This window comes from Nicotiana sylvestris, chromosome 10, assembly GCF_000393655.2.
Source record: "Nicotiana sylvestris chromosome 10, ASM39365v2, whole genome shotgun sequence".
Classification (NCBI taxonomy): domain Eukaryota; kingdom Viridiplantae; phylum Streptophyta; class Magnoliopsida; order Solanales; family Solanaceae; genus Nicotiana; species Nicotiana sylvestris.
In genome coordinates, this window is record NC_091066.1 from 37,238,380 (window position 1) to 37,310,468 (window position 72,089).

The window sequence follows — 72,089 nt, forward strand, 5'->3', positions numbered from 1 at the left end:
GACCCCCGGGCCCACGTCTCGAATTCCGATAAAAATTACATCAATAGACTCCTTATCACTTCCCGAGTTCATTCATATCAAAATCACCGAAATCCAATCACAAATGATCCCTCAAATCCCTAATTTTAGGTCTCCAATTACAAGCCCTAGTTCTTCAATATTAGGCTTAAATTCCATGATTAATTAGGTAGAAAACACATTAGGATTGAGTATTAAGTTCATAAATCTTACCTCCAAGTGTTCCCCCTTGATTTCTTCTTCAATCCCCTTCAAAAAGCTTTAAAATCGCTCAAAAATGGAGGAACTTATGCTCAAAATCGCGGATTAGGCCTTTTAAAACATTCTGTCCAGGCATTCAAATCCTTCTTCGCGAACGCGGTCAACCCCCTCGCATTCGCGAAGCACAAACTTAGGTTGACAAGAATTTCCTCTTACGCGAACGCGAACGCTCTCTCGCGAACGCGAACGCTCTCTTGCGAACGCGAACGCTCTCTCGCGAACGCGAACGCTCTCTCGCGAACGCGATGCCTCAACAACTCCACCCATCGCGAACGTGTTTACTCTCCCGCAAACGCGATGCTTCCTGACTCCAACCATTCGCGAACACGGGGCCTCCCTCACGAACGCGAAGGTCAAATCTCCAGCCTCACTTGCTAACCCTTCGCGAACGCGAGGGACCACTCGCGAACGCGAAGAACAACTGGTCTGCAACACACACATCAGTTTTCTGCAATCTTTTTCAACATGAGATGGTCCGTTTAACCACCCGAGGCCCTCGGGACCTCAACCAAACATGCAAACATATCTCATAACATCATTCAAACTTGTTCCAACCTTCGGAACGCTCAAAAAAACATCAAAACACAAAGTTCGCATCGGATTCAAGCCTAAGAATTCCAAAATCTTCTAAATTCCGCTTTCGATTAAAAAGTCTATCAAACCACGCCCGAATGACTTGAAATTTTGCGCACACATCCCAAATGACATAACGGACCTACTGCAACTCCCGGAATTCCATTCCGACCTCTATATGAAAATCTAACCCATCAACCGGAAAACTCTAAAATTCCAATTTCGCTAATTCAAGCCTAAATCTACTCTGTACCTCCAAAACACATTCCGTTCACGCTCTTAAGTCCCAAATCACCTCCCGAAGCTATCCGAACCATTGGAACTCATATCCGAGCCCTTTAACACATAAGTCAATATATGATTGACTTTTCCAACTTAAGCTTACTCAAAAGAGACTAAGTATCTCAAACCTTACAAAACCTCTCCGAACCCAAGCCAACCGACCCGATAACACAAAATACAGCTGAACAAGGCAATAAGAAGCAGAAATGGGGAAAACGGAGCAGTAACTCATGAAACGACCGACCGGGTCGTTACATTATTGTACTGTATCGTTTTGATGTATACAATATTTGGATAGATTGTATTGATTGATGTCATTTCATTATGTCATGCGCCAACAATATGTAGAATAAATTTGCAATAATATAAAGAAAAAGTAATATACGAGATAAAATTATTATATAAAAAAGTGGGGTAAAAGATAAAATAAGATTATTTCATAATAAGGAAGGGCAAGATGAAAGAAAAAAATAAGGTAACGACGCGACCACACCGAATCGATCGTTCCATAAAATGGCACTTTTCGTCGTTACATAACGATCAATTTAACGATACAATAAAATTTAAGTAACAATTAAAACTAACATAATATTTAAAGTAATAGTACGATATAATACAACATGTAACAACTATCCAAACAAGCTGTTAAGAACACTAAGATTATCAAGTCCTGCCAAATTATTCCAAACATTAGCCGAAATGAATATCACAAAATTGGTTTCTGATTTATCTGCTAAGACAGTGGCATTAACAAACAAAAGCGGAACTGAATGATGGATTAAAATAATGTCAGCCTTAACTTTCAGCTTGTATCTTTATTACTCCCTACATTCCCTTTTACTAGTCTTATACTAAAAAAAAAAAAAAATTACTTGTTCATGTTAGTAAATCATGAGAAATTTATTATTTTCTTCCAATATTATCCTTAATATTAAATATGTACAATTTCCAAATTTATTAGAATTAATTTTAGGGCACGCACTATACACGTATAACCCATCAATACGTATAACAAATTTTAAAAACCATATAAATATTATTAAACTATGGATACATGACATGTAATTATCACTTATCATTTTGAAAGTATTTTGAGAATATGATATTGAGTGAAACAATATAATAATTGTAAATATTGAAATAATTTATACATAATCATAGTGTTTATTAGAATGTGTATTTAAATTTTGGTACTTAAGTTTAATAAAAGGAGTGTTGACTAGGGGTAATGGATACACTATTTTAAATATACCCGGAGAATCAAAATATGTTTTTTCACAAAAAATATTTCTCTATTTTATTGCTTATTTTTTGCTATAATAATTAAATCATATAGAATTAGTTGTTTTAAATTTTATTATTGGTTATAAATCTATAATTAATAATAAGAAAAATTGATGAAGTGCTTGTTATTATTTGTATTCGAAAAATAATTCTGCATAAATAAAACAGAAACAGGAGAATAAAAAATCTGAGCCCAACAGAAATTTGTGTTTCCTTAAGAAATTTAATCCCCTTACTGTTGCCCAAGGTTATTGGATTAATTCCTCCCAAGATAGAACAAAACAACTATTATGTAATATCGGTAATGAAAACTACAGAACTTTGACGAACTCAACAAATAACAGTAAACCACACTTATGCTTATGTTTTTGCTTTGAAAATAATAATGCAGAAATGCAGAAGATGAGGGGAGAGCTTGCAAATTTTCGGTAATGAAAAAAGAGGATAATCCTCTGTATTTATAGCCAACGATTTGGGTTTCAACAGGTGCCAAGATACCTGTTCGTTTGAAATGGTGTATGTTCGCCAGAATTATAATTTTGTTAGTCGCGAAGACCGTTGAGAACCGCAAATTTTAAATTAAAATTCTACAAAAAAATTAGAAAGGAAACTATATATAACGGAAAACGAAAAATAAATTTGGTCCAAAAAACTATCAATCAATCAAGTCGAAGCCGGAGCCGAGTCGAGCCGAGCGAGCGACGATGACGACGGCGCGAGGTGCCACTTCTTCTTTAACTCTTTAAGAGTTAGAAGATGTGCTTCATAATTTTAACAGAGTATATAAATTATTACTGTACAACTTTAATAACCATTAACAAGGATAATTTAGTAAACAACCCCTTAATAAATGATTTCTTAAGAGGTGAGCTAAGTCAAATAGAGGACTAGTAAAAATTAAGGGAGGGTGTAAGAGACTTAGTTGACTTCTTGATGATAGTCAAAATACTAATGAGTTGGAGTTTGGACTGTCCTAACCTCAATTTGTCGAAGAGTGCTTTAGTCCAGATACTCTGAACTTAATGGATATTAGAGAATTTAGCAGCCTAATGATAAGTTCTACCCTATTTTTTAAGTGCGTACAGTAAGTCCTACCATCCAAATTGAAATGGCTACCGCGTAGCATCCAATCTTTTATTAAATTTATGTTATTCCTAATAAAGTAATGTGTCAAATTATTGTACCAAAAGAGAGTCAATCTTGTATTATTGTATAACTACATGTACAAATTTGGAAACACTTTTATTACGTCCTTTTTAATTTAATATTTCAAAAATATATAAGGTAAACCCCAACAATACTTTTCTTCGGTATAATTGAAAGGCCGAAGACTGAACAACGCAAGTATTACTAACTGCAGTAAAACCAGTAGATAAGACTTAAGTTTTCATTCAATTTCGATGAAGGAAATATAAAGAAAAAGAAACATTACAAGTGCTAATAACCCTTATTTTTCTCTTTTTAAGTCCTAGCCTGGACCAAAGGCGAAGACATTGGAGAATGAGGAGAGTTCATAAAATCATCCAATTTTCTGAATGATAAACTAATCTCCAATTTACTCCTCCTACATTGTAATTTCTTGACTCCTCCTTCAATTCCTTTACGTTGAATTACAAAGTTATTAATCCTTCTTAAGGCAATCCTCATAGTTTCATCATCCATATTAGCAAAACATACTCTAAACCAACCAGGCTCTGAACAATGAAAAGAACAACCGGGCGAAATATTAAGTTTAACTTCATTAATAATTATTCGCCAAAGTTGGAGTTCAGATTCAAATGTTGGTTCCTTAAGAAGCCTTCTCAAATCCATCCAAATAAACAACCCAGCGTTACTCTTCAATGTGTTAATTCCCACTTGTTCAAGTCCTTTAATGAACATGTAATGCCTTTTTCGTAACCTTCCACTACTCTTGGTAATGAATTTCGTAATGAATTTTTCGTCCGATAGCATGTTTGAAATCAAGAATTGAGTTTGTGTTGAAACTAGCCCGAAACTAGACATTTTTCGGGCACAGTTTGTTACAACATTGTTGTATGAGTAAATAATCCCGACCCTAAATCCAGGAAAGCCTAAATCCTTTGACAGGCTATAAACAATGTGTATTAAATCGCGGTCGCATTCAACATCTTCCTCCATTATTACTTCGGATATGCTGATGAAATCGGGCTTGTTAAAAATTGTGGCAGCGTATATTTCGTCGCATACGAGGTGGATGTTTTTCTCGTTAATGAATCTTACTGTGTCTTTTAATGTTTCTTTGTCTAGGATTGTGCCCAGTGGATTAGATGGATTGTTTAAAAGCAAGCCCTTTATGGTAATTTTGGATTCTTGAGCTTTCTGATATGCAGTTTCTAAGGCTGTTCGTGTGACCTTGAAATCGTTAGAACTATCACAAACAACTGGAAAAAGTTGCACCCCAGTTCGCCACCTCAAATCTCTGTCAAATCTGCAAATAAAAAAATTTGAAAATACTTATTAGTACTTCAATAATTTGTCTATTTGTCCCAGAAAATAACTTAAGGAGAATTTCTTTCCTGGTCAAACAAGTACATCAATTGGTAATAAATGAAAGAAAAACTATAAAGCAGCTAACTTTGGCTTCTATCTATATAAAGAGGCTGTACAGTTCCTGTCTATCTATCTATCAAAAGCAAAGGCTTCTATGAGAATTAAGTATGCTTAATTAAAATATCAAAAGTATATCGTTATTACTAATGTAGAAGTGGTAATATTTGTTTATGCACCAAAGAGGCATACTATACACATCGTGTCAATTCCTATAAGAGTTGGTATGAAGAAAAAGTAAATTTTTATATATAGAATGGTGTTAATCTTTTCTGGATTAAAAAAAAAAAGGAAGTCGTGGAGGAAATATTATCTTTTACTATACTAGAGTATAATTTCCGATATTCGTAGCTTCATATAATTAAAGCAGTTACGGCTGTTTCATAATGCCAGGGTTTGGGGTGAATGACTAAGGTATGAGAACCAACATGGGTTGTAGTGGAATGAACTAGGATCTCTCGACTCTAAATTAGAGGTTTCGGATTTGAGCTCTAATTAAAAATAATAAAAAATCTTGGTAGGGAGCGCTTCTCCCTGTAGTATAGGCCTTATATGGCATGAATTAGTCGAGACGCCTATAGGATACTGGATACCGGAGGAGAAAGGAAAAAAATACTAAGATATATATGAGATGGTGCTTTACCCAGGATAATAGGGTGTAGGAACCAGAAATGCCTCTCCAGGATCAGCCAAGCAGAAGGCCAGTAATTCATGAGCTCCAGTTGCCCCTCCACTCATCACTATGCGCTCTGCCTCAATTCTGATTCTGTCTCCTCTCACTTTTTCCATAAACCTTGCAACAGCCTGCACATATATACAACACTGGTTTAAAAAAAGGTAAAAGAAAAAGAAATGTTGATATAATAACTTTTCAGGTTTTAGTTCATACAATTCGGAATTCTGGCAAACCATGATAGTCTTGATAAATTGCAATATCCTTGAAATCTTCAGACCCTTCACCTGTGCAAATGGAGGCTTTTGGATTGTTCACCACCCATTCTTGGATTAAATCAAAGCAAAGCTGCAAGAACAACAATAGAAACATAAACCTATGTTTCTGGCAAGACATCGTTTAAACAATATATACTCTTTGACTGAGCATAGCGTTTTTAAAAAAGAATGACTTTTGACACATACTAAAAGTTTCTTTCGTGGTTTTAAAAATAACCTAATATTTCTATGGCCATAAAACCATATCATTAAGGATAAACAAAAAGTTTAAAGTTAAAAAGAATAACTATAAATTTATAAAGATATCATTCTTTATTTTAGAACAGAACTAAAACGAAAAGAGTATCATACAAAATAGAACGTAACCGAGGAAGAAAAAGGACGAGTGTTGATAATTTTTTCTTGTTACCTGATTTTCGGCAAGACCCATCTGAATAACCCCATCAGAATTTTGTGTTGGATGAAAAGGATCAATTTCATAGGCCTTCCAACCATCAAAATAGGCTGAGTTTTCACCATGCCCATCATTGGTTGCTACCTTAGAAAGCAGCTCATTATCGATGTTCGAAATGAAACCCATCTTCTCAATCTTAATTTCTTGAAATGAGAGTAGAATAACACGAAAATAAGGTACGTATTTCTTAGCTAATTAATAATTCTCTAGAGTTCTAATCCTTTAGTAGTTTTCAATTTGTAGAATGAGATATCTAAGCAGTCCTATTTATAGTTGTTGTTTACAAGCTCTATTGTTTAAGTGGTAAAAAAGTTTCCATGAAGTAAAGGACCTAACCATTCAAAAGCTCTCCCTCTGAAAAAACTATTTTGAGATACGGTGGGCGGCTTATTATGTAAGTAGTGTGTTAATAACGCACTACTTATGGACTGGACATGGCCCCATCTTTCGCTAATCTCCTCGCTTTCCTCCCTACTAAACACAAGTACAATTAGGAATTAAATAGTACTCCCCCTCTCAATTTATGTAATATTTTTCCCATTTCTAGATTAAACTTTTTAAATTTTGACCATAATTTTTTGTAGTTTTTCGAATTAAAATTTATATATTTAGAAATTACGTAAAAAATACTATAAAGTCATAATAATTAATCATTTAAAATACATATGAAAAGATTACAATCAAAAAATAATTTGTTTGACTTTTGAAATCCGAACCCCTTCACGTGAATTGGGACTTATGGAGTATGACTTGATGACTTATGTTTTCAATGTCTTAAAGGTTGGATTATGCTATGGATAAAGGCTCTAATTTTATAGTGCCATATAGGTGAATACGGGCATTCCACGTCAAATAATATAACATAAGGAGTTGCTATGCTAGCTGTTCGGTTGGTTTTTTAAAAAAGATTTATCCTATACATACTAATAGCATAATATTTTAAAAATTTTTATACTAGCTATTAGTATAACTTTTACACGTACCATCATAACAACAACAACGACCCAGTAAAATTCCACAAGTGAAATATGAGGAGAATATTGCATACGTAGACCTTACTCCTACCCAATAAAGAGGTTGTTTCCGATAGACCTTCGGTTCAAGAAGAAACTTTTACACGTACCAGTAGGTTATATATATCTTATTTTTCGATTTACTGAAGTGATATGATAGTGTGAGAAAATTTATTATATAAAATAAAACTCTTAGAACTCTGTTATATGATGTGATCACAATAATCATGTGGATCGTGTCTTTATCGTTTTGATTAAATGCAATACGCTATTAACTTTCCAACATTATATATTGTCCATGCATCATAATCTACTAAAATATACATTTTGGGGGAAAAATCAGCAGTTTATCATTAATTGAAAAGGAAAAAATGGAGTAATATAAATCCGGAAAGGCTAGTAATTATTATCTTCTTACACACATCTGATATGTTTTGCTTAATACATAAAGTTGAATTTAATAAGTCATATAATTACCTCCGCGTTGAAGCTAGTCATGCTCATACTCATAAATAGTAAAGGGAAACTCGATTGAACAATTTCCATATTAGAGATCTTTCCTAATTCCAACAACAGATGCGCGGTCGGAGCATCACATGTTTCTTAACTGATATTCACATAGTACTTCACTTACGTATACACTAACATCATAAACAATAGAGAAAATGCATAAAGACCCCATTCAACTTGTCTTGAAAAATTATTTACACACCTAAACTTTATGGGTGTCCTAACACCCCACTTTTGTTAAAACAATTGTATTTATTTACTTCCTCCTAAGCCCTGGCCCAGCTATATTAATTTGAGTGGGAAACACGCGCTTCATTAGTAAGCCACGCAATTAACATGAAATGTACTCAACAAATTGTCTTTCCTCTGTCTAATTTTCATAGCACATTATATATTTTCTTGTCATCTTCCTATCTTTACTCCTCAATTCAAGAATTCCAAATATCAATTCATTCCCCACTGAAAATTCAAAAAAAAGCATTACATAAAAACCAAGAAAAAAACAGTGTTCAATTCAATGGAAAAATCTAGTTATGGGCGTGATGGAATATACAGATCACTTAGACCTCCTCTATTCTTCCAAAGAACCAAAATCTTTCTATGGTCACTTTTCTCTTCATAAATATTTCATGAAAACCCAGCTCTTTTAGATGTTGATTTTGGTCAAACTTTGATTTTTTTCTCAATTCAAAATATCTAGTAAATAAAAATAACAGTCTCTAAACGAGCCTTATTCACCCATCAGTTAAAAATTCTCAAATTGAAGAACCCTAATGCCCAACCATTGAAATTCTTCTTGCCTCGCCAAAATCGATTTACCCAAACAAAATTGAAGTGACCGGTTGCAAAATCATTCGATTTCATTGTTATTTAGAATTCCCGACTAGTTGGAGGAAGATCTGTTCGAAGCCGAAGTTCTTTGATGAATCAAGCGCAAACATAGAAGTTGAATTATCTGTGAAACATTATTATGTTTGAAGGAGAAGGATTAACCTTTTCTTTCAAAGATCACAACTTCAAAGAGCAATTTGATGCAATTTCGGCAGAATTTAGATGAAGAAGAAATTAGGGTTCTTCAATTGGGTTTGGTAAAATATTGGGGAAGAATGGATTTTACTGTTGGTTGGGGGTTATATTAAAGTTAAAAATTTAATTTTTTTCTTTTTTTTGTGTGTTTTTAACAATTAAAATAGAGCAAAGACGCGCTCAATTGCGTTGTCTAAGACGCGCGCCTGACCAAGGCTTATGAGGGAGTAAATAAATAAAATTGTTTTAATAATAGTGGGGTGTTAGGACACTTGCAAAGTTTAAGTGTGTAAATGATTTTTCATGACAAGTTGAATGAGGTCTTTATGCATTTTCTCTAAACAATATTTATACTGCCAACAAAAGTTATCATGGAGCGGTAAACACTCCTTCCTCCATAACTAGTGGTCTCGAGTTTGAATCTGGTGTCATGTCGCCTTTATTAGGGAGCACTCCCAATATGAGATTTTTCAAAGAGAATCCAAATTTAGTCGTGTCCCAATGCAGGTACCGAATAATGGATAAAAATATTATTTATACTTTAGATATTAATCTCCAATTAATGTTTTTTTTTGGTAACTAAATATTTTATTTATCACCAAAAGAAGCTTTACAAAACAATAGCTAACTAACACAGTTAGCTAAAACTTTCTGATCATCCTCTATAGCTACTAGAGTCTAAAAGTATGGACTATTTCTCTAGTTTTTGTTGATGCTCTCATACTACAAATACAAGCAATTTCTCTAGCTATTGATTCACTATTTCTATACATTTTCTCAAATATTCTCATATTTCTCTCTATCCATATGCTATGAACAAATTCTGTATATATCATCTTGAATATCTGTGCAGTTTGATTCTTCCTTTTAGCTCTTTTAATAATCTCCTGTTGATGATGCTGCCAATCTATTGCACTCATCGGTTTGCCTTGTGCCCACTGGTTCACTATGTGCCATACTTCTTTAGCAAGGATACATTCCCAAAATAGATGCTCATGAGTTTCCTCTGCATTTCTGCACATGACACATTGTGTATCCATTACCAAACCCCATTTTACTAACTTATCAGTGGTTAGTAATCTGCTTTGTAGTTGTAAACATAGTGTAAACTTTGCTTTAGGTCGGGCTGCATTGTTAAATATCATGTCTTTCCATGGTACTCTTGTATCCTCCCCTATCAGCTGGACATATATCTGTTTTGTAATGCTCTTTCCTTTCGTGAATCTCCAGTGCAGTCCTTCAAAAGTTGTCTTGGCTTCCATGATCTTTCTTGTCATTCAGCATGTTTGTTGTGGAATTGTCATTGTTTCTATTGCTTGGCCTTTAATGTAGTATGCATGGATCCACTTTATCCATAGCTTGTCTTGCTTCTGAGCAAGATCCCAGAAGCTTTTTGCTATATCAGCTTTATTCTACTTCTGTAAATTAGCCAAGCCCAGGCCTCCAACACTCTTTGGAGAACATATTCTTTCCCATGATACTAAAGATTTCTTATTGATGGTGTTACAACCAGACCATACATAGTTGCGACAGTATGAATCAATGGTTTTCAAAACTTTGGCGGGCAGTACAAAGAGTTAAGCCCAGTATGCTTGGACTCCAAATAGGACAATTTGCACCAGCTGTACTCTTCGTCCATAAGATAACTTCTTTGTTATCCATGCTGATATCCTTGCCACTATCTTTTCAATAAGTGGTTTCCATTGCACCAGAGATAACTTCTTAGTTGATAATGGAACCCCTAGATATTTAAAAGGTAGTTCACCTTCAAGCAATCCCAATTCCTGCATAATTTTATCTATCTCCTCTGTTCACACCTCTAAAATAAATTGAACTCTTACCTAGGTTTGCTTTGAGGCTTGAAGCTGCTGAGAACTGATTGAAACAGTGTTGCATAGTGACCACTGATGATAAGTCACATCTAGCAAATAGTAATAAATCATCAACAAAACATAAGTAAGTGATTGCTAGCTTTGAACATCTAGAATGATAATGAAATTTTGCCTTCTTTGGTAATTCCTTTAGACTCCTACTAAAGTACTCCATTGCTATAGCAAATAGAAATAGAGATATAGGATATCCTTATCTAAGACCTTTAGCAGCATTGAAAGGTATTGAAGGCTCCCCATTTATCAGAATAGTATAACTGACTGTTTTCATATATTCTAGGATCCAACTGATAAACTGATTGGGGAATCCCAACTCCACTAAGACTTGTTCCAGATATATCCACTCCACTGAATCATAAGCTTTTTGTAGGTCTATTTTGATCATGTATCTTGGTGACACATGTTTTCTTGTATAAGCTTTCATTAGTTCATGTGCTAAAATAATGTTGTCTCCAATCTTCCTCCCTGGTATGAATCCTGCATGTGACTCACTAATTATAAGGCAATGACTGTTTGAATCCTTGATGCTATAACCTTTGAGATCAGTTTATACATAACAGTGCAACAAGCTATTGGTCTATATTCCTTCACTATTCTGGGCATGTCATTTTTTGGCAGCAATCTGATAGTTGTACAGTTGATGGCATTGTACATCTTTCCAGTGCTAAAAAACTCTTTTACTTCTTCATACACCTCTTCTTTAATGGTACCCCATGCTTTTCTGAAGAAAGTAGCATTATAACCATCTATCTCAGGAGCTTTATCTTCACCTATGAACTCAAGGCCTGGTTAGATTTCCTCTTCAGTAACTGGAGCTATTTGGTCTAGTTTTTGCTGATGAGTCAGTGTTGGTCCTCCCTACATATTCATCTTGTTACTGGCTGGTAGTTCTTTTGCAGAAGATAAGGTTGTATTGTGGGCCGGGCCTAGCCCGGGACCGCTAGCAAACGGGCCAAACGAGCCGGTTGAAACGGGTCGGTCCCTAACAGTCCTAAAAGTCCACTGTGGACCGGTCCTCCCAAAATAGACTGCAAGCCCGGGACCGTTTAGCCCGGGACCGGCAGGCGGGCCTGGGCCGGTTCAACCGCGCCCAATGGCTATTTTTTAAAAAAAGGCCAATGGTTAAAAGTTTAAAAACTAGCTGTTGGCCTGCTATTTAGCCGTTTGGCATTTTAAAAAATAGCCATTTGGCTCCAAACTTTGTTTTAACCCCAAACTTTTTATAATTATACTTTTTCCCTATTCTCAACTATAAATACCCCCTCATTCTTTCATTTTTACTCACAAATTCATCAATCTCTCTCTAATTTTCTTCTATAATTGCTTACTTTATTATTGCAATTTTGTGAAGTTGGTAAATTGAAGTATTCAAGTCTTCAACGATATTAAATTTTTAAGAAGTTGTTCGTCAATTCGGTAAACTCGTTCCAACTCTTATGTTTTAATATTATAGTTAAGTTTGTTTTAGTTGTATAATTATAATTAATATGGACTTTTCTTTGAAAAAAATATTTGGTGGTACTGGTAAGAGAAAATCTAAAATTGGTGAATCTAGTCGCCAAGCTACTACTCCTCCCCGGGCTCCCCGACCCAGACCTGTTACTTGTCCTCATCCACCTGTTATTCTTGATAGTGATAACCCTTGTTTTTAATTTTTCAATAGTCAATTTTGCCATGATATTGCACCAGGTCAACAATTATATGATGAAGTTATGAATGCTCTTTATCCAAATCAAACTATCTTTGAAAATGATGAAGAAAATGATGATTTAGATGAAACTCAATCGAATTTAGATGATACACCTACTAGTCCTGTTAATAACCCAACTGATAATAATCCAAATGATGCCCCGCCTGACCCTTCTGTAGTAACTCCTACTTTTAATAGACAACCTTCTAAACGGACCGAAACATCTCTTGTTTGGCACTTTTTTACTCAACTAAGAGAACAAAATAAGGCTAAGTGTAAAATTTGTGGACCTTTGATGGCTCATAAATATACTAGAGACCGTAGCGGTACGGTTACTTTGACTAGACACATAAAGAAATACCCTAGAGATAAAGCTAGATATTTACAAATGAAAGCTACGCAAGAGGGGAGAAGTGTAGATACTGAGGTTAACCCTAGTACAAGGTCAAATCTAATTCAACCGGGAATTAACACTATTACCGGTGACATTTTATATTATGATCCAAATAAAGATCGTGAAGAATTGACAAAAATAGTTATTGTTATGTGCTTACCCTATAGTTTTCCTTCTAACCCTCATTTTGTGCATTATATTAGAAGAGTTTTTAATCCTACTTATAAAGGATGGCCTCGCGTAATTGTAAAGAGCAATATTTATAAATATAAATATGAATATGAACAATATTTGCGCTATTTATTTACTTATATGGATTTTCGCATTGTTATTACCACTGATATTGGTAGAAGTGGTAATGACTGTGATTATCTAACTGTTACAAGTTATTGGATTGATGAGGACTGGATAATGCAAAAGCGCATTATTGCTTATAGAATAATTAATTCACACCACACATGTAAGTTTATTGCTAACACATTTGCAGATATTTGTAGATATTTTTGCATTAGAGATAGAATAATGTCAATTTCAATGGATAATGCTTCTACTAACACTAATGCTATAGGCTTGCTTACAACTACACTAAATCCTGCATTTAGTAATATTTTTCATGTTAGATGTATTTGTCATATTTACCATTTAATCGTTGGTGATGGTATGAAAATTTTAAATGTGGAAATTGAAAAGGTTAAAATGGCTCTTAATTAGCTTTTTTATTCAAACCGTAGAAGTAGACTTAGAGAATATTTTAAAAAATGTGATGAATTTGGCCTTAGAGAAAGAAAGGTTCCTAAACCTTGTCCGACTAGATGGAATTACATGTATGAAAGTTTGGTTGTTGCATATGAATATAGAAACCCAATAAACGCAACGTTTAATGCTCATGTTGGTGGTGATGATGATGAGCACCTTACAAATCAGGATTGGACTAATGTTAAAATGCTTGTAGACTTTTTAAAACAATTTCATGTTACTACAAATGAATTATCTGGGCAATATTATCCTACTATTTCTAACTGTTTAGTTTATATTGTAGCACTTACAGATTTGTTTACTCAATTTTCAGAGGGTGGGGTAATTTATCAACTTGCTATTAATTCTATGAAAGATAAGTTTAAAAAATATTTTTTCCTTATCCCCCTATTTTTGGTGTTGCTGCCATGTTAAATCCTACCATGAAATTAGGAGGTCCTCACTTTTGGTACACAAAAATTTATAAGGCTTTATCACTTTCAGATGAGGAATTTGCTACACTTGGAGATGCAAAAACCTCAATTAAATTAAATGCTCAAATAATTTATAATGCTTGTCAACTTACCTTAGATCATGTTAGACCAAATGTTCCAACTCCTACTTCGTCTAGTTCGCAATCATCTAAAAGAACTGCAGGCCTAAAAGCACTTAGTTCTTGGACGGAGTTCAGGAGTTCTCAAGGTGATAATATTGGTGATAGTTTACAACTAAATAAGCTTCAAGTTTATTTATCGCAGGGACTTGAATCAGAGAATCCCAATGGCTCCTTTGATGTTTTGGAATGGTGGAAGGACAAACAAAAATACTATCCGGTTCTTTCAAGGATGACTTGAGATATTTTAAGTGTTCAAGCTTCAATAGTGGCATCAGAGAGCGTTTTCAGTCAAGCGAGACTTCAAATTGGTGATCATAGAGCGTCTACGAGGGAGAGCTTGGAAAAATCAGTACTCTTCAGAGATTGGATCCGTTCGAAAAGAAGAAATTTTGGACTTGCAGAATCACAACCGGAGATAGACGAAACTTATGAAGAAATGCTAGCGGAACTTGCGCAGGATGCTGCTTCGCCCGGAAGCGATGATGAACAAGCTTCTTTTCCGCCACCACCAACGGAAATTCCTCCGGACCTTGAAGGATTTATGAAATTTGTTAGAGATAATACATAGACTAATATGTAACTTGTATTTGGCACATCTTCCTTAATTTTTTTTCCTGGTGGTATTAGTACCTTGTTGTGCTCATTTGTAATACTCCTATAATTTAAATGAGGACATAATGGTCATTTAGTAAAACTAATTAAAAAATAAAATAAAATAATAAAGAGCAATGAATGGGCCGCTGCCCATCAGATGGAGAAAGATATGAACTAGGCTAGTGGAGAACTTTATCTCCAAATATGGGTAATCTGAAAGAAGGAAAACTGAGAAGACGCCACAAAAAAAAAGAAAGAAAAAAGAGAAGCCTCTGCAAAAAAAAAATACTAACCATCATATTCAGAAAGCATTGCAAGGAAATTAAAAGGGAATGGGGTTCTTCTGGCAACAAGTTTTACAAGAGAACATGAAGAATTCAACCTCAATTTAGTGTAGAAATACACGAAACAAAAACTTATGCCGTGAATAAAAGAAAGAGGTAATATTGTATTCTTAATTTTTCTTAACTAGTAATATCATATATATGATCATTGACTTGAGTTAAATTGGGATACTAGGATTAATTATAATGGGTATCATTATAATATAAATTACTTTATTATGATAAAATTATTTTGTTGATGAACGTTCTATGAACTGGGGAAGGAAAGAATTATAGAGAAGTGTTGGATAAGGTCATGGGTAGCCTAACTAAGGTTATTGCGAATTGAACCAAGACGAATTTGATAATAGAATCCGATTATGTTGATACTTCACGAAGTTGATACTTAGACTCGTCTTTGTGATACTATAGATTGATCGAAGAAGTCGTATGGACTACTCGAGTTAGCACGCTTGGTATTTCGACACGAGTACTGTGAGTAGTAATTTTATCGTAATTTGTGTTTTTATAACCTGCATGGTTTATACTATATTTTTGAAAATAAAAGGTGTTACCGAATATTTGAAATTGCATGTGGGACAAGTCCTTTACTGATATGGTACTGAACAATTTACTTGAGATGTTTACAATTATTTAGATGTTCTTATTGTTACTAGACATATCTTACTGTTATTTGAGATATGATTACTATTACCGAATGGGATTATATGATTCAATAAGAATTGAAATGCCCTGTACTATTTTGAAAATGCGTTCGTATGAATATCTACTATTTACAAAGAAAAGTATAAATGGGAGGAGACTTTGAAGGATCCTGTAGCTAACGGCGGGTTGTTAGACCTGGTGCACCTTGTTTTACAGATTACCGATTACCGTTATAGCCCTCGCTAGTGGGAAGGTAGAACTAGCATACAGTTATAGTTTTCCATCGAGTAGGGACCTACAGTTATATTTGACTCCTTTTACGAAAGAGTCCATACAGTGATATAGATTACATGATCCTTCCTTGGAAACCTCCCAAACATAAAGATTTGATATGACATAGTGCTTACCGAGTCTATTACTGAATTGTTAAATTATTTTCTATTACAGGAAACATATGATGAGACTGGTTATTATTACTGTTTTTGAAAGCGCATTTTATTTTTATGATAGTTCCTAATTATTATTATACAAGCATATTTTCTGACTTGTTCCCAATTAAAAACGGTTGTGGTTAAGTGTTATTACTCACTGAGCTAGCGACTCACTCCCCGCTATTTTTTTTAAAGACAGCAATTGAAGGGCGAGGATTTTGTTAGTTAGACGCACAAGTTGATAGTTTCTGGTGAGCCCCGCATTTGTTCGCGTGGGCGAAGAGTTTATGTATTTGTTATGTTCTCTCCTTTTGAACTCTTAGAGTCACTCCGTAGTCATATTTATTAGTTTCATAAGTATTCATTCATTGTAGACCCATGACTAGTATTAGATTCTCTTATAGTATTTTGAAGATGAATTTAAGATTTCTGCGTTGCAAATTATTGATTAATAATGGTAAATAACTGTTTGATTTGTTGATGAAGATTATGAGACATTGTGATTGATATAGGTTGGTTTTGTTGTTGATTTTTGAGACAGGTTAAATTTTTTGATAGTCCTAAACTAGAGGAAACTCTGTCCGATTTTCTAAAAAATATCAATGAGGCTTACTTGGGGGCATTTACTCCTAAGCGCCGGTCATGATCCTAATTTGGGTCGTGAAAAAGTTGGAATCAGAGCTAGGTTATTCTTGTAACTAATGGAGCACACGTCGGTAGTAGAATCTCAATTATGGTTATGTAGCCGGCCATTCCCATAATCGTGATTCTGCGAGGGCGTGATAGGATGTGTCTTGACTTTCTTTCTTATTTCTCTGTACGTGTGTGACGATTAGGGTCAAATAACTGAATCTATCATTACTTATCCTATTCGTGTATGGCTAGGACCAATTACCATATAAAAATGCTACATAGGTACTATACAAGACCAGTGAAAGTTTCATTGAGCCATATGAGGTACTTTCCAGTAAGATGCATAATAGAGTGCATTTCAAAAATTTATACTAGTCCACCACTTCAGCGATAGAGGAGTGCTATCACAAAAAGGTACTTATCTCCATGAAAAAAGAAAAAAAAATTGAGATCTTTATGGATATACTAGATAGACCTGAGAAGAATGAGCAACAGAATAGGGGCCCTAAAGTCCTCATGCACCTAGAAGATTATGGGAACCAACAAAATATTCTTAATGAAGTTCCTAAAATTGAAACTACTAAGTGTACTATTTCTGATAGTTCAAAGGATCTTTAAAGGTTTTAGTAAAATACTTACCACGTTATGAGCTATAGGATATTTCATGAAGAGGTTTATGGAACATGCAACTTTTAAACTAGAGAATAAGGCGAATACATAAAATGCTACCGTACTCTTAGAGATGCCAACAAGAGCAACACAACTAAATTGGGAATGAATTTCACTAAAGTTTTTATGAATCACTTCCTTCTTGATAATTTATGACGTGAACTTTCCTGCTAGATCGTTTAAGAAATTGATTTAGACGTTGGGTATACTTACATATAACACCGAACTTTCTAAACCCGATACACAAGCAACATCATAAGTTTACAGGCTTGTTGAAGGGTTGGTTAATTGTTTAAACAATATAGTAACTGTATATATGAAGACTTAAACCTATTTTGTAGCAGTTGCACTTACCAGAAAGATTGAAAATATGGAAATGATAGGCAGGCAAGAACTCACATAAGAAGATCAAAATTAGAATATCTCTTAGTATGGATTTTAATATGAGTCGAAGATTTAAAAATCAAGAATGTTTTGAGATATTAAGCGATGCTTTTCGGGTTGCCACATCTATGAAAAATTTATAGTAGTTAGACATGTGTTTAAAACTTTTAAGATTTAAGTTAAGAGAAGGAAACTCTAGCTAACCAAGTTGTACTTGATATGGTTGACTCTAACGTACAGATGTATATGGATTAATTATCTTCTTACCATGCTACCTTTGATTACTATGGAAAGACTATTAGGTTTGGTGAACTTTAAAAGCTGGTTTTATCCAAAAAGGGGATTATAGGTTTTAGAGACAAGCAAATTATATATTTTGAAGACTTAACAGTTATAGAAGAAAGGTTGTTTGGATCTCATAGATACGGTAAGGGGCACAAGAGAAGAAACACTTAGTTTGAGAAAAAAAACTTATTATAATGAGAGATTCTCTAATGTATTCCTAAGAATTTACTAGGACTACCCCCAATATGAGAAATAGACTTCGGTATTGAGCTGACACCTGAAATGCAAACTATATCATATGGCACCACAAAGTTGCAAGAGCTAATTGAATAATTGAGAGACCTACTGGATACAGGTTTTATCATACCGAGTGTTGCACCATGGGGTACATCAATATTGTTTGGAAAAAAAGGGATGAGTCTTTAATAATGTGGGCCAACTATAGATCATTAAATAAGATAACAATACACAACAAATATCTCTTGTCTTGTATAGATAACTTGTTTGATTAGTTACAAGGAGCCATTGATCTTTAGTTTGTATGACGATCCGCCCAGTCTTCTCATGACTTACCGCTCTGTTTTTCCCATTTCTGCTTCTTTATACTTCATTATCCGTGTTTTGTGGTATCGGGCTGGTTGGATCGAATCCGGAATGATTTTGGTAAGGTTTAAGACACTTAGTCTCTTTTAAGGAAGTTTGAGTTGAAAAAGTCAACCGGATGTTGACTTGCATGTTAGAGGGCTCGGATGCAAGTTCTGATGGTTTGGTTAGCTTCGGGAGGTGATTTATAACTTAGGAGTGTGATCGGAATGGGTCTTGGAGGTTTGGAGTAGTTTTAGGCTTGAATTGGCGAAGTTGTTATTTTGGCAATTTCTGGTTGATAGGCGAGATTTTGATATAGGGGTCGAAATAGAATTCCGAGAGTTGCAGTAGTTCCGTCGTGTCATTTGGGATGTGTGTGCAAGTTTTTAGGTCATTCAGACGTGGTTTGGTTGGGGTTTTGATCAAAAGCGGAATTCGGAAGATTTTTGAAACTTAGGCTTGAATCTGAGGTGTTTTAGTTGATTTGAAGTTGTTTGAAGTATTTTGATGAATGGAACAAGTTTGTATAAGGTATTGGGTTATATTTGTGCTTTTGGTTGAGGTTCTGGGGGCCTCGAGGTGATTTCGGATGGTTAACGGAGAGGTTGGAATGTTATTGCAGCTGTTGAAGTTTTACTGCTTCTGGTGTTTTTGCACCTGTGGTTTAGGGACCGCAGTACGGCGCCGAATAAGCGGAGATTTGGCCGCAGAAGCGGGAGAGCCTTGAGGAACAGGAAACCACATAAGCGGCTAATGGGATCGCATCTACGGAATCGCAGATGCGGAGGGAGGCTCGCAGATGCGGAATGTTGAGGTAGAGTCAGGAACCGCAGATGCGGTAGATGGACCGCACTCGCAGAGTCGCAGATGCAACAAGTGGACCGTAGATGCGGTATTTGGTCCGGTAAGTGAATTCCGCAGAAGCGAAGGATTAGACCGCATGTGCGGTACCGCAGAAGCGGAAAGGCCTGGGCAGAACATATAAGTTATTTCATTTCGCGAGATTTAGTTATTTCACCATTTTTGACTTTGGCTTGGGAGCTTCTTGGGTGATTTGAGAGGGGGATTTCAAGAGAACTTCATTGAGGTAAGGAATTTGTACCTAAAACTCGTTCTATGCTATTATTTCATGGATTAGAACTAGAAACTATGGAAATCAAAGGTTAAAATTCGGAAAAATAGGGCTTGAGAACTTAGGCCTTTAATTGTGGATTTGAAGGACCATTTGGGGTCGAATTTGAGAACTTTTGATATGTATGAACTCGTGGGGAGATGAGGAATCTATTGATGTAAAATTTTTTGACTTTCGAGATGTTGGCCCGGGGGTCGGGTTTTGATAATTTCGGGATTTGTGCCCTTTATTGATTGTTTTCGCTTGGGCTTTGTTCTCTTAGCATACTTTGACGTCCTCGTTCTGATTTTGGATAGATTCGACGTGCGTGGAGGCCGATTCGAGGGGCAAAGGCATCGCGAGCTAGAGATTTAGCCGGTTTGAGGTGAGTAATGATTGTAAATGATATTCTCAGGGTTTAAAACCCCGGATTGCGCATCGTAGTGCTATATTGAGGTGAGGCACACGCTTGATGACGAGCGTGGGGTCGTGCGCCATTGGGGATTGTGACTTGGTCTATCCCGATTGATGATTTTACCGCGTATTTGATTGAAAACTATTTGCTATCATCATTATTTGGGCTGAATGCCATATTTGGTCCTAGTGCCAACTATTTGAACCCTTCGGGAATTTTTATTGATATTTCTTCACTGTTTTGACTTTATCTTGAAGTCAGTCATGTTATTTTCCACTATTTTACTACTCAGCCATGTTTACTCAGTTTTAATACTTAAATGACATTTTAATTAATGTTTGGACTGAGAAACACTGTTTTACTATTGCCCGAGGGGCTTGTGAGGATTTTTGACTGAGTAAGGCCGAGGGCCTATGTTGTGAGGAAACACTGATACTGATTTGAGGCCGAGGGCCTGAGATATGTATGCCATAAGGTGGCTTGATTGATATGAGGCCGAGGGCCTAGTTTGATGCGATGAGATGGCTTGTTATTGTGCTTGGGCTGTAAGGGGCCCCTCCAGGAGTATGCACACCTCCAGTGAGCGCGGGTACCCATTGTGATGTGATATTGAGCCTGAGGGGCTGGTATTGTTCTATGTGATTGAGCCCGAGGGGATGGTATTGTTCTATGTGATTGCCCAAGGGGCTGGTACTATTCTGAGATGTTGCTCGAGGGGCGAATTTGTCGATATTGTGCCTGTGGGGCGAGCCTTTATGTGTTTACTTTATATAATTGACTGTCAATTACCTGCTTAATCATTGAAAAGGGTTTTTCATGAAGTTAAATTTTGAGTTAAAGGATTTTATCTATCTTTCACTGTTTTAAGGTTTTGAAATGGTTTTACTGCTTCATTATAGAATGCTTTGTGCCCTATATGATTTCCTGCTTTCAGTCTTTATTTACATTTGTTACTCCCTGAGTTGGAGTACTCACTTTACTCCCTGCACCCCTGTATGCAAATTCAGGCGTAGCTGGTCCCGCTCACGTGTGTTGATTCATTCCAGCTTCAGGTAGATCTCAAGGAGTCTTTAGGTAGCTGTTGGCGTTCGCAGCCCGGAGCTCCTCCCTATATCTTTCCTTTATGTCCTTAGTTCAGTATTTAAAACTCTGTAGTTACATTTGAGGATTTTGTATTGTTAGATGCTCGTGACTTGTGACACCCCGGTTAGGGCTATGTCGGGTTGTATTTCCACTACTTATTATCATTAAATCATGTTTTAGACTGCCTTTATTATGTTTAACTACTTTAACAAGTGAAATAGGTTTAGTTCGCTGGCCTTGTCAACACAAAAGGCGCTATCACGACCAGGTTCGGGGTTATTGTCGTGACAAGTTGGTATCAGAGCCTAGTTTACATAGGTCTCACGAGTCATGAGCAGGTTTAGTAGAGTCTCGCAGATTAGTACAGAGACGTCTGTATTTATCCTCGAGAGGCTACATAACCTTTAGGAAAAACTTCATATTCTTGAAATTCTTGTCGTGCGAACTTGTTGACGAGTACTGAACTTCTGTTATTCTATTATCTCACATATGGTGAGGACACGCGCTACCGGACAGGGTGGGCGACCCCCAGTACCACCAGCTGTGGCCACAAGAGGATGAGGATGCGGCCGTGGTCGTGGTAGGGGCAAAGCATCTAGAGCAGCACCCGCAGATACACCAGCTGCCCCAGTTTATGATCAGTTCCCAGTTATGGACGCTCCAGCAGCACCAGTTTAGGCATCAGCTGTGCCCATCGTGATTCCGGGTCTTCAAGAGGCTTTGGCACAGATCTTATCAGTTTGCACTAGCTTGGCTCAGGCAGTTTCAGCCACTACAACCGCAGCTACTTCACAGGTCGGGGGAGACAATCAAACTCCCGCCGCTTGCACACCTGAGCAGGTCGTGCAGGGACTTCAGATGCCGGGGGCGCATCCAGCCCAGCCGGCCGTAGCTGCTCAGGACTATGTGGTTCCTGTCATGCCGGAGAATGAGCAGCGTAGGTTGGAGAGATTTGGTAGATTGCAGCCTCCGACCTTCAGTGGCGTAGAGGGCGAGGATGCCCAGGGTTTTTTGGATAAGTGTCAGAGGATGCTTCTTACTGCAGGTATTCTAGAGACCAGCGAGGTCGCTTTTACCACCTATCACTTTTTATGAGCTTCTTTCACTTGGTGGGAGGATTTTGAGAGCCGTAGGCCTGTTGGTGCAGCACCCTTTTCCTGGCAGCAATTCTCCGTTCTCTTCCTGGAGAAGTATATGTCGTAGTCCCGCAGAGAGGAGCTGCGTATGCAGTTTGAGTGGTTGCGACAGGGGGATATGACTGTGTCATAGTATGAGCTGGGGGTTTTTGAGTTGGCTCATCATGCCATCTGGTTAGTTCCAACCGATCGAGAGAGGATCAGGAGGTTTGTTGATGGTCTTACTTATCAGCTCCGTATTCTCATGGCCAGGGAGAGGGTGACTAGTGACACGTTCGAAGAGGTTGTTGATATCGCCCGTGAGATTGAGTCTGTTCGCCACCAGGAACGAGAAGAGAGGGAGGCCAAGAGGCCTCGAGGATCTGGCAGCTATAGTGGTGCTCCTTTGATGGGTTAGTTTTAGCACAGCAGATGCCGTTCATTCAGGCTTGCTCAGTAAGCTCGCTTAAGTTATCGTGGGGCATCTTCGGGTCATGGTTATCATGGATCTCAGCAGGGCCAGTAATCACTCAGCGCCCTTCCAGCTCAGAGTTCATCTCGTGCTCCATCAGCTCAGGGCTCTTCTATGTCGAGTGCATCTGTTAGTCACTCTGATGCGAGGGGTTCCCTTCAGTCCCCTTCTCCAGCACCTGGGAGTTGCTTTGAGTGTGGTGAGATGGGTCACATATGGAGGCAGTGTCCTCGTCATTTTGCTAGTTCGTCCCAGCAGAGGGGTCAGTCATCGGCTTCAGCGCCAGTTGCTTCATCACCACCCGCTCCACCAGCTAGAGGTGGAGGTCAGTCAGCCAGGGGTCACCCCAGAGGTGGAGGTCGATCAGAGGGCGGTCAGACCCGTTTCTCTGCACTCCCAGGCAGACCTGATGCTATCACTTCAGGTGTTATTATTACAGGTATTGTTTCAGTTTGCCACAGAGATGCCTCTGTATTATTTGATCCCGGTTCCACCTTTTCTTATGTGTCATCATACTTTGCTCGTTATTTGGGGATGCCCTGTGAGTTTCTTGATTTACCTATTCATGTATCTACCCCGGTGGGCGATACTGCTATTGTAGACCGTGTGTAGCGGTCGTGTGTGGTGACTATTGGGGGTCTAGAGACCCAAGTGGATCTGTTATTATTGAGTATGGTGGATTTTGATGTTATTTTGGGCATAGATTGGTTATCTCCGTGTTGTGCTATTCTAGACTGTCACGCTAAGATAGTCACATTGGCTATACCGAGTGTGCCACGGATTGAGTGGTGAGGTGAGACTGATTATGTTCCCAGTAGAGTGATCTCATTCTTGAAAGCCCAATGTATGGTTGGGAAGGATTGTCTTTCGTATCTAGCCTTTGTGAGGGATGTCGGAGCTGAGGCTCCCAGTATTGATTCTATTCCAATTGTGAGAGATTTTCCCAATGTGTTTCCTGCAGACTTGTCGGGCATGCCACCGGATAGGGATATCGATTTTGGTATTGACCTGGTGCCGGGCACTCAGCCCATTTCTATTCCACCGTATCGTATGGAACCAGCGTAGTTGAAGGAATTGAAGGAGCAGCTTCAGGAACTCCTTGATAAAGGGTTCATTCGGCCTAGTGTGTCACCTTGGGGTGCGCCGGTTCTGTTTGTGAAGAAGAAGGATGGCACAATGAGAATGTGCATTGATTATAGGCAATTAAACAAGGTAACAATGAAGAACAAGTATCCTTTTGCCTCATATTGATGATTTATTCGACCAGCTTCATGGAGCGAGAGTGTTCTCCAAGATTGATCTCCATTCAGTTTATCATCAGTTGAAGATCAGGGATTCAGATATTCTTAAAATAACTTTCAGGGCCCGATATGGTCGCTATGAATTCTTGGTGATGTCTTTTGGGTTGACCAATGCTCCAGTAGCGTTCATGCATTTGATGAACAACGTGTTCTGGCCTTATCTTGACTCGTTCGTCATAGTCTTTATTGATGATATTCTGGTATATTCGCATCGTCAGGAGGAGCATACAGAGCATTTGAGAGTTGTGTTGCAAAGATTGAGAGAGAAGAAACTTTATGCAAAGTTCTCCAAGTGTGAGTTTCGGCTCAGTTCAGTGGCTTTGTTGGGGCACGTGGTGTCCAGCGAGGGTATTCAAGTTGAACCGAAGAAGATAGAGGCAGTTCAGAGTTGGCCCAGACCGTCCTCAGCCATAGAGATTCGCAGGTTTCTTAGTTTGGCAGGCTATTATCGCCAGTTTATTTAGGGATTCTCATTTATCGCATCGCCGTTGACCAAGTTGACTCAGAAGGGTGCTTCATTTGTATGGTTGGACGAGTATAAGGAGAGCTTTTAGAAGCTCAAGACAGCTTTGACCACAGCTCCAGTGTTGGTTCTACCATCAGCTTCAGGTTCATATATCGTGTATTGTGATGCTTCGAGAGTTGGGATTGGTTGTGTATTGATGCAGGAGGGTAGAGTTATTGCTTATACTTCTCATCAGTTGAAGCCCCATGAGAAGAACTACCCCATTCATGATTTGGAGTTAGCTGCCATAGTTCAGGCATTGAAGATTCGGAGGCATTACTTGTATGGCGTATCTTGTGAGGTGTTCACTGATCATCGCAGTCTTCAGCATTTGTTCAAGCGAAAGGATCTTAATTTGAGGCAGCGGAGATGGTTGGAGTTGCTTAAGGATTATGATATCACTATATTGTACCATCCGGGAAAGGCCAATGTGGTGGTCGATGCTTTGAGCCGAAAGGCAATGAGTATCGGGAGTTTGGCATATATTCCAGTTGGGGAGAGACCTCTTGCAGTTGACATTCAGGCCTTGGCCAATCGGTTCGTGAGATTAGATGTTTCGGAGCCCAGTCGGGTATTGGCTTGTGTGATTTCTCGATCTTCCTTATATGATCGCATCAGAGAGCGCCAATATGATGATTCGCACTTTCTTGTCCTTAAAGGACAGAGTTCAGCATGATGATGCTAGAGATGTGACCATTGGTGATGATGGGGTGTTGAGGATGCAGGGCCGGATTTGTGTGCCCAATGTGGAAGGGCTTCGAGAGTTGATTCTGGAAGAGGCCCATAGCTCACGGTATTCTATTCATCTGGGTGTTGTGAAGATGTATCAGGATTTGAGGCAGTACCATTGGTGGAGAAGAATGAATAAAGATATTGTGGGATTCGTAGCTTGGTGTCTCAATTGTCAGTAGGTGAAATATGAGCATCAGAGACCGGGTAGTTTGCTTCAGCAGATGGATATTCCTAAGTGGAAGTGGGAGAGGATTACTATGGACTTTGTTGTTGGACTTCCACGGACTTTGAAGAAGTTCGATGCTATTTGGGTGATTGTGGATCGACTGACCAAATCTTCACACTTCATTCCTGTATGTACTACCTATTCCTCAGAGCGGTTGGCAGAGATCTATATCCAGGAGATTGTTCGTTTGCATGGTGTCCTAGTTTCTATCATCTCAGATAGGGGCACTCAGTTTACATCGCAGTTTTGGAGGTCTGTGCAGTGATAGTTGGGTACTCAGGTGGAGTTGAGCACAGGTTTTCATCCTCAGATGGATGGGCAGTCCGAGCATACTATTCAGATATTAGAGGACATGTTGCGTGCTTGTGTCATTGATTTCGGAGGGTCATGAGATCAGTTTCTACCGCTTGTAGAGTTTGCTTATAAAAACAGCTACTAGTCAAGTATTCAGATGGCTCCATATGAGGCTTTGTATGGGAGGTGGTGTAGATCTCCAGTTGGTTGGTTCGAGCCCAGTGAGGCTAGGCTATTGGGGACTGATTTGGTGCAGGATGCTTTAGAGAAGGTAAAGGTGATTAAGGAGAGGCTTCATACAGTGCAGTCGCGGCAAAAGAGTTATACTGACAGGAAGGTTCGAGATGTGTCCTACATGGTTGGCGAGAAGGTTCTGTTGAAGATTTCGCACATGAAGGGTGTTGTGAGATTTGGAAAGAAAGGGAAATTAAGTCCACGGTTCATTGGGCCTTTTGAGGTGCTTCGGAGGATTGGGGAGGTGGCTTGCGAGCTTGCTTTACCACCCATCTTGTCGAGTGTGCATCCGGTATTTCATGTTTCTATGCTCCAGAAGTATATGGGGGACCCGTCTCATGTTCTGGATTTCAGCACGGTTCAATTGGATGATGATTTGACTTCTGATGTGGAGCCAGTAGCTATTTTGGGTCATCAGGTTCGAAAGTTGAGGTCAAAGGATATAGCTTCAGTGAAAGTACAGTGGAGAGGTCGGCCCATGGAGGAGGCTACCTGGGAGACCGAGGGGGAGATGCGAAGAAAATATCCTCACCTATTTGAGGCTTCAGGTATGTTTCTTGACTGGTTCGAGGACGAACGTTTGTTTAAGTTGGGGAGGATGTGATGACCTGTCTAGTCGTCTCATGAGTTACCACTCCGTTGTCCCCATTTCTGCTTCTTTATGCTTCGTTATCCGTGTTTTGTAGTACCAGGTTGGTCGGATCGAATTCAGAATGATTTTGGTAAGGTTTGAGACACTTAGTCTCTTTTAAGGAAGTTTGAGTTGGAAAAGTCAACCGGATGTTGACTTTTGCGTTAGAGGGATCGGATGCGAGTTCCGAAGGTTCGGTTAGCTTCGGGAGGTGATTTATGACTTAGGAGTGTGATCGGAATGGGTTTTGGAGGTTTGGAGTAGTTTTAGGCTTGAATTGGCGAAGTTGTTATTTTGGCAGTTTCCGGTTGATAGGCGAGATTTTGATATAGGGGCCGGAATGGAATTCCGAGAGTTACAGTAGCTCCTTCGTGTCATTTGGGATGTGTGTGCAAATTTTTAGGTCATTCGGACGTGGTTTTGGTTGGGTTTTTGATCAAAAGCGGAATTCGGAAGATTTTTGAAACATAGGCTTGAATTTGAGGTGTTTTAGTTGATTTGATGTTGTTTGAAGTGTTTTGATGATTGGAACAAGTTTGTATAAGGTATTAGGTTATGTTTGTGCTTTTGGTTGTGGTCCCGGGGGCCTCGGGGTGATTTCGGATGGTTAACGGAGAGGTTGGAATGTTATTGCAGTTGCTAAAGTTTTGCGGCTTTTGGTGTTTTCGCACCTGCGGTTTAGGGACCGCAGGTGCAGTGCTGCATAAGCGGAGATTTGGCTGCAGAAGTGGGAGAGGCTTGAGGAACAGGAAACCGCATAAGTGCCTAATGGGATCGCAGATGCGGAGGGAGGCTCGCAGATGTGGAATGGTGAGGTAGAGTCAGGAACCGCAGATGCAGTAGATGGACCACACCTGCGGAGTCGTAGATGCGGCAAGTGGACCGCAGATGCGGTATTTGGTCCGGTAAGTGAATTCCGTAGAAGCGGAGTATTAGACCGCATATGCAGTACCGCAGAAGCGGGTTTTGGACCGTAGATGCGGAAAGGCCTGGGCAGAACATATAAGTTATTTCATTTCGCGAGATTTAGCTATTTCACCATTTTTGACTTCGGCTTGGGAGCTTCTTGGGCGATTTGAGAGGGGGATTTCAAGAGAACTTCATTGAGGTAAGGAATTTGGACCTAAAACTCATTCCTATGCTATTATTTCGTGGATAGAGCTAGAAATTATGGAAATCGAAGGTTAAAATTGGGGAAACTAGGGCTTGAGAACTTAGGCCTTTAATTGTGGATTTGAAGGACCATTTGGGGTAGGATTTGAGAACTTTTGATATGTATGAACTCGTGGAGAGATGAGGAATCTATTGATGTAAAAATTTCTGACTTTCGGGACGTGGCATCGGGGGTCGGGTTTTGGTAATTTCGGGATTTGTGCCCTTTATTGATTGTTTTCACTTGGGCTTTGTTCCCTTAGCATACTTTGACGTCCTCGTTCTAATTTTGGATAGATTCGACGCACGTGGAGGCCGATTCGAGGGGAAAAGGCATCGCGAGCTAGAGATTTAGCCGATTCGAGGTGAGTAATGATTGTAAATGATGTTCTGAGGGTTTAAAACCTGGAATTGCACATCGTAGTGCTATATTGAGGTGAGGCACACGTATGATGACGAGTGTGGGGTCGTGCACCATTGGGGATTGTGACTTGGTCCGTCCCGATTGATGATTTTACCGCGTATTTGATTGAAAACTATTTGCTATCATCATTATTTGGGTTGAATGCCATATTTGGGACTAGTGCCAACTATTTGAACCTTTCGGGAATTTTTATTGATTTTTCTTCACTGTTTTGACTTTATACTTGAACTCAGTCATGTTATTTTCCACTGTTTTACTACTCAACCATGTTTACTCAGTTTTAATACTTAAATGACATTTTAAATGATGTTTGGACTGAGAAACACTATTTTACTATTGCCCGAGGGGCTTCTGAGGATTTTTGACTGAGTAAGGTCGAGGGCCTATGTTGTGAGAAAACACTGATACTGATTTGAGGTCGAAGGCCTGAGATATGTATGCCACAAGGTGGCTTGATTGATATGAGGCCGAGGGCCTAGTTTGATGCAATGAGATGGCTTGTTATTGTGATTGGGCCGTAAGGGGCCCATCCAGGAGTATGCACACCTCCAGTGAGCGCGGGTACCCATTGTGATGTGATATTGAGCCTGAGGGGCTGGTATTGTTCTATGTGATTGAGCCCGAGGGGTTGGTATTGTTCTATGTGCTTGCCCAAGGGGCTGGTACTATTCTGAGATGTTGCCCGAGGGGCAAATTTGTCGATACTGTACCCGTGGGGCGAGCCTTTATGTGTTTACTTTACATAATTGACTATCAATTACCTGCTTAATCATTGAAAAGGGCTTTTCATGAAGTTAAATTTTGAGTTAAAGGATTTTACCTATCTTTCACTGTTTTACTGTTTTGAAATGTTTTTACTGCTTAATTATTGAATGTTTTGTGCCCTATGTGATTTCCTACTTTCAGTCTTTATTTACATTTGTTATTCATTGAGTTGGAGTACTCACTTTACTCCCTACACCCTTGTGTGCAGATTCAGGCGTAGCTGCTCCCGCTCATGAGTGCTGATTCATTCCAGCTTCAGGCAGATCTCGAGGAGTCTTTAGGTAGCTGTTGGCGTTCGCAGCCCGGAGCTCCTCCCTATCTCTTTCCTTTATGTCCTTAGTTCAGTATTTAAAATTCTGTAGTTACATTTGAGGATTTCGTATTGTTAGATGCTCGTGACTTGTGACACCCCGGTTAGCGCCATGTCAGGTTGTATTTCCGCTACTTATTATCATTAAATCATGATTTAGACTGCCTTTATGATGTTTAACTGCTTTAACAAGTGAATTGGGTTTAGCTGGCTGGCTTTTTCATCACGAAAGGTGCCATCATGACCGGGTTCGGGGTTAGGGTCGTGACAGTTTCTTATCATCAGCTTAGAATAAGAAAGGAAGATATTTCAATATTGCCTCTAGTACTCGGTACACACATTATGAGTTACCTGTGATGTCCGTTAGATTGGACAATGCTCCAATTGCATTGATGTATATAATGAATATAGTGTTCAAAGTTGTTTTTGGAGAAAAAAATCCATAGTTTTACTTACTATATTCTGGTATATTCTCGTACCCAGGAAGAGCACGAGAATTACTTGAAAAATATGTCAAGGAAGCTGCAGGAAAATCGACTTTCTTTTTCAAGTTCTTCAATTAGCTAGACTCGATGGTATTCATAGGACACATGGTATCTAAGAATTAAAAAAAAAAGGGTAGATTTTTAAGAAGATATAAACAGTTCATAAATGGCCGAGACTCATTTCCCCTACAGAGATTACTTTTGGCTTGACAAGCTACTATAGGTATTTGTATAGGATTTCTCTAGAATAGCACAACCACTCACCAAGTTAACATAGAAAATCGCAAAATTTCAGTGGATGGAGAAATGTACAACAAGAAAGCATGTTTGACAATCACACTAATGTTAGCCTTATTCCAATAGGCTCTAGAGGATTCACGATGTTATATGATACTTCGAGGGTAGGATTAGAATATTTTCTCATGCAAAATAGTCGCGTGATAGCCTATGCGCTAAGAGAATTGAAGAAGCTCAAGTCTTATTATGCCATTCATGATTTGGAGATGGTCATATTGGTATTTCCTTTTTAGATTTACAGACACTATTTATATGAAGAAACCTATGAGATTTATACCTAACACAAAAGCATGAAGTACATTTAAAACTAACAGAGATATAAATATTTAACAATTCTAATGGAGGGAACTACTGAAGATCTAATTGTACTATTTTGTATTGTTCAGGAAAGATACATATTATAGCTTATGCCAAAAAAAAACTATGGGTGATTTGACGCATTTAGCTCCTGTAGAGATACTTCTGGATGAAGATATGCGTAGACTAGAGGGTACACGTGCTAAATTCAATGTGAAAAAAAATCAAAGACATTATTGGCTATTGGTCAAGCCCGATGTAGCGTATATAAAGGCTAGCCAATACGAAGATGAACGATTGTTTAATTACCAAGATTAGCTTTTAGCTGGTAAAAGCAAGGACATGACTATTAATAGTGAGGGTATTCTACGACTAGATAATTAATTATGTGTAGCAAACATATAAAGGTTGAGACAAGTTATTCGTGATGGAGCTCACAACTCTAGATACACTATATATCTCAGGTCTATAAGATGCACCATGACTATAAAAAATAAAAAAAAAATAAAAAAAATTGATTGGGTTGGAAAAGAAAGAAGAAAAAAAATTCTTTAACTTTATTTCTAACTATTTGGCATGTCAGTATGTTAACACAAGCACGTGCGACTCACAGGCCCACTAAAATAACTCAAGATTCTGAAATGTAAATACAATAGAATAATACATTATATGACTAAATTATTCAAACCATTAAAGGTATCATTATATGTGGGAAAGTTGTAAATTGGCTTACCAAGTAGCCATGTTTCTTGCTAGTTAAAACCTCTTATAATAAGGTATAATATGCATAGATATACATGAACAGAAAATTATTTGACTCAATAGATCTCTATTGTCCATCAGCCCTAATAGAGGATCGCATTCACTTCACGATTTGAAAACCTTTTCAAGAAATGTTGGTACACAAGTAGATCTTAGTACTAGTTTTATCTCACACAAACGCAAATTCCGGATGTGCTATACAGATCTTGGAGGATATGTTGAGAGATTGTATTCTTGAGTTTGGTGGTAGTTGGGACGTTTATCTACCTTTAGCTAAATTTGCTTACAACAATAGCTTCGAGTCCAGTATTCAGATGGTATTGTACGAAGTATTACATGGAAGAAGATGTCGTTCTTCTATCGGAAGTTTTGAAGCTGGTGAGACTAACTTATTGGGACCCGACTTAGTACAAGAAGCTATTGACAAGGTCCAATTGATCAGACCATGATTGCTCACAGTTTAAAATAGACAAAAAAATCTTATGCGGATAAGAGAAGAAGAGATTTAGTATTCACAATTGGGGACAAAGTGCTCCTACGAGTCTTCCCCATGAAAGGCGTGATGCTATTCGGGAAAAGACATAAGTTGAGTTCGAGGTTTATATATCCGTACGAGATACTTGAACAAGTGGAAGCTATGACTTATTGTTGGCACTTTCTCCTTGGTTGTGCTAAGAAAACATATATTAGACTCCTCTCAAGTACTTGAAGCACCGACTATATCATTGATGAGAAGTTGACTTAAGAGGAGGAGCCGATGCTATTGTCGATAGGAAAGTAAAAAAGTTACAGTCAAAAGAAATTGTACTTATGAATATCTTGTGGAGAACTTATACCGTTGAAGAAGTAATTTCGAAAGTGGAAAATGCTATACGAGTCTAGTAGCCTCACTTGTTTCAGTCTACTAATAAACACTTATTTTAAATTCGGGGACCGAATTTCATAAGATAGAGAGAATGTAATACTCCTATAATTTAAATGAGGACATAATGGTCATTTAGTAAAACTAATTAAAAAATAAAATAAAATAAAAATAATAAAGAGCAATGAATGGGCCGCTGCCCATCAGATGGAGAAAGATATGAACTAGGGTAGTGTAGAACTTTATCTCCAAATATGGGTAATCTGAAAGAAGGAAAACTGAGAAGAAGCCACAAAAAAAGAAAAAAGAGCAGCCTCTGCAAAAAAAAAAAAAAAAAAAAAAAAAAAATTACTAACCATCATATTCAGAAAGCATTGCAAGGAAATTAAAAGGGAATGAGGTTCTTCTGGCAACAAGTTTTACAAGGGAACATGAGGAATTCAACCTCAATTCAGTGTAGAAATACACGAAACAAAAATTTATTACCTGAATAAAAGAAAGAGGTAATATTGTATTCTTAATTTTTCGTAACTAGTAATATTATATATATGATCATTGACTTGAGTGAAATTGGGATACTAGGATTAATTATAATGGGTATCATTATAATATAAATTACTTTATTATGATAAAATTATTTTGTTGATGAACGTTCTATGAACTGGGGAAGGAAAGAATTACAGAGAAGTGTTGGATAAGGTCATGGGTAGCCTAACTAAGGTTATTGCGAATGGAACCAAGACGAATTTGATAATAGAATCCGATTATGTTGATACTTCACGAAGTTGATACTTAGACTCGTCTTTGTGATACTGTAGATTGATCGAAGAAGTCGTATAGACTACTCGAGTTAGCACGCTTGGTATTTCGACACGAGTACTGTGAGTAGTAATCTTATCGCAATTTCTGTTTTCATAACCTGCATGGTTTATACTATATTTTTGAAAATAAAAGTTGTTACCGAATATTTAAAATTGCATATGGGATAAGTCCTTTACTGATATGGCACTGAACAGTTTACTTGAGATGTTTACAATTATTTAGATGTTCTTATTGTTACTAGACATGTCTTACTGTTATTTGAGATGTGATTACTATTACCGAATGGGATTATATGATTCAATAAGAATTGAAATGCCCTGTACTATTTTGAAAATGCGTTCGTATGAATATCTACTATTTACAAAGAAAAGTATAAACGAGAGTAGACTTTAAAGGATCTCGTAGCTAACGGCGGGTTCGTTAGACCTGGTGCACCTTGTATTTACAGATTATCGATTACCGTTATAGCACTCGCTAGTGGGAAGGTAGAAATAGCATACATTTACAATTTTCCCTCGAGTAGGGACCTACAGTTATATTTGACTCCTTTTACGAAGGGGTCCATACAGTGATACAGATTACATGATCCTTCCTTGGAAACCTCCCAAACATAAAGATTTGATATGACATAGTGCTTACCGAGTCTATTACTGAATTGTTAAATTGATTTTTATTACAGGAAACACATGATGAGACTGATTATTATTACTGTTTTTGAAAGGGCATTTTATTTTTATGATAGTTCCTAATTATTATTATTACACAAGCATGTTTTCTGACTTGTCCCCAATTAAAAACAGTTGTGGTTAAGTGTTATTACTCACTGAGCTAGCGACTCACTCCCCGCTATTTTTTTTAGAGACAGCAGTTGAAGGGCGAGGATTTCGTTAGTCAGACGCACAAGTTGATAGTTTCTAGTGAGCCCCGCATTTGTTCGCGTGGGCGAAGAGTTTATTTATTTGTTATGTTCTCTCCTTTTGAAATCTTAGAGTCGCTCCATAGTCATTTTTATTAGTGTCATAAGTATTCGTTCATTGTTAGACCCATGACTAGCATTAGATTCTCTTATAGTATATTAGAGATGAATTTAAGATTTCTATATTGCAAATTATTGATTAATAGTGGTGAATAACTGTTTGATTAGTTGATGAAGATTATGAGACATATTTATTGATATAGGTTGGTTTTGTGGTTAAGTTTTGAGACGGGTTAAATTTTTGGATAGTCCTAAAATAGAGGAAACTCTGTCTGATTTTTTGAAAAATATCGATGAGGCTTACTTGGGGGCACTTGCTCCTAAGCACCGGTTATGATCCTAATTTGGGTCGTGACATCATTTCATTGGGGGGAGGAAGACTAAGAAAGATATTGCCATTTTTATTAATGTCGTAATAATAAAAATTATAAGACATTCCCTTGAATATTTATTTGTAATTTATTTAGTGTTTAAATATATATATATATATATATATATATATATATATATATATATATATATATATATATATATATATATATATATATATATATATATATATGTATATATATATATATATATATATATATATATATATATATATATATATATATATATATATATATATATATATATATATATATATATATATTGTGTAACGATCCGACCGGTCGTTTTGAGCTCTAGTGTTCGTTCAACAGTTTGATGCCATGAGCATCTTCACTTCAGGTATTATGACTTGTGCGCACGGTCAGGATTGATTTCCGGGAAGTTCAGAGTTGATTTGGAAAGAGAATTCTCATTTCAGAAGCATTAAGTAGAAGGAATTAGCTAAGACTGGATTTTTGAGTAAATGACCTTGGAATAGGGATTCGAAGGTTCCAGCCGGTTCGTATGATGATTTTGGACTTGGGCGCATGTCTGGATCGGGTTTTGGATGACCCGGGAGCGATTTGGCGCCTATTGTGGAAGTTAACATTTTGGAAGAAATTTCATAAGTTTGGGTTGAAGTGCATTTCGGTGTAATCGATGTCCATTTGGAATTCCGAGTCTGGGAGTAGCTTCGTATGGTGATTCTGGAGTTGGGAGCGCGATCGGAAGTGAATTCGGAGGTCCGTGGGTCATTTTACAGTCATTTCGCTAAAGATAGAAATTTGAAGGTTTTTGAGAAGTTTGATCGGAAGTAGACTTTTTGATATCGGGGTCGGAATCCGATTCCGAAAGTTGGAGTAAGTCCATAATGTCGAATATGACTTGTCTGCAAAATTTGAAGTTAATCGGACGTGATTTGATAGGTTTAAACATCGATATTAGAAGTTTGAAATTCTAAAGTCCATAAAGCTTGGATTGGAGGTCGATTCATGGTTTTAGCGTGGTTTGGTATGATTTGAGGCGTCGAACAAGTATGTAATGTGTTTTGGGACTGGTTGGGGTCCCGGGGGCCTCGGCTGGATTCCGGGTGGTTAACGGAATGAAAATGGAATTTGGAGAAGTGCTGAAGCATCTGCTTCTGTCATAACCGCACCTGCGGTTGGTCGACCGCAGGTGCGAGACCGCAGAAGCGGTCGTAGCCTCGCAGATGTGGCCTAGACCTGGCCAGGCCAAACTGCAGAAGCGGATCCTTAGCCGCAGAAGCGGCTTCGCATATGAGGCTTCAAGACCGCAGAAGCGGTCCCAGCCCCTTTAGCCAATTCCACATATGCGGCCTCACTTCACAGATGCGGTCCCCTGATCGCAGATGCGGAAACTGCTGAAGTAGTCAGCTTCATTTAAGTCGAGCCCCAGCCATTTTTTATCATTTGGCACTTGGGTATTGAGCGATTTTGGAGCTCTTGAGAAGGGATTTCCACGTAGCATCGTGAGGTAAGTTCATCCCCCTTATTTCTAAGTTTAACACTCGAGTTTTGGGTAGATTAACACCTAAAGATTTGGAGAAATCAAGGGGTTATAGCTAGACCTAAGGTTTTAATAAAACTTAGATTTTACCACGAAATTGGTTATGAAATGGATTAGAAATCATATATTATTGATCCTTAGGTTATAGAGAACAACTTCCTTCAGAAAATTTTGGAATGTGGGCCCGGGGATGAATTTTAGGAACCTTGCATTTAGGGTTGGAAAATTGGTTTAATAATTAGAATATGAACTTTTGAGCATGTATTGACTAGTTCTTACCCTATTTGAATAGTTTTGGATCGTTCGGCTCCAAATTGGAGGTTTGAGCGCGTTCTTGAGTTGGAATATAGGCTTCGGAGCGAGGTGAGTCTCCTTTCTAACCTTGTAAGAGGTAATTGTCCCTGTAGGTGATATAATTAGTTATGTGCTTGTATTTGTGGGGGGCTACGTACGCACAAGGTGATGAGAGTCCATGCGTAGCTACTATTATGTTTAAGTCCGGGTAGTCTAGGACCCAAAAGCATGCTATACTTGGACTATTTGTAATCTTAGTGACAGCTGAATTGCTTAAATTACATAGAATTAGTAAATGAATTTCCAAAAAGATTTAAGCTTCATTTTCTTAAATTGTTAAGAGAGAATTGGCTTTTCTTTGGATAATTGTTCTATGTTGACTTCTTGATTGACTGTCTGTGTGTGTTTATTTTTGGAACGGGCTGAACGCCTCGATAGATTAAATAGAGGCATCTATGGTTCATGTCGTTCGACCCTCAGTAGTGCACAGTTTAAATATTGTTGGATCGGGCCGTATGACCTCGGCATGATATGCGCATGCTTGTATTGCTTGCCTAAGAATGTTATGTGATAATATTTGCCTTCCCTGGCCAGACATAGTTGATAAGCATAATGAAAACTAAACCTTGGAAATCTGTATTTATTTGAGATGTTGTTTACCTGCTATCTGGTTTTACGAGTTTATAATTGTTTAATAAAAATCCATGATTTCCTCACATTTTCACTATATTATTATTGGACCACTAGTAAATGTCAAAGTTGACCTCTCGTCTCTACTTCTTCGAGATTAGACGGGATACTCATTGGGTACACATTTTCGTACTCATACTACACTTGCTGTGCATTTTTGTTGCACAGGCACATGCATCTCTAGTGGCCTAGTGGGCGTAGCGGCGCAGTTGATATGGAGACTTAGGTGAGCTGCACTTCCCGAGATGACCCGCAACCAGCAGTATCTCTTTCAAATTACTGTATTTACTTTCTGTCCAACATTGTATTTCGGACGGTTGTTGTACTACATTATTTCCTAGATCATGTACTTGTGACACCGGGTTCTGGGATGATCACAAGATTTTTCAGTAGTTAAATTTTGTAAAGACATCCCCATTTATCCAGCGGAGTTTATTATTTATTTGTTTAAAGGAAATGATTTTAAAATAATTAAAATGAGAAATTGCTAGTAAATTGTGGTTGGCTTGCCTGACAGTGGTGTCCGGTGCCATCACGACCCTTAGTGGATTTTGGGTCATGACAACATGGTATTAGAGTGCTAGGTTCTCTTAGGTCTCATGAGTCATGAGCACGTCTAGTAGAGTCTCGCGGATCAGTACGGAGATGTCTGTACTTATCTTCGGGAGGCTACAGGGCTGTTAGGAGTACTTCCTTTCTTGATTCCTCATCGTGCGATTTGATTCCTTGAGGCTTATGCCCTTGTTTCCTTCCTACTCAATCTTACGCGACGCGAACGCTTGTTATAAATCGAGAATTGAAGAATTTTAATGGTGCCACAGATGTGATGCGGGATGTTTCTCCCTGAATAGTTGATTGGGCTATTGTCGTTGCCTTGCGGAAGGATATCTTGTCATTTCGGCTTAGTAAAAGTATTCCTGAGAGCTTTGAGGCTATGCATAGATTGCTATGATGCTCACGATTGGTTATCGCACAGTATTTACTTGATGGTAGGATACTTGCCTATGTGTTGGGGCGGTGAATGATTTGAAAGGAAGCCTACTCAATGCACGATTCATAGATCGGATATCTCATTTTCGGCGGAGGAAAAACAATTGGCCTATGAATGTCCAGATTTGGGGTGATGGAGTAACGAGACTTCGTAATTTCGAGCATGGTGGAATTTTTATCTACGATGTGGTGTTGTCGTCCTCGATTGTATGTGTTAAGTTCGCCGGTGTTATGTTCTTCTGCAATTCGTCCTTGGGGAAGGATATTATGAAATAATATTGGAGAAACGACTGTTGGATATCGCAGGGTGCATTGGTTCAGGATTGAATCGGTGTTTCTAATGCTGACGACTCGAGAAAGATGATCTCTGGAAAGGTTTAAAGTTAGTAGAGATTTGTGGGTTCAAGTGCTATGAAGATAGATTTTATTGAGGCAACAACTGAGCAGCAAAGGATGAGGAAGGATATGTGGGGAGTGTCAGGCGGTGGTCAAAATTTCTAGAAGGCCAGGTATAAGAGGCAAAGTTCGAGTAGTCGATTAAAGGGGGTGAGTTCCGCCAAAGTGGGAGAGTGGCGGAGTTGCATATGGGCTTTGTGGTAGGATGATTATGCACATTAAGGAGAGTTTGGAATGATCTGGGAATTTTGGTGATTGGTGATTGGGGTCTACGGATTTAATTTGAAGTATGGGCTATTATGCTATAGGAGATTTGATATAATATAAGGGAGCTCTTGAAATGAAGAAGGATACAACATAACTTTGAATTGGAAGGAGGTTGCTGCATATTAATTGATGTCCACGAGGGGTGAATAGACTTGTGCAGCTAGAGAGTGAACTCAGACTCAGGATGGGTTATTGATGTCGTAGTGATTGTACCCCGTGTAGCAGCGTTGGAAGATGTCGGGAAGTGATCTCCACAGGTGGGTTATTCCCTGTGAGCAGGTTAGCGGCCGCGTGGTTGGCGAAGCTTCTGCGAAGGATTTTACTGGCCATTCCGGTAAGAGGTCGAATATGTGAATGTTGATGGAAATTCGGGGTGTTCATGAAGTGCTAATAGAAGGATTTCAAGGAATCTGGCGGTTTAATTGTGTGAGGTCATGTCAATAAGAGATAAAGAATCTTGGTGAATACCAGAGGTGTGTAATAGTGGCTTCAAGCTAAGTGAGAGAGTCTCACTGCCTACAATTGGATTGCATGGTCGTCTATTTGTAAGGTTTAGGATTACCAGCATATTGGTGAGTTATTTTAGCTAAGGGAAAGAACATAAGTAGTAATTTGATTGAAGGAATTGTTAATAGTGTGCTATAGTTCGCCTTATTGGCTCATGTTCGGGCTTTGGGAAGATTCGGGATTTATGCTTCATACAGAGGTGATTTACAAGGGAAGTGATTCAGTCGGGTGCTTCGTGGAGATGGGTGTTCATGTGAATAATAGTCCTAGGGGATTCAAAGGTTAAAGTGTGGTGCTTAAGGATTTTGAGTCCATAAGTATGGTTAAGAATCAAGCTTTTGTAGAAGATTATGATAAGAGGCTCAGAATGTTCTTATGATATTTTCAACTTGCAGTGTGGCATTGGGAGGAAAATGAGAAAAAGACTTCGAATTCGTAGAGGAATTATCAGAATGGGTGTATCAGTTGAAGATGCGAATGTGCGTGCATGGAGGGTGTGAAACGGTTCATGGGTTTGGAGACAATATGGTCTCGTGGAATGGGGTTACTCAAGATGAGTGCGGATTTAGGTTGGTGATGTAAGGAATGGGGCTACTGTTATCTCTAAGGCAAATTAAGGATGAATTAGAAGAAGTTAGATTGATTAGCTATGGTTGAATTGGCATAATGGTGTCGGTGATCAGTTCCTTCAGCGTGATTAAGTTATGCATGTGATTTGTGGCAGTACGTGCGAGGTTTGACGGCCACCGTAATTGATTTTATTTGGAAGTATTCAAGTATTATGGCCTTGTTATGTGTAGGCGGATCCCGAGAGGGTCATGGTGGTTTAGACCACTACTTGAGGATATGAATGTTCTACGGTTATGAGAATTCACTCGCGTGTAGCTATGGTTATCTTGGAATGAGTTAAGTAAAAAGTTTCTATGTGATGAAGTGTTTATCCTAACAGTGGTTCAAGAGTTATTATGAAATTCTTGTACTATCGTATATTGGCTTGTTAGGTGCAGTGAGCAGTGTAGACATGTGATTTTTGACCCTCCCCAAGATTTTTCATATTTTAGCATGTAAATATTTAATTTAGGCCTATGTAGCTATTTCAACTAATTTTGGCTCTTTTACTTTACTTCGTCACAAAAATAAAAATTACAAAAAAGTTACATATTTTTAGAGTATTAGTTTTATTTTTTTTTTAAAAAAAAAAAGAAACAAAAGTTTCCAAAATATATAATTTAGTTTAGTGCAATTTTTAAGTTAGAGACTTTCAAGAAATAAATATTGAGTATGTAGTGATTTTACCTTGTTATTTTAGGAATAGATTTTATTTTGTGGACTTATTTTCGAAAACAAAAAAAAAAAACTAATAAAAAAAAAGCCAATGAATACATGGCACATCAGATTCCTTCCAACAAACCTTATCCCAATTCCAAAAATTTCACATGCACACAGGCACGACAAAGAGAATTTTCGGAGATTTTTTTTTTTTTTTGGGGGGGGGGGGGGGGGCGCACGATTTTCCTTGGAAAAGTCCTTTTCTTTCCAAACAAATGAAGACATATGCACAGACTAATATATAGACGAAGAGAAAAAGGCTAGGGAGATTTGATCTTCTTTCTTCTTGAATACTGGGCGACAACAAGAGGAAGGGCTCTCCATTTTTACACTAAAATCAGAAAACCAATTCCATATGTTTTTACCCATGTAAAGAATATGAAAACCAGCAACTGTTGAGCCATGAAAATCATCCAAATACATCTCAAAATCTTACATCCATAGCCATGTAACCTTGCTCTAAAACTCCATTGAAACTAGCCAAGTAAAGCTCCAAAATTGCAGAAATTTTCAGCCAAAACACAGCTGAAACCACCCCATAAACAACCCCCGAAAGCCCCAAATTCCAGCCAAGAACCAACCCAAAAAACGACCCAAACAAGTGCGGAAATCAGCTTGAAATCACCATCCAAAACCAGTAGAGATTAGTCCATTTGGGGACGTCGATTTCGGTCGCCGGTGAGTTCTCTGGCCGTAACTCAGTCCCAATTTGGTCTTGTTCGTGTGCTCATTTGGTCGTCGAGTTTGTTGCTTTTGTACACCAGTTGATTTCTTAATAAAGGAAGGCTTCTACTCATTAAAGGTTTTTTTTCCTCTTAAACTCATTTTCTGTTCATGAATGGCTCAACATCATTTTTTCTTTTTCATCCACCAATTATTTTTGGTTTTCTCTGTTCGTTAAGTGTCGAGTTAGTTCTCTGTTATTCCATTGTTATGGAATGTTTTGGCATCTTACCAAGAAAGTCTTTTGCAAATATTTATATTACCACTATGTCTATTAAAAAATGCATTGATGTAGTAATGATTTCCCTGTTTCTTTCCAATTTGCCTCGTGATAGCTTTGTTCTCTGTTAATTTGATTTCAATCCTTAGGTATGAATAAATTTAATCGTTTTCTAATACCATCAGATAGATGTTTAACTTTAGTTATCTTCTTATTTTCGTATTTTTGTATCACTGTAATTAGGATATTTTAGTGTCTGGATCCAATGTGTTTCTATTTTAATATATTTTTAGATTAGTAGTATTTTCCATGGTTTACTTGGGTAAGATACCCTTTCTAGCTTTTCCTTTATATATTTCAAAGATTTAGTTATCAGTACCTAACAAGAGGCTTCAATCGCAAAGATTAATGGCAAGATCCAGTACGAACATTTTCCTCTTATTTTTGGGACTATGATATTCGTTTAATTTCTTATATAAGAAAAATGTGAAATTATGATGCCAGTAGTACTTGAAAATGTGTAGTTGCTTTAGGCGCGTAATTTAAATTAATTTCCTTAAACTCGGGTGCGCATTTCATGTGACCCAAATCCAAATCTCAATAACGTTAAATAGAACGTGTCGCGAATCGCGGGTGCATTTCATGTGACGTGGTTCAAGGCATGTTTTAAATAACGTTGAATTTCTCTAAAAGCGGTTAATAAGCTAAGATGCACAATAGGTTAAAACATGTAATAAATCGGATAATAGGTCAATTATAATAGTTTAAGCGAACGTGCTAGAACCACGGAACTCGGGAATGCCTAACACCTTCTCCCGGGTTAACAGAATTCCTTACTTAGAATTTCTGGTTCGCAGACTTCAAAATTAAAAGTCGAATTTCCTCGATTTAGGATTTAAAATAAACCGGTGACTTGGGACACCAAATAAACTATCCCAAGTGGCGACTCTGATTAAATAAATAATCTCATTTTGGATAATGTCACTTAAATTGGAAAAACTCCCTTATATTACCCTTGGGTGGTAAAAAAGGAGGTGTGACAGCTCTGGCGACTCTGCTGGGGACAAGAACCCAGAATTTCTTGTTCAGGGTTCAGAATTCGAGCTTAGAATAACTGTTATACTTGGCTTTTATCTATTATCTGATTTTCTGCGTGTTTGAGCCTAATGTGCTAAATGCCGCTTTTTACCACTTTAATATTGCTTGAACTGTATATAAACTGTTACGAAAACCCTCTTCTATCTGAGTATTCTAAATCATCTGGGAAGTGTGCACTTCGTGTGACTTCTTTTCTGTTAGATTCAAATCCCAATTTTAGAACGAGGTTCGGATAAGTTGCAAAGCCGGTGAAGCTTCTATATTCCCGGTACGTTGCGCCCCCTCGGCTCGAGCTGTCGGCTCGGGTAAGCCAGGTTTAGAACAATACACCCAGGTTTTTAAACCTAGAATAACATAACATCATGCCGGATCTCTAGTAGGTACATTTGTTTGCATCACGTGCATCTAACTTTGGGGACTCAACACAGGGATTGAGTCTAGGACAAGTGTTTAAAAGACCATCCTGATGCATCTTACGTGCTACTTCAGTATATGTCTGTTTCGGCTTGCATGTTGACTGACTTCTAGAATAGGGAAAGAAAATAAAAAAAGAAAAGAAAAGAAGGAAAATAAAAAAAGAGAAGAAAAAGAAAAGAGAGTGAGAGGTAGGCATTTGAAATATTCTGAAACTCTGCCGAAATTTTGAAAAAAAAGAAAAGTCATTTCAAAATAAGTCAATTTCTGTTCCGTCAAAACCTGGAGAACTACGCGGGTCTGATTCTCACCGGATGTGAGATATGTAGGCAAACCTCATCGGTTCTGGCCCATAATTTTCAAAAAATCCAAAAAACTTTCCTTTACTTCCTCTCTAGAAAAACCTTTTTTTTGAGACCCCAATTTTCAAAAAACCCAAAAATATTTTTCATTATTTGCTTCTTTAGAAAGCCTTTCTTTTAGACCCTAATTGTTTTTTTTAAATATATACAAAAATATTTTTTTTTAATTTCTTTCAAAAATCCAAAAAAATATTTTCATTCTTCTTTCAAAATTGAAATGAAAATTCAAAATTCAAAAATATTTTATTTTTTTAGAAGCATTTCTTTCATAAATTCAAAATAAAATTCCTAAAATATTCTCTTTCTTCTTTAAAAGTTTTTATTTCGAAATTCCAGAAAAAAAAATTCAAAAAAAAAAATCTTTCTTCTTTAGAAGTCTTTCTTTGCAAAAATGCTGAAGAAAAATCAAAATCCAAAAATATTTCCTTTCTTCTTTATAAGTCTTTCTTTCGAAAAAATAAAATAAAAAATTCGAAAAAAAGTTCGATTATTTACTTTATTTATGATCTTCTCGAACTACGCAAGATCTGATTCATGTTCCCACATGATACGTAGGCAACCCACATCAGGTTCGATCACCATTAAAAAGAAATGAAAAAAAATGAAGAAATGAAAAAATATTGATAATAATAAGGGTTGACTGAGTTCATTCTAACATGTTTTGTTTTGAATTGTGAAGAAAGTTGAGGTGGTCGATTTGTGGTAAGCTGGAAACACAAGATCCAAGGAAAAATGATAACTGACATCGAAGCTGTTACAAATGCTCAAGAGACTCAGGGTCAGAGGGTTCAACAAGAGTCTGCTATGGTTGAGAAAAATAGAATACTGAAACAGCAAATGACCGAAATGTGTCAAGCATGGGCCAATGGTCAAGGACAACCTCGTCATGAGTCACAATTTGCTACACAGCAAGAGCAGTACCACTCTCCTGAGTACCACTCGTACTCGTTTGATCTTCCTGCAAACATTGAGAAGCCTGCCCGAAAGATGGTACAGGAAGAAATGATCCAAAGAGTGAAAAGCTTAGAACAACGGTTGAAAAACATGCAAGAGTTGGCAGGTCAAAAGAGTGTTGCATTCAAAGATATATGCATGTTCCCCGATGTCCACTTGCTGCCTGATTTCAAGACTCCCAAATTTGAAAAGTATGATGGACATGGAGACGCCATAGCCCACCTGAAAAAGTATTGCAATCAACTGAGAGGTGCGGGAAGAAACGAAGAATTGCTGATTGCTTATTTGGGGAAAGCCTTACGGGAGTAGCATCCGAATGGTTTTTGGATCAAGACACATCTCGCTGGTACGTTTGGAATGACATGGCACAGGCCTTTGTCAATCAGTTCCAATACGACATCAACATTGCCCCAGACCGCATTTCCCTTTCAAACCTGAAGAAGAAACCAAGTGAAAGTTTCAGGGAATATACCATTAATTGGAGAGAGCAAGCAGCTCGAGTTAAGCCAACCATGGATGACCACGAGCTAATCACTGTCTTCCTTCAAGTGCAAGAGCCAGATTACTTTCAAAATTTGATGTCCGCAGTTGGTAAATCCTTGTCGGAAGCAATCAAAATGGGATAATAGTAGAGAATGATCTTAAGACAGGCAAAATTATAAGTCAAGCAGTTTTTAAAGCCGCAACTCAGGTTGTCCGGGTTGAATCTTATAATTTTAGCGACACAAATGAGAAGGTTGAAGAAATCATGATGACATCAGGGTCGAGAAGAGGTCCCAGGAGAACATCTCGAAGGTATGAGCAGCCTCCTCAAGTTTTCCATGACTCCCCTGAGCAGTATTATCCACCTCAGAACCCTCAATACTCTGTCGTTCCACCTCAGTATGTTGGCTAGCCACCAAGACACCCCAGAAGGTGAGCACCAGCACCGCAAAATCTCCACTAACCTCCACAAAATTTTCAAATGCCCTATAACCCACATCCAGTCCAGAGGTATAGAAGGGAACAAAGGCTGAAAGATAATTTTACACCAATAGGAGAGTCCTATGCAAGCTTGTTTGAGAAATTAAAGCAGTATGACATGATTGCACCTATTCCTCCAAATCATGTGGACCCCCGTGCAAGAAGCTTTGACCCTTCTAAAAGGTGTGAATACCATTCCAATTCTAGGGGCACAATGTTGAAAGCTGTCGGGATTTCAAAAGAGAAATAGAAAGGATGATTCAGGAAAACCTGATTGTGATCTAAGACAGTGACACCCAGAATATCGCACAGAATCCTTTACCTGCACATCATGATGCACACTTTGTGGGGATGATGCCTGGTGACATGGAGTATGAGAATCCTCTCGGGAACTTGCTAACTGAAGTTAATGATGTTGAAATTGGAGAAGGCTCTGCTGATTCTGATGAGCAAATTTGCGGCTAAATGTCAAGCCTAGCAATTGAAAAGTCCTTCCCTCCTCACTAGGAAGGAATATTGGTAGTTTGTTTTGATGTTTTTTCTATTATCTGGGTTATTTTAGGGTTGTGATCCAGATTTTATTTGTTTTATTTAGTCAAACCCTTCTATCCCTCCATTATGTTTATGTGAGTCTTGTCTTTCTGTTCTGTTGCTATTTTCATTAGCCGAGTTATTTAGGGTTGTAACTCGGATTTTAGGTTGTTTGTCTTGTTGTAGACTCAATGAAATACAGTTTGTCCTTTTGTGTCATTCCATGCTTAGTTCTTTTCCCTTTAGTTTTAATGACATGACATGCATGCGGAATTTTTGGCCAAATCTTAGAAAATTGATTTAAGTTTGAATTGGACAACTAAGGAAAATGCATTTTTGAGGATGAATAAAGAGTTGAAATACTTTAGAATTAAGGTCAAGTAAAATTCACCTTCAAATCATTGTGAAGATCGGGTTTGACTCTTGAAGATATTTAATCAATTGAAGTTTGTTAGAAATTTTGACATTAAGGGATGGAAAAGTGACTTATGACCATGACACACCAAGAGGACAGACATGTTCGTCAATGCTGTGATCTCGAAAGATACTATGTTTGGCACTCTCGAGGCTGGGAGGCCCTCTTTATGCTATCCAAACACTTTATATCTTTCGCTACCCATTTTGAGTCTGTGTTATTTTCTTTGACTACCCTCTTTTGGAATCAAGTTTAGAGTCAAAAGTCAAAAAAAGAAAAAAGAAAAAAAAATCAATGTCCCAAGAGTACAAACAGGGGCAATTTTCAAGAAAAAAAATGAAGAAGAAAAGAATTGGCAAAGATCCATGCCCCCCAGAAAATAAAAGCAAAAAAAAAAAAAAGACAAAGAAAAAAAAACGAGAGATGAAAATAGTTAGGTTAGATGTTTGAACTGCGTTCGACCTGATTCCTTAAAAAAAGGATACGTAGGCAACCTCACTATTCGGTCCAAGCAAATAAGAATTCAAAAAAAAAATCCAAAATTTTCCAATAGCTGAAACTGGGGCAGAAATTTTATTTCACTTTGGAAAGAGTCAATTCCAAGAGTTGTAAGTCCACAACCCTTCATTTTGAGTCTACTTTGAGCCTTCATGCCGACCCTTCTGTCCAACCTTATCCAAAACCTTCCAAATAAAGACCTCCTTATATGCCTTCAAGAATGCCAAGAGAAGCATGCAATGAGCAACCGTTTTCACGTAACATAGAACACTGTCAAGTTGCTCACAAAAAGAATGAAAAAGAAAAAGAAAAAGAAAAATGAGAGAGTCTTACTAGTGAAAACCCTAACAGGCACTGTAAGGCGACGGTAAGTGAAGGTGAATAAATGTGAGAGACTTGTTGGTGAAAAACCCTCGGGGCACCACTAGTCAAAAGTGAGTCATGAAGGTGATGCAAAGGATTGACATGAACAAGCCCGACTTCAAAAGTCATAAGAATAGTAAAAGGGAGGATTTGATTAGTTTGATAGATCAGGTCGTTGAGTCCAAAATGCATGTCATGATCATTAAGGCTAGTTATTAAAAAGAAAAAGAAAAAAAAACTTTTCCTTCTGTCCTTCCGACATGGGGCATTTATTGTTAATACTTGTTTCTTTGCATCATTGTGTCCTTCACTCTGAGTCGGTCCTTGTCAAAACAAGAAAGAAAAGATTTCAAAATCTGCTACCATCTGTTCAGTTGCATAAAGTAAATTTGGCCATCACACTCAGTTGTTACTATCGACATGACTTGAGGATTCATGCAAAGGCTCCCCCAAAAGACTCTTGTCAGCCTACTTGGCGCAAGCAATGATAACTTGTGATTCTCTTTGACAGATAAATTGCTCAAAAGCAGAAAGTCATTCAAGATATCGGAAAAGGCCGCCTAAGAAAAGATCTCCAGTTGGGATAAGGCTGATTGAGCCACAAATACAAATGGCACTGGGTATGAAACAATTAGAGGTGGTGCAGAACAAAAGTCTCTTGAAACCAACTCAAGCTGATTGATCAGAAGCCAAGCTGCCCAAGACTCAAGGCCACAAACCGACCACCATTTTCAAAATTGACAAATTTTTTTTGTGTGAAACAGGAACAAAGCAGTGCAAGGAAAGTGGTTCAAAAAAAAAGAAAAAAAAAGAAAAAACAAAAAAAGAGAAGAAAAAGAAAAGAAGAGAAGAGCCGATAAAGGGAAGTTTCTCAAATCTTTGCCTTTATTTGTCTTGCTATTGTGCATTAAATCTTGCCATTGATCTTCACATTTTTCCTCCTAGGATAAAAAGCCCTAGTCTGATGGATTTTCTCCCAATAAATATCTTAGTCGGATGAATCTTTCTCCTAAGATAGAAAATCTAGTCTGATGAATTTTCTCCTAGGATAAAAATCTTAGTCTGACGAATTTTCCCCTAAGATACAAAAAAAGACCTAGTCTGATGAATTTTTCTCCTAGGATCGAAATCTTAGTTTGATGAATCTTTCTACTAAGATAGAAAACCTAGTCTGATGAATTTTCTCCTAGGATAGAAATCTTAGTCTGACGAATTTTCTCCTAAAATATAAAAAAAAGACCTAGTCTGATGAACTTTCTCCTAGGATCAAAATCTTAGCCTGATGAACTTTCTCCTAGGATCAAAATCTTAGTCTGATGAATCTTTCTCCTAGGATAGAAAACCTAGTCTGATGAATTTTCTCCTATGATAAAAATCTTAGTCTGATGAATCTTTCTCATAAGATAACAAAAAGGGAACCTAGTCTGACGAATCTTCTCCTAGGATCACAATCTTAGTTTGATGAATTTTTCTCCTAAGATAGAAGACCTAGTCTGATGAATTTTCTCCTAGGATTAACGTCTTAGTCTGATGAATCTTTCTCCTAAGATAGAAAACCTAGTCTGACGAATTTTTTCCTAGGATATTTTAAAAAAAAAGGAAGTCTGGATTTGAAAAAAAGGAGTCATTTTTTTAGTTTTCTTAAGATTATCAATGTTTAGTTTTCCTGAAATCAGGAGGGCCCGCCTGGAGAATAAGGTCAGTTTTTACTTTAGTCAAGCTTAGTTCATAGTTTTCCGCAAGCTCAATCACATTTAGGAGACGCACATCCTAGTCGAGTCATTAATTTTACTCTCATCATTGCATCCTTCATCAGCAGTGCAGGTGATTTATAGTTTTGTTAACACTCACAAATGTTCCCAATATCAAACTGGGGCAGGAGAATTTCTTTTGTTTTGTCTGTTTTGTTGTAATTAGGCGCCCACCTGGAGAACAAGGGAAGACAACTCAAGTTTCAAGGGAAAGCATTTTCGAAGGAAGACAACTCAAGTTTCAAGGGAAAGCAGCTTCGAAGGAAGACAACTCAAGTTTCAAGGAAAAGCCGTTTCGAAGGAAGACAACTCAAGTTTCGAGGAAAAGCAACAATTCAAGTGTTGGTAATCAGGAGCCCACCTAAAGAACAAAGCAACAAGTCAAGTGTTGATAATCAGGAGCTCACCTGAAGAACAAAGCATCAATTCAAGTGTCGGTAATCAGGAGCCCACCTGAAGAATAAAACAGCAATTCAAGTGTTAGTAATGAGGAGCCCACCTGAAGAACAAAACAACAATTCAAATGTTAGCAATCAGGCGCCTACTTAGAGAATAAGGGAGTTCACTTCATAACGCAACTCAAGTCAACAACAAAAGAAGCTCGCGGCAAGAAGGCTAGTCAACAGACGAGATGATCAATGGAAGTAATCTCAGTCCAGAATTAAAAAAAAACAAAAAAGAAAAAAATAAGAAAAGAAAAAAAAAGGGAAAAAGGGAGTGAAGCCAAAATGTAGAAGCTGAAACAAGAGGCGGATTGCTCAAGACATGACTGAGGTCACAAGCACTATGTATGATCTTGATCCAAAAAACTAAAGAAGAACGAGCTAGCACCTGCAGCTAACAAGCGCCGAGGTTCAAATCTAAAGTCTGCATGAAGAACCATTCAAGACTCCAGATCAAGCTTCAGAAGACTTATAAATAGGAATCTTGTAACTCATAGTTGACAGAGTTAGTTAGTCTTTTTCATTTTTTGATTTTTGATGTAATAACAGGACCGCGGACCAGAACCTCGACGGAACGACACCTCGACCGGCTCTCCACCTCGGCATACTCCATCATCTCACTCACTTCTGTTGGCCTGATTCCTTTATATCCAAGGATATGTAGGTAGCTCAGATACCAGGGCTCGGTCACATTCTCTTTTCCTCTTAGTTTTAGTCTCTCCAAATAAGGGTCGGGTCAAAAAACCTGTCTAGTCGTTCTTTGTCTGAAAACTCTTCGCGTTTCCAATCAAAGAGGGGCCGCTGTAGACATGTGATTTTTGACCCTCCCCAAGATTTTTTATATTTTAGCATGTAAATATTTAATTTAGGCCTAATGTAGTTATTTCAACTAATTTTGGCTCTTTTACTTTACTTCGTCACAAAAATAAAAATTACAAAAAAGTTACATATTTTTAGAGTATTAGTTTTATTATTTTTTTTAAAAAAGAAACAAAAGTTTCCAAAATATATAATTTAGTTTAGTTTAATTTTTAAGTTAGAGACTTTCAAGAAATAATATTGAGTATGTAGTGATTTTACCTTGTTATTTTAGGAATAGATTTTATTTTGTGGACTTATTTTCAAAAACAAAAAAAACTAATAAAAAAAAGCCAATGAAAACATGGCACATCATAAGATTCCTTCCAACAAACCTTATCCCAATTCCAAAAATTTCACATGCATAGAGGCACGACAAAGAGAATTTTCGGAGATTTCAGTTTTTTTTTTGGGGGGGGGGGGGGGGCACGATTTTCCTTGGAAAAGTCCTTTTCTTTCCAAACAAATGAAGACATATGCACAGACTAATATATAGACGAAGAGAAAAAGGCCAAGGGGATTTGATCTTCTTTCTTCTTGAATACAGGGCGACAACAAGAGGAAGGGCTCTCCATTTTTACACTAAAATCAGAAAACTAATTCCATTTGTTTTTACCCATGTAAAGAATATGAAAACCAACAACTGTTGAGCCATGAAAATCATCCAAATGCATCTCAAAATCTTACATCCATAGCCATGTAACCTTGCTCCAAAACTCCATTGAAACTAGCCAAGTAAAGCTCCAAAATTTCAGAAATTTTCAGCCAAAACACAGCTGAAACCACCCCATAAACAACCCCCGAAAGCCCCAAATTCCAGCGAAGAACCAACCCAAAAAACGACCCAAAGAAGTGCGGAAATAAGCTTGAAATCACCGTCCAAAACCAGTAGAGATTAGTCCATTTGGGGACGTCGATTTCGGTCGCCGGTGAGTTCTCTAGCCGTAACTCAGTCCCAACTTGGTCTTGTTCGTGTGCTCATTTGGTCGTCGAGTTTGTTGCTTTTGTACACCAGTTGATTTCTTAATAAAGGAAGGCTTCTACTCATTAAAGGTTTTTTTTCCTCTTAAACTCATTTTCTGTTCATGAATGGCTCAACATCATTTTTTCTTTTTCATCCACCAATTATTTTTGGTTTTCTCTGTTCGTTAAGTGTCGAGTTAGTTCTCTGTTATTCCATTGTTATGGAATGTTTTGGCATCTTACCAAGAAAGTCTTTTGCAAATATTTATATTACCACTATGTCTATTAAAAAATGCATTGATGTAGTAATGATTTCCCTGTTTCTTTCCAATTTGCCTCGTGATAGCTTTGTTCTCTGTTAATTTGATTTCAATCCTTAGGTATGAATAAATTTAATCGTTTTCTAATACCATCAGATAGATGTTTAACTTCAGTTATCTTCTTATTTTCGTATTTTTGTATCACTGTAATTAGAATATTTTAGTGTCTGGATCCAATATGTTTCTATTTTAACATATTTTTAGATTAATAGTATTTTCCATGGTTTACTTGGGTAAGATACCCTTTCTAGCTTTTCCTTTATATATTTCAAAGATTTAGTTATCAGTACCTAACAAGAGGTTTCAATCGCAAAGATTAATGGCAAGATCCAGTACGAACATTTTCCTCTTATTTTTGGGACCATGATATTCGTTTAATTTCTTATGTAAGAAAAATGTGAAATTATGATGCCAGTAGTACTTGAAAGTGCGTAGTTGCTTTAGGTGCGTAGTTTAAATTAATTTCCTCAAACTCGGGTGCGCATTTCATGTGACCCAAATCCAAATCTCAATAACGTTAAATAGAACGTGTCACGAATCGCGAGTGTATTTCATGTGGCATGGTTCAAGGCATGTTTTAAATAACGTTGAATCTCCCTATAAGCGGTTAATAAGCTAAGATACACAATAGGTTAAAACATGTAATAAATATGATAATAGGCCAATTATAATAGTTTAAGCGAACGTGCTAGAACCACAGAGCCCGGGAATGCCTAACACCTTCTCCCGGATTAACATAATTCCTTACTTAGAATTTCTGGTTCGCAGACTTCAAAATTGAAAGTCGAATTTCCTCGATTTGGGATTTAAAATAAACCGGTGACTTGGGTGACCAAATAAACTATCCCAAGTGACGACTCTAATTAAATAAATAATCCCATTTAAGATAATGTCACTTAAATTGGAAAAACTCTCTTATATTACCCTCGGGTGGTAAAAAAGGAGGTGTGACTAGCGGTATGAAATTTGAAAGTGAGGATCAAGTTTGTGGTTCGGTATTTGACGAGGATGTCATGAGCTCGGATAAGCAAGAAGGAGATTTGGATATTTGGAGTAAGTTGTTATTGTCTTCAGCGTCACCTAAGATCGACATTTTGTGTCGGAGGCTTTGCATCTTGGTTACGGATTCTTGATATGCTTTGCAATATTAGTGTGACAGGTGGTATAGATGTGCAGACTCGTTATCTAGTGCGGAAGGTCGTAGGAGCGTATCTCACGAGAAGATTGTATAAGTGTGATATGTATTCACTTGGTTGATTAAAGATTTAAACCAAGTATGAAGATCATGGTAATATCACTAATTTGAGAATTTATGCCTGGAGGGCACTCGACTTATTGGGTTGTGGACTGTGGAGGATTTCCCCGATTATGATGGTAGCTCGCGTGTGTTATGAGAAAAAGGGAGTTATTATGAACCTTCGAAAGGTTATTAGCCTAGTTCAGTGTGATCAAAATCAGCTTGAGATCCGTGGATGGATCTAAATGTGAATATAGGCTCTATATCAGGCCAGATGTGTTCATTTTAGCAATGCACTCCTTTGGACAAGTAGTCGGGGTACTATTTCGTCGTCAGCTATTTCATGAAATGATATATGGCGCCGTATGAGTTGTGAGACGGCTTGGTGAATTTCTTATGTATTGGGGTTCCGTGTAGAGATGATGTTATAGGAGAAGGATGTCTCTCGAGATTCAGATCGTATATCGCACCTCAATTGTGCTTGAGTTTTGTAGCCTATGGCACTATATGTCTCCCTAGGGATGGTATTATGCGCTTAGCGTGCTTGTGACTGATATTCAGTATTTTTTAGTAATGAGCAATTTAGCTCGATATATATCTCCTTATGTGAATTCTATGTGTGGATCGGGTGGCGCGCCGCCATGGATATGTTATCTGGATCGGGTTGCACGCCGCAACAGTATGATGTTGAGTACAGTTTTCTATATGCTATTTTTGTATGCCTTGTTTCTCATTTTCTAAGGAAAATCCATATTAGTATGTGAGTTAAGTAGTTCCTTCTCGAGTTCGTTTTCCTTTTGTCATGTTTGAGTTTATAGCCTATTGGCACATTGTGGCATCATTTGAGACTTTTGATCATGTCCGTGGTGGCTTATTGCTTGAGTAGTTCGTACTGGGTGAGACGAGATCATTGGATTTAGGATCAGTGCAATCTGATTATATGAAGCATATTAAGGAGCTAAGACCATTATTTGGTTCAGAATGAGGTGATAGTTCTTGTCAGGAGTATAGACCCAATGATTTGTTGATTCGGCAGTTGGTTATAAATTTCTACACATCTCTTCCATCGTGGTGGTATTGTAAGAGTTAGAGCAAGACCTATGTATGTCATGAGGTGCAATGAGAGCATCAGGTTCGTGGAATTTCGACTATTATGCTCAGAGAATGTTATTGTGGTTTTGTGAATAAAGCGGTGCAAGGTGTGAATCCATCAAAAGGTATGCAGTCATATTCTGGTACATCGTGCGGTGATTGATACGGTGAGCGTATGTTGGAAACAAGCCTGGCAGAGAATTCCGGATGTTGTAATTGGGCTCTAAGGATTATTTTCCTAAGTGAAAAAGGGTATCTTTGGATTGATTGAGCTAGGGTGCCCAGCTGAGTGGTGGTAGCACGAGTAGGTGCTCGAGGTGTTAAACAGTGATTTTGGGCAACCCCAACGTAGTTCTTAGCACGTTCGAGGATGAACATATGTTTAAGCGGGAGAGAATGTAATGACCCGATCGGTCGTTTTGAGCTCTAGTGCGTCGTTCAGTAGTTTGAGGTCATGATCAGCTTCACTTCAGGTATTATGACTTGTGCGCACGGTTGGAATTGATTTCCAGGAAGTTCGGAGTTGATTTGGAAAGAGAATTCTCATTTCGGAAGTTTTAAGTTGAAAGAATTAGCTAAGACTGGATTTTTGAGTAAACGACCTCGAAATTGGGATTCGAAGGTTCCAGCAAGTTCGTATGATGATTTCGGACTTGGGCGTATGTCCGGATTAGGTTTTTGATGACCTGGGAGCGATTTGGTGCCTATTGTGGAAGTTAGCATCTTGGAAGAAATTTCATAAGTTTGGGTTGAAGTGCATTTCGATGTAATCTATGTCCGTTTGAGATTCTGAGTCTGGAAGTAGATTCGTATGGTGATTCTGGAGTTGGGAGCGCGATCAGAAGTGAATTTGGAGGTCCGTGGGTCATTTTGGAGTCATTTGGCTAAAGATAGAAATTTGAAGGTTTTTGAGAAGTTTGACCGGAAGTGGACTTTTTGATATCGGGGTCAAAATCCGATTCTGAAAGTTGGAGTAGGTCCTTAATGTTGAATATGACTTGTGTACAAAATTTGATGTCAATCAGACGTGATTTGATAGGTTTAAACATCGAAAGTAGAAGTTTGAAATTCTAAAGTTCATAAAGCTTGGATTGGAGGTCGATTCATGATTTTAGCATGGTTTGATATGATTTGAGGCCTCGAGCAAGTCCGTAATGTGTTTTGGGACTGGTTGGTATGATTGATTGGGGTCCCGGGGCTTCGGCTGGATTCCGGATGGTTAACGGAACGAAAATGGAATTTGGAGAAGTTCTGAAGCATCTGCTTCTGTCATAACCACACCTGCGGTTGGTCGACCGCAGGTGCGAGACCGCAGAAGCGGTCGTAGCCTCGCAGATGTGGCCTAGATCTAGCCAGGCCAAACTGCAGAAGCGGCTCCTTAGCCGCAAAAGCGGCTTCGCAGATGCGGCTTCAAGACCGCAGAAGCGGTCCCAAACCTTTTAGCCAATTTCGCAGATGCAGGACCGTAGATGCGGAAACTGCTGAAGCAGTCAGCTTCATTTAAGTCGAGCCCCAGCCATTTTTGACCATTTAGCACTCGGGTATTGAGAGATTTTGGAGCTCTTGAGAAGGGATTTCCACATACCATCGTGAGGTAAGTTCATCTCCTTTATTTCTAAGTTTAACACTCGAGTTTTGGGTAGATTAACACCTAAAGATTTAGAGAAATCAAGGGGTTAGAGCTAGACCTAGGGTTTTAATAAAACTTATATTTTACCAAGAAATTAGTTATGAAATGGATTAGAAATCATATATTATTGATCCTTAGGTTATAGAGAACAACTTCCCTCGAAAAATTTCGGAATGCGGGCACGTGGGCCAGGGATGAATTTTAGGAACCTTGCATTTAGAGTTGGGAAATTGGTTTAATAATTAGAATATGATCTTTTGAGCATGTATTGACTAGTTCTTACCCTATTTGAATAGTTTTGGATCGTTCGACTCCAAATTGGAGGTTTGAGCGCGTTCTTGAGTCGGAATATAGGTTTCGGAGCGAGGTGAGTCTCCTTTCTAACATTGTAAGAGGGAATTGTCCCCATAGGTGATATAATTGGTTATCTGCTTCTATTTGTGGGGGCTACGTACGCACGAGGTGACGAGAGTGCGTGCATAGCTACTATTATGTTGAAGTCTGGGTAGTCTAGGACCCAAAAACATGCTATACATGGACTATTTGTTATCTTATTGACAGCTGAATTGCTTAAATCACATCGAATTAGTAAATGAATTTCTAAAAAGATTTAAACTTCATTTTCCTAAATTATTAAGAGAGAATTGGATTTTCTTTGGATAATTGTTCCATGTTGACTTCTTGATTGACTGTCTGTGTGTGTTTATTTTTGGAACGGGCCGAACGCCTCGGTAGATTAAATAGAGGCATCTATGGTTCGTGACGTTCGACCTTCGGCAGTGCACAATTTAAATATTGTTGGATCGGGCCGTATGACCTCGGCATGATATGCACATGCTTGTATTGCTTGCCTAAGAATGTTATGTGATAATATTTGCCTTCCCTGGCCAGACATTGTTGATAAGCATAATGAAAAGTAAACCTTGAAAATCCGTATTTATTTGAGATGTTGTTTACCTGCTATCTGGTTTTACGAGTTTATAATTGTTTTATAAAAATTCATGATTTCCTCACATTTTCACTATATTATTATTGGACCACTAGTAAATGTCAAAGTTGACCTCTCGTCTCTACTTCTTCAAGATTAGACGGGATACTCATTGGGTACACGTTGTTTTCGTACTCATACTACATTTGTTGTGCATTTTTGTTGCACAGGCACATGCATCTCTAGTGGCCTAGTGGGCGTAGCAGCACGGTTGATACGGGGACTTAGGTGAGCTGCACTTCCCGAGACGACCCGCAGCTAGCAGTGTCTCTTTCAAATTGCTGTATTTACTTTCTGTCCAATATTGTATTCCGGACGGTTGTTGTACTACATTATTTACTAGAAATTGCTCATGTACTTGTGACACCAGGTTCTGTGATGATCACGGGATTTTTTAGTAGTTAAATTTTGTAAAGACATCCCCATTTATCCAACAGAGTTTATTATTTATTATTTATTTGTTTAAAGGAAATGATTTAAAAATAATTAAAATGAGAAATTGCTAGTAAATTGTGGTTGGCTTGCCTGATAATGGTGTCAGGCGCCATCACGGTCCTTAGTGGATTTTGGATCGTGACATATTTCCTTATATATATATATATAGTTTATATGTATTAGATATATATATATTATAGATATAATATATATAATATATATAAGCTATATATATATATATATATATATATATATATAGTTTATAAGAAATTGCCTTAGATAAAAAAATTCAAAAAAAATAGCCAAGAACACTTAGGCCCGTTTAGGCCCGACCCATTTAGCTTGGGACCACGTGGGCTTAGGCTCGCAGTGGACCGGTTCCACCCATCAGGACCGTTTGGCCCGGGACCGCCAAAGACCGGCCCGCCAAAGCCTAGGACCATTATGCCCGGCCCGTTTAGCCCATTTAGGCCCGGGCCAGGCCCACATACAGCCTTAGCAGAAGGTCCCATCAAGGATTTATAGAATTTGACAATCTCTTCTTGTATTTCTTTTGGCTCTGTAAGATTCCTTCCTTCTAGTGATATGATCTCCTTAATGGTTTTTCTCTGACTTCTCTCCTTAACCACAGTTGAGAAATACTTTGTATTTGAATTCCCTAATTGGATCCATTTAGCTCTTGACTTCTGTTTCATGATGTTCTCCTCTATCATGGACCACTTTTACAGGTTCTGCATTGTAGCCTTTTCCTGTTCCACTAAATCATCTGACCATTTTGATGTTAGTTGTTTCTGAATCATCACTAACTCATTTCTTGCTTTGTCTATTCTCTGTGTAATGTTTCTAAACTCCTCATTATTCAAATGCTTGAATAATGGTTTTAGTGCCTTCAATTTCATCCATATATCTTTCATCTTCCAATTTGAAAACTTTTGTTGCCATACTTACTTCACTATATCCTGAAACTTGTCATGATCAGCCCAAGAGTTGAAGAACCTGAATGGAACTTTGATGTCCCTCTGATTTTCCTATAAAGCAAGCACCATTGGATTATGATCTGAGATTAGTGGCACATCATATTCCATCACAATATGACCCCATTCCATCATCCATTCATGATTACCAAAAGCCCTATCCGGTCTGCTACAAATTCTCTCATTACTTTGTTGTTTATTAGTCCAGGTGTAGTAATCCCCTATCCATCTTACTTCATTGAGAAGTAATTCATGATTACAGTCATTGAAATCCTTGATCTCCCCATATTGTATTGGATTCCCATATAATCTATCTCGTGGATATAATATTGCATTAAAATCTCCAACAATTAACCATGGCATATTCATTCCTTGAGCCAGTATTTTAAGTGTATCCCACATACTCTACTAAAAAAATCAGGTTTTAGCGACAGACAAATTCTGTAGCTAAACAGAAAAATTCGTCGCTAATCTTATTTAGCGACGAATTAGCAACGGATTATCAAGAAATTTTATTAGCTACGAGTGTTTTAGCGACGACGTTCATAGGTAATTCCAGTTTGTTTTGTAGTGATACTTTTCCTTTCCACACATGTGTTATACCCATAGATTACAGTTATAACACATGTCTTATTTGATGCTATTGTATTAACTTGACAATGCAGTACTTGAGCTTCTTCTTTCCGCTTATCTACTGTATATAATCTACTATCCCATAGTAGCCAGATTCTACCATTGATTGTACTCCTGTAATTATTCAGAAACCCCCAGTTGGATGCCATATTAGCTGCCATAGTTGTTGCTTTGTGCTCTTTAACTTTGGTTTCTATTATTCCTGCTAGGGTAATATGTTTTGTCTTTATATATTTCCTCAGTTCCTTCTGTTTATACTTTTTATTTGCACCCCTTACATTCCAAAAAAAAACCAATTCATTTGTTAATAACTGGTTCCACCTCCTTTGTCAGGAGGAGCTGACTTGGATCCCCTATGGCCTCTATTTAACACTGCAAATACATTTTTTGTTGGCACTGAAGATAATATTGAAAACTCTTGTAGATTGAGTTCTAGTACCCTGTCTATTGTTTTTCCCTTGTCAGGGGTATTGATACCATTCCCCCCTCTTTGTTTCTGATCCTGCACCAAATCAGTTGCTTGTATCTCAACAACTTGCATGTGTTTAGCATCTGCGTCTATGTTTCTAGCCTCTGTTCCTTCATCCTGTTTTTCTCCTTTGTTGGTGTTATCATGGTGCTCTTTTGGTTATTCTTTTGTCACCCATTTCTGTACTATTTTCTTGTATCCTCCTTGCTTAGTTGGTTGCTCTTCATTCTTTGTCTGTATCTTTGGACATTCATGACCAATGACTCAACATTTCTCACAAAACATTAGCTTCCAGTCATATGATATAGCCTGTTGAAACACTCTGCCACTAGGATCCTTCACTTCAACTTGGTCTGACATTGGCTTTGTCACATTAACTTACACAAGCATTCGAGCATATGACATACGCATTTGCTTGGCAGTGCACTCATCTGCATACATTGGTATCCCTATAGCACTTGCTATCCTACTTAGTGAATTAATTCCCCAACAGTTCATTGGTAATTTTGGGAGTTTGATCCATATTGGTATCTCATAGAATTAACGGTTCATGATGGGTCGATTATTAATAGTGTATGGACCAGTACATAGAATTTCCTTCATATCATCAATAGATTGGAATTTGATGATAAATACCCTTCCTCATGCATAAATAGATCTGGATTTGCTATTTTGTTCCACTTGAGATCTACATATTTATGCATTGCATTATACCCTAGACAATCCCCAATTACATAAGCAATTAGGGCCCCTTTCCATTTTTCAGTTTCCCGATCCACATCCTTCTTTTTCCAATTGAATAACAATATTGCCATCTACAAATTGAGGAGCAATATAAGACAGTCATACCATTCTCTGCTGATCTGTTCTTTGCAAAGCGACTCGCCCATTTCTGTGTTGACTGTTGTACTGTAGCATGCAGTACTGTTCCATTGGGTTCCTGAGGTTTCTCTTCCTCGACTAGCTTTGAGTCAACTCTGACTGTTCTTTCAACTTCTTTCAACTTCAATTGAGTTAGATCTGGGCTCAATTGAAGTTTCTTAGCAGATGTTGTTCCTTTAGACGACGATCCTAGCTCTTCCTGATTCAGCTCATCCATTTGCACTGGTGTTACTTGACTTTGTTCACCCTCTCTAGTTTCCGGTTGCATGCGTCCTCCAACTGAGCTTCCAAATGTGATTACTGGTAGTTTCCTAGGTCTAGCGCGTCCTCTTCCACGACCACGACCTCGCCCCCCTGCCATGGCTAATCATGCCAGTGTAGGTTTACTAACATGCGCCGAGAGCATGAGAAGAGAGCGTGTTTACCAATTAATATTTAATTATAACAAATATGTACCTTTAAATATTTTTTGAGTGACCTAACTTTATAAATATTTGTGTTCCGTGAATACATAAAACTTAAACTCACTTTCAAGTTCGCCATAGGTTTAAGCACATAAAAAATGTTTTCTATATAAGGGAAAATTTTGATATCCTAATTAGGCACTATCGCACGCATTAAAGTTTTTTTTTTTTTTTTTTTGGGTACAGAATATTGTGGTTCCCAATTAGGTCTACTAAAATAGTTGTCAACCTTAACTAATATCAACGCGCTTATTTTTTCCACAGCTTATTACATTAAACAAGAGTCGCTCATTTGCGTGGACACTTGGATAAGTTTGGAAGAAAAAAAAATTATTTCGTTTGAGATAATAATCTTCTACTTAGTTCAATTTGCAACATATACACCTAAACTATGTATTTGTATTACTTTTATGAACTTCTATTTTTCAGCGTCTATTAAAAGCATGGCACATTTTCACATTTTTAAAAAGATTAAATGTATTCTTCTTAAACGTACATTTTTGGCACTTTTTCTAGCCAGATATGTAAAAGTGTTGGCTGGAACTCCATTTTTTTTTTTGGCGTAATTACAGCTCTAAATTTTAAACATATGCTATTTTATTTTAAATTAACTTAACTTTCGGTTTAAACGTACATATTTTAACGAGCTTGGCTGGAATTTTACTTTTTCCGGCATGGCTACAGTTTTAAATTTTAAGTACAACGCATTTTATTTAAGATTAAACAACTTTTATTCTGCTTAACTGTTAGGATTTTAAGTATATGATATGCTTAAAATGGGGTGAATGGTAAATGGGGGGAAATAAAAATTTTAAGCGAAAATTTAAGTTTCCCCCCTTGGCAAAGGGACATTGTCCCATATTGGAAGAGGAAGAGGTTTTTTATGTGTATATAAGCAATTGCTCTTCCACTAGCTTTTAAAGAGTTGAGAAGAAGGCAAGCCTCGCGCCGTCTTCGGCTTCGAATTTGGTCAAATGATCGATTGATTGATTAATTTTTTGGATCAAATTTATTTGTTAATAGTAAAATATTAACAGAAATGTTATTAAATATTTATTTTAATAACAAAATATTAATATTAAAATAAATATTAATATTAAATAGCCATTTATGTTATTGCATTTATGCTGTGGCCGTTTTGCATAAACAACCATTTTGAAAAGTTGCACCTCTTCAGAATTCAGCCCAACTTTGGCTATAAATACAAGACTATTCTACTCAAAATTTCTATACAAATTTTCTGAGTTCTTCTCCTTTCTTCTGCATATTTTAACTTCAAAGAAAGCAACAGTAAATGTAATTTGCTATCGAACTTTATGTTCGCTGAAACAATGGGGTTTGAAGTACCACTACACCAGTGTGTAATTCGGTCTATCCTAAGAGAAAATAATCCATAACCTTGGGTACTAGGAGGGGTTAAATTCCTTAAGGAAATACTGTGAATTCAGTGGCTCGAATTAATTTTTGTTATTTCGTTTACATTTCTGTTTATGTTCATTTATATTTTTCAGAATTATTTTACAAATACAGTTTACTAACATTAACACCCTCATTCTTGGAATCATTATTCCTATCAGATTTGTAACAGGGTTTGGCCAAAATTCTATTTAGAGATTTAGCAATTTTACGAAACATATGGCCTAGAATTTTGTTATTCAGAATATTCTTAAATAAATTTATTAAAACTTAAGATAATTAACTTTCGGTAGCACATTAAAGAGGTGTCTTCTCTCTCTCTCTCTCTCTTTTTTTTTTTTTTATTTTTTTAGTGTGTGTGTGTTTAGTTAGACATCCGGATAATATATTATTTAATTTCCACACGCTTCTGTGCTGTTACTGATAGCTCTCCATTACCAAATCTTTTGCCGGTGTTGGCGTCATCTCTAAAATCTAAAATTAAGAATGGAGTGTGAAAAAATTATTCTCCCTCTGCACTCTGCACTATTTTAATAATGATGCTATTTGTATTTTATTAGTTATTAACCTGGAATCTTAGTTTGACTAGAATGTTATATAAATAGTACTTGAAATAAATAATTAAGATATTAGTTGAAAGATAGTTTATAACATAAAGTATCACATCAAAACTCAAGTTTTATTTGTCAAAAAATAGTTTTGAATTCTAAAAACTTGTAATGATTATACGCAAATGATCTAGCTTATAAATATTGAACGTAAAGATTTTTTACATTATTAGTGTAGTTTAACCTATTATAGTTAGTTATGTATCGATTTTATCAGGTTACCAAGTCAATTAATAGTATTTACCGTAGAAATTTACCTATAATTACCTTATAATTGACCTCACTGCATAAAAGTATTTTGTATTTGAACGTGTAGAACTTCTACACTTGTGCCAAAACTTGAAAAGTCTTTTAAATGTGTGCTAAATATGTCTAAAACTAAAGGTCGGAAAGAAGAACATGTAGCGGAAGTCATGAACCTTGTGTTTGCAAAAAGTATTCCGTCCACTTTTGAAAAATTTGTGCTACTACGTAGTAGGACTATAAAGTAGGCCTTCAATTGGTAAAATTTACTTGGATTTTTCTTCGTAAAATGTTTTACTAGAATTACTACTTGATTTTATCATTCAACCGTTAAGTCTGTATTGTCCATTGTTTTGGAATTTGGCAACGTCACTCCATGTTATGTTTGGCCATTTCTAGTGCAAGTTGTTACTTCACAAAGTTATGTCTTTCTATTTGTCGTGATCATTTAAGTGATTCACCGGCTGCTGCTAGTCGATTTCTAAAATGCATTTGTAGAAACTACTGAAGATATTTAGCTAGCGTTTGGTAATAGATTTTCAACTTTGTTTTGAAAAATCTGATTTGGATGAAATTTGATTTGAAGATGAAAATGTGTTTAGACATCAATTTTCAAAACATATTTCACTTTTTTTTATTGAAAAAACATAAAACATGACTTATACCCACAAATTCTAAAAACTATCACAAATACCCAACATTACCTTTATCAATAACATTCATTATATTATCTCAAATCATAGTCCTGAACATAAATAAATTTGGTACAAACTTATCATTTTATAATGAATTACATAATACACTATGATCAGATGACCAAGAAGACGAAGCGGCATTGTTACAAAATAATAAATTGTGGGCTCTTTTATAAAATATAAAAGTTTGGGGCAATTTTTAAAAAATGTAATAGTGATATTTTGTGCCAAAACCAGCTTTGGGTTTTGGGTTTTGGGAATTTGCCAAATATAGATAAAATCTATGGCCGAATTTGTATTTGCCAAAAAACCTCAAATATATTTTGGCAAAATCTATGGACAAACGGGTCCTTAAATGTCGAGTCTAAAGAATGTTGCATAACTTGTCTAGTTAGAAATTAAACAGTATGTTTTGCTAGAGATTTTTGGAGGATGCAGTGGAAAATGAGGAAGAAAAAGGAAATTTGTCCCTTCTTTGTTGAATATATACAACAATTTAAGCCACTTTACTAAGTTGGGTTTTGCATTCTGACTTATTTCTAGCAATCTATAATATGAAATTTCTTATAACTCAGATTTTAAACTCAAATTCAGATATAAATAATGTACTAATTTTTTTCATCAAAATTTGAATTAACAGACTACACAAAAAATTTCTCTTTCAACCTAACGAGAAAACTGAAACAACAAAAGCCATCCTTGTAATAAAATCCAAAATTCGATATGCTATTCAAATGGATTCAGATTCCTAATAAATAATAAGCCAAATCCCTTTCTAACATGTCCAATTCGAATCTGATATAACATACAAAATTATGAAGGAAAAAAATGAGGAAACTGGAACTGACTATTAACCAAATCCTAAAGGGCCAAAAGCAGCGCCGGGTGGAGCTTGCGGTCGTTTAGTACGCGGACTACATTATTCCCGGGAAAAAATTTACCCACACCCGGTGTATACATCAAATCTAATTAACTTACATAGGGAATAAACTAATATCTACTAGACGTTTTTAATAATAAAATTTAGAAAAGGTAATAAACAGTCCTAATATAATTGAATGTTATCATTACTCTCTGTGTTTTTCCGATTTCAAATTTTTAAGTCTTTGGTTAAGCTTATTAAACTTATCTGGATGGACGGTGATATAATATGATGTTATTTGTAAAGGAGCTCTTAGACATCTTGAATAACCTCATAGGATGCATCCTTTGAAAGCTAAGTTTTCTTATAGTTAACTTCGTTGCTACGTGTTAGAGCTAAGTAGAAAAGTAATTTTGTAAGCTACTTTGTTGAATGCATTTAACAGTGATTAGTTTTGTGATTTCATAGCTAATTTTTATGTTAAAGAAGAGTTGAATTATCTACTATAAGTTAGTGTGGAAAGGAGGAAGCTAGTATATTTTTGGCTCTATGAGATCTTGTAAAAAATCAATAAGATAGTATCGTATTTATATTCTCATATTGTACTTATCGAAATATATTAAAAAATCATTTAAGTAATACAACGAGCCGCAACAAACATTTATTTAAGAAGAAAGAAGGAGATTTTGGGTGCTTAATGGGAAATGTGTCAGCCTGATTTGCTCGCTTACGATAGTGTCTTCCTTTCAATATATTTTTTGTGGAACAACAAAAATATATAGCTAGAAAATATTTAAGATTATTATCATTATTATTATTATTAGTATTATTATTATTATTATTATTATTTAAGATTATATAAAAAATAGATGGAGTTAACTATGGTTAAATACTACTAGTTATATAATTAAATAAGATGACAAGTGTCATTTAATTATTGGCTTGGTGTATACATCGGGTGCGGGTAAAAATTTTTCAATTATTCCCAGATTATAATCCCTACACTAATTTATACCACCTAAAATATATCAAGTTTGACGGGATAAGGTGGATAAGATGGGATATCCAGGATTAAGTCTGGGACTAAGTTTATACTATGTTTGATTGACAGTATATGTGAGCACCTAATTTTTGACTATATTTGAGGTTTTCATCACTTTTAGTAGGTAAATATATTTTAAGTTTAATCAACATATTTTAGCTCTTATTTCTCCTTTTATATATATTTTATTTAATAAAATTGAAAATAATTAAAAAAAGTCACATTTTAATATAAGCTTTATCTTCATTTACAAATAAAAAAAAGGTTTTCCAAAATAATTATATTAGTTTGTTAAATAAATTTTGAGTGATTAGTATTTTATCTTGCTATTCAAGTCTAGGAGTAGTATTTTTATTTTCATTTATTAATCAATAAAAGAAAAAATTAAAATCACAAAAAAGGAAAGAAGTTTTAATTTGGACTATTTCTCCCAAAGTCTTGCTTTGTCCAAATGTCCAAGTCATGACCCAAAATTTAACCCAATTCACCTAGCCCACTACCCAAAATCCAATATCCCCCCTAATTCCCTCTCTTTGAAAGGGGACTTTCACAAAACCTAGACCTAATTTTAGATCCCCTTCCATAGAAGAGAATCAAAAAAAGAATGACGACAACTTGAAAGAGAGAGAGTAGAGAACGAGAAAGAGAAACGTGAGACATTAGCCTCTGAGAATTTTTCGTTCCTGCTCGTCTGTTTCCTCTACCTCAATCTAGCAGATCCATCCCCACAAAACTCTTTCTTCAACTTAGCTTCTTTGTTTTGGCCAGAGAAACCAGTAACTCATAGCTATGTGAACCCACTTCCATTACCACCTTAAACGCACCTTTAAATTCCCCCAAATCGCAGCTGAAACTAACTGCAAAAATAACATTACACCACCTAAAAATCGGCTAAAAACTAGCCCCAAACTTTGCTAAAAACAACCATGAACCAAGCTCCAAAAATCGAGCTTCGTCGCACCATTGAAACCACCTAAAATGTGGAAACAATCCCTTTCTGCACCAAATCAGCAGCTCCAAAGGTGAGTCCGCAGTCGCGTCCGAGCTCTATTTGAGTTCCCGACGTTGCCCAGATTCTCTGGTTCGAAGGGGAGGTTTCACTCGTAGGTCCAATTGGTAGTAGCTCGTTTCATTTTTGTGAAAGCTCATTTTGAGTTCCAGTTTCTACTCTCTCTTTGTTCTTTCTTTCAAATTATGTTTGGGTTGGAATAATATTTCACTTTGATTAAGTATGTCATGCTCCATTTTGAACTTTAAATGCCTTTTGACGCCCTTTATTTGTAGTCAGATTCTATGTTTCATGATTTCTTTTGCATTATATTAGTTCATATTATGTTGATCTCCTGGTTAGAATTTATTTTGTCAAGATTCACTATAATAGTAGTTATCTGCCGAGAATTTATCATGGACCGTGCATTGCTAAATTGGATTTAAAAGTAAGGAGTGTAACAATCCGACTGATCGTTTTGAGCAATTTCGCCCAGTTCGATAGTTTGAGGTCATGAGCAACTTCATAATATGTGTATCGACTTGCGTGCATGGTTGAATTTAGTTAACGGATAATTCAGATTCAAATTGAAAGAAGGAAACTAGTTTTGGAATTTTAAACGGTGAGAATTTGACTGGAATTGGACTTTTGAGTAAACGACCCCAGAATGGGTTGTGGGTAATCTCAACAGCTTTGTATGGTGATTATGGACTTAGGCGCGCGTCCGGATTCAGATTTGGAGGTCCGTAGGGTAATTTGAGACGTTTCGGCAAAAGTTGGAAAAGTTGAAGTTTGGAAAATGGAGAAGTTTGACCCATAGTTGACTTTTGTGATATTAGGGTTGGAATACAATTCCAAGAGTTGGAACAACTCTGTTATGTCATTTTGGACTTGTCTGCAAAATTTGACGTCATTCCGGGTTGGTTTTATAGGTTTCGGCACGAGTTTTGAAAGTTGGAAGATTGGAAAGTTCTTAAGTTTGATCCATGATGCGAGTTGTTGTTTCGGCATTGTTTGATGTGATTTGAGACCTCGAACGAGTCCGTGTTAGGTTATATGACCTGTTTGTGTGTTTTGATGGGGTCCCGGGGGCCTTGGGTGTGTTCCCGGTGGGCTACAGGTCATTTTTCCTTGTTTTTGAACTGCTGTTTTCTGGTGTCTGATATACTCCTTCGCGTTCGCGAAGCCCCTTCCGCGTTCACGAAGAGTCTCTACTGGTCGCCTCATTTTCCTTCTTCATGTTCGCGTAACACGCCTCGTGTTAGCGAAGCTCTGTTTCTTCCTTCATCGCGTTCGCATCTATCCCTCGCGTTCGCGTAGTTATGCCATTCCACTCTTTGCGTTCGCGTACTAGTTCACGCGTTCGTGAAGAGCAGTCTTGGGCCATCAGACCTTCCTTCTTCGCATTCGGGGATGCACTATCGCGTTCGCGATGAGCAACCTGGGCACCTTCATTTCTCTTCATCGCGAACGCGATACTTCCTCCGCGTTCCCGATGCTTTAAGACCTGGGCAGAATAAATAGTATTCTATTCCGAGAGTTTGCCATTCTTACCATTTTTGGAGTTCTAGAGCTCGGTTTTGGGCGATTCTTTATGGGATTTTCAAGCAAAACGATTGGGTAAGTGTTCTTCACCTAGAATTGATTATATTCCATGATTTTGTCTTCATTTTTATCATTTAATTTGTGATTTGGGTTAAGGAAAATATTGGTTTTTGAAGAAACATTCTAAAATGAAAAATCGTGATTTGAGGGACCAAATAGTATCGGAATTTGATAAATTTTGTATGGTTGAACTCGTATCGGAATGGGTATTCGATTTTTATAAAATTTATCGAGTTCTGAGGTGCGGGCCCGGGGGTCGACTTTTGGACCACTTTTTAGATTTTTGTTAAAGATTGAGACTTTATGATCAGGAATAGTTTCTTATATGTTTTGTTTGTGCTTTGAAGTTAATTTGTTTAGATTTGAGCCGTCCGAAGGTCTTTTTACCCGAGAAGTGCATTTTAGAGTATCGGTTTGTCGTCTTTGAGGTAAGTATCTTGCCTAACCTTGTGTGGGAGACTTTCCCTTAGGATTTGAGTCTTCTATGCTAATTGTAGTCCGTGCATGCGAGGTGACGAGTGTGTGCTCGGACTTATTTGTGGGAAATTTGCCTTTAGGGTTCTTAGGTCCTTATGTTCATTATGTGAGAAGTATTCCGTTATGATTGAGTTCCTAATTGCTTAAATTACTTATATATGATCCATATGATATTGTTAGCTTTCCTCTAACTCTTACTTGTTACTTGACCCATATTTGCCTTAATTGAAGTGATTGGCTCCCTTATTGTTATGATACTTCTTGATTGTGAGTTCCTTTATGGCTTTGTGCAAATATGTTACATGTCCAATTGTTGTGGTTACCGGTGTAGTTATCACGTACTTATTATGTCTTGTTATTTTGTTAAGGTTATTATGTTTCTTGATTTTTTCGTGATCCTTATTATGTACTATTCATGCTTAAATTGACGATTATTCATGTTGATCAAGACTTATGATATTCCCTTGGTAATTGACCATTGTTGAGTATTGACCCAAGTTGGGATCTATATTGCGAAGCTAACTATTGAAACAAGATTGGTTATTGTTGATTCCCTTGCCGGGATGTTATTATTTCTATTGTTGATTCCCTTGCCGGAATGTTATTGTTTCCATTGTTGATTCCCTTGCCGGGATGTTATTGTTTCTATTATTAGGGTGAGGAGAGTGTAGAGCATGAAGGGTGATGCCGTGCATGATATTGTGAGTGAGTGTTAATGCACGAAGAGTGATGCCGTGCCGATATTGTGAGTGTTAATGCATGAAGGGTGATGCCGTGCCATATTCTGTGAGAGTAAAAGCATGAAGGGTGATGCCGTGCCACATTATTGAGAGTAAAAGTACGAAGGGTGACGCCGTGCCATATTATTGAGAGTAAAAGCACGAAGGGTGATGCCGTGCCACTTATTGAGAGTAAAAGCACGAAAGGTGATGTCGTTCCACGTTATGAGAGAGTTAAAGCACGAAGGGTGATGCTGTGCCATTTCTGTTGATTTCTATAGTGAGGACGAGAGTAAAAACATGAAGGGTGATGCCGTGCATTTGTTACTGTTTTTACTATTTCTATTGGTTCCAAAGTTGATATTTACCTTGCTTCTCTGCTTATTAGTAATATCGTGATTTAAAATAAAGGAATTTATACTACGCTGCTTGTATGATCTTTTATTTTTATTTGAACTCGCCGTAATTATATATATATATTTCAATTCTTCAAATTACAATAATTGTTATATGTTTAATTCAATTAGTTCCTCAATTAAATCTCCTTAAACCATATGAATTGTATTTTACTTAAAAAGGAATTTCTACTAAGTTGTAATTTATTAAATCTCATATTAAAGGTAATAATTCATTCGATGCCGTATTTTAATTAAAAAGGGAACTTTCTTCATTCAAATGATTTATGAAAATAACTCCATCTGTTCTTGCTGATTTCCCAATTGATTTAGAAGCGGCACACTACTTTATGTTATGTAAATGAGACGTTTTGAACATCTTAGTTGCATTGGTTATGGACCATATGAACTGAGTAACATGAGAATGTTGTTGTGCAAAGTGAGATAGAAACACGTGGGCACACGATGCCAGGTGTGCTAAAGGTTTGGAAGTTGAGGTTATGATATGAGACACCGAGTTCTGAGATGGCTGAAATTGCGCATTAGAAATGATATTGAGTTGACATTGTTTTTCTTATTTGAGTACATTTTACTTGCCTGTGTCCTAGCTATGTTAGTGTTGAGTTACTCGGTTATCGTTCGTTTTCATCCGTATTTTCCCTTTATTGTTTCTGCTAATTATAGTTTGTTTCCTCCCTGTTGTTGATATTACTTTATTGTCTTTATGTTGATAGTTTATTATCATATCCTGTTCAACTTAATTGACCAGTAGGTGTCTTGACTGTTCCTCATCACTACTCCACCGAGATTAGTCCTGATATTTACTGGGCACCGCCGTAGTTTGCTCATACTACACTTCTGTACATTTTTGTGTACAGATCCAGGTATTTAATTGGTAGTAGTTGTGCGGGTCATTGCAGGGAAGACTCATGGTAAACCTGCTACTGCATTCGTAGGCCTCGGAGTCACTTTCATTTGTATTTATTTGCATTTGTTCCTTTGTTTCGGGACATTGATGTATTTATTTTGTATAACTACTCTTAGAAAAGCTTATGACTTGTACCACCAGTTTTGGGAAATTGTAAATTTTCAGAGTTAATTAACTTAAAGATAGTAAATGTCAAGTTTATTTCAGTTAATGTTAGGCTTGCCTAGTTTAGAGACTAGGTGTCATCACGACTCCTTCAGAGGAATTTTGGGTTGTGACAAGTTGGTATCATAGCTCTAGGTTCATAGGTGCTACGAGTCATAAGTGGGTTTAGTAGAGCCTTGCGGATCGGTACAGAGACATCTGTACTTATCTTCAAGAGGCTACAAAACTATTAGGAAATCCCACATCTTTCATTCCTTATCGTGCGATATTGATTCAGCTCAAAGTATATATAACTTATGTTCCTTTACATTCACTCATACTTGATATTACTCTCTCAGTGTCCGCTACGTGCCAGTGGTTTGTGTTGCTACAGACGGGCTACGAGGGAGTCAGGAATGCTCAGATATTGTCTCAACGTGTTGTCTAGACTGAAGATACAGAGGTATTGAGAGACTATTCAGTTGTTCATATGGAGGCGCATCGGTTTTCGGCACCTGGTTGATGAGTGCAAGCTTGGGAAGGTTTAATTGGTTGACTAGTCGCCGCGATTGTGGCAAGGCTACGAGGTGGGTATTGATTGGGGATAGTTGGTGGTACTAGAGTATCTTTTGATTTGTGTTGTACGAGCTATGAAGGTTAGTTCTGTAGATCATCAGACGTTGTTTTCCTTGGCTTCGCGCCAAGTGTAGGAGTCCATCAACGACATTCATATTACAGAGTCAGATTTATGCCAGTTTTGGCCTAAGGTATGTGTATATGTGGTATTGGTAGGTTCCTAGAATTTGTTTATGACTAAGGTCTGAGATCTTGCACGGGATGATGTTGGGGCTTGCAGTATTTTTACATAATTAATGAGTCTACATTTTAATATCAAGGGAAGTCGGAGGAACAACTTCAGATTCACAGAAGGTCTATTCAGTGGGGGCGTCGTGGTTGCGGTAGGACATGGTGATTTGGAGGAAATGCGATGATTTATGAGCTTCTGAGATACGTGGTTCATGCTAGGGTCATCTGTATATGGGGCTTTGATGAGAATTATTGCATATCGACTATCCGAAGAAATAAGTCAGTTCAGTAGTGTTGGGTCAGCATAGCAATGGAAGTAAATGGTTCTTTTGAATGGGAATTCTCTACTAGCATTCGTGGTAGCACTCTTGGATTGGACGGTTTGCATCACTCGGTTGAGTTGGGGAGGTGCAGTTATGATAGCATAGTTACGTGCGAGCGGATCTCGGAGAGTTCTCGATGGTTTGGGCAACGGCTTGAGTCGGCTGGCTACTATGAGCATAAGGAATATGTTGTACATTGTGGATTTCTCCTAAATAGGTATCAACAATAATAGGGTGTTGGCATTGTTGGCTATCATATGTGAAGCGTGTGCACTTTTGGAAAGGACCTTGAGTTTTGGTTTGCAGTACGTGGCTGGTAGCATGGTGATTACTGGTTTTTAGGCTTTCGAGGTTCATGTTTTGTTACGCGGCCAGAAACTCTATATGAGTGCTTCAACAGAATGATAGGGTGTAAGTGATATATCAGCCACTTGGTTTGCGTAGTTGAGTTTGAGTATTGAAAATTTTGTATTCCTGAGGTTTGGGGAGAAATGCCCTCATATACGGACTATTTCCTATTTGCGGATTTTGAAGAAATGTTGGGAAAGGGATAATTAATAGAATGTATTATTGATAAGTCATTGTGGATCTTTTGAAGTATATTTATCTAACTGGGAAAGATCAAGATTTTGTTGGGGGCTATATGAAAGCTCAATGAGAATATGCGTTTTGTGTCAGGTCAA

At 37.4% G+C, this 72,089-nt stretch overlaps 2 protein-coding genes and 3 long non-coding RNA genes across 6 annotated transcripts; 3 read left to right on the top strand and 2 right to left on the bottom strand.

The window, feature by feature from the left end:
* Positions 1–3,787: 3,787 nt before the first annotated feature.
* On the bottom strand, positions 3,788–6,634 carry LOC104210634 (1-aminocyclopropane-1-carboxylate synthase-like). The gene is made up of 4 exons (XM_009759585.2): positions 6,347–6,634; positions 5,876–6,007; positions 5,630–5,790; positions 3,788–4,867 (listed from the first exon to the last, which is right to left on the bottom strand). Exons 1-4 carry the CDS (start codon positions 6,515–6,517, stop codon positions 3,880–3,882), a joined length of 1,452 nt encoding a protein of 483 aa, XP_009757887.1. The 5' UTR covers positions 6,518–6,634; the 3' UTR covers positions 3,788–3,879.
* A 1,729-nt stretch (positions 6,635–8,363) lies between these two features.
* On the bottom strand, positions 8,364–10,202 carry LOC138879201 (uncharacterized). Its single transcript, XM_070158796.1, has 2 exons — positions 9,712–10,202; positions 8,364–8,373 (listed from the first exon to the last, which is right to left on the bottom strand). The coding sequence occupies exons 1-2, from the start codon at positions 10,200–10,202 to the stop codon at positions 8,364–8,366; spliced, it is 501 nt and encodes a 166-aa protein (XP_070014897.1).
* Positions 10,203–15,080: 4,878 nt separating this feature from the next.
* LOC138879643 (uncharacterized) lies at positions 15,081–29,691 on the top strand. Its single transcript, XR_011402709.1, has 3 exons — positions 15,081–15,298; positions 15,614–15,676; positions 29,503–29,691. It is a non-coding gene; the product is annotated as an uncharacterized lncRNA (long non-coding RNA).
* A 2,987-nt stretch (positions 29,692–32,678) lies between these two features.
* On the top strand, positions 32,679–37,333 carry LOC138880312 (uncharacterized). Its single transcript, XR_011402855.1, has 3 exons — positions 32,679–32,810; positions 33,126–33,188; positions 37,154–37,333. It is a non-coding gene; the product is annotated as an uncharacterized lncRNA (long non-coding RNA).
* A 3,322-nt stretch (positions 37,334–40,655) lies between these two features.
* Positions 40,656–56,752, top strand: LOC138880290 (uncharacterized). Of its 2 annotated transcripts, XR_011402798.1 has the most exons (3): positions 40,672–41,276; positions 50,615–51,120; positions 56,468–56,752. It is a non-coding gene; the product is annotated as an uncharacterized lncRNA (long non-coding RNA). The 2 variants fall into 2 exon arrangements; XR_011402797.1 differs by lacking the exon at positions 56,468–56,752 and having other exon boundaries at positions 40,656–41,276; positions 50,615–51,463.
* Positions 56,753–72,089: the final 15,337 nt, after the last annotated feature.

Excerpts from the sequence above, each read along its gene's own strand:
- LOC104210634 (XM_009759585.2), bottom strand. The coding sequence starts at position 6,517 with ATGGGTTTCATTTCGAACATCGATAATGAGCTGCTTTCTAAGGTAGCA. Across the intron at positions 6,008-6,346 it reads TGGGTCTTGCCGAAAATCAG|CTTTGCTTTGATTTAATCCA; the intron begins GTAACAAGAAAA and ends TTGTTCTTGCAG. Across the intron at positions 5,791-5,875 it reads GTTTGCCAGAATTCCGAATT|GCTGTTGCAAGGTTTATGGA; the intron begins GTATGAACTAAA and ends ATATATGTGCAG.
- LOC138879201 (XM_070158796.1), bottom strand. The coding sequence starts at position 10,202 with ATGGAAGCCAAGACAACTTTTGAAGGACTGCACTGGAGATTCACGAAA.